Source organism: Equus przewalskii, chromosome 10 (assembly GCF_037783145.1).
Source record: "Equus przewalskii isolate Varuska chromosome 10, EquPr2, whole genome shotgun sequence".
Classification (NCBI taxonomy): Eukaryota; Metazoa; Chordata; class Mammalia; order Perissodactyla; family Equidae; genus Equus; species Equus przewalskii.
The window spans coordinates 52,683,382-52,744,235 of NC_091840.1; the positions used below are offsets into that span (position 1 = coordinate 52,683,382).

General features: G+C 46.9%; 1 protein-coding gene across 1 annotated transcript; it reads right to left on the reverse strand.

Annotated features, from left to right (window-relative positions):
* Positions 1–3,522: 3,522 nt before the first annotated feature.
* Positions 3,523–51,326, reverse strand: MYH13 (myosin heavy chain 13). Its single transcript, XM_070563765.1, has 39 exons — positions 51,123–51,326; positions 49,239–49,382; positions 48,996–49,152; positions 47,503–47,530; positions 47,303–47,414; positions 46,191–46,283; positions 44,271–44,334; positions 44,083–44,181; positions 43,874–43,977; positions 41,344–41,482; positions 38,051–38,169; positions 37,196–37,345; positions 36,907–37,077; positions 35,526–35,835; positions 34,632–34,705; positions 34,449–34,536; positions 29,605–29,722; positions 28,168–28,291; positions 26,971–27,107; positions 25,079–25,334; positions 23,341–23,583; positions 21,392–21,568; positions 20,205–20,350; positions 19,991–20,081; positions 18,445–18,834; positions 16,206–16,332; positions 15,999–16,117; positions 14,043–14,239; positions 13,479–13,662; positions 12,913–13,078; positions 12,141–12,265; positions 11,045–11,353; positions 10,760–10,963; positions 8,617–8,742; positions 8,157–8,327; positions 5,881–5,985; positions 5,690–5,785; positions 4,064–4,198; positions 3,523–3,620 (listed from the first exon to the last, which is right to left on the reverse strand). The coding sequence occupies exons 1-39, from the start codon at positions 51,324–51,326 to the stop codon at positions 3,606–3,608; spliced, it is 5,817 nt and encodes a 1,938-aa protein (XP_070419866.1). The 3' UTR covers positions 3,523–3,605.
* Positions 51,327–60,854: the final 9,528 nt, after the last annotated feature.

Consider the following 60,854-nt stretch of genomic DNA (forward strand, 5'->3'; position numbering starts at 1 on the left):
GGGGCCCGGGTGCCCAACCAAAGAGCCAGAGGGCTTAAATTTGGCTTCCAGCTGCCAGCTGGAATTCGACATGCAGATGCTGGGGAAGAAAACTCAGCACAGGAACCTCATCTTTACTTCTTTCTCTTTCTTCCAGGCCTCAGAAAAGAAAATAAAAAATATTTATCTTTATTGAGTCAGCTCTCATGGCCTAGTGGTTAAAGTTCAACACGCTCTCCTTTGGTGGCCCAGGTTCGTTTCCTGGTTGTGGAACCACACCACCCGTCTGTCAGTAGCCATGCTATGGTGGTGGCTCACAGAGAAGAACTAGAAGGACTTACAACTAGAATATACAACCACGTACTGGAACTTTGCAGAGGAAAAAAAAACATTAGGACGATTGACAACAGAACAATCAGAGCAATTGCAAGGCATATCTTTTCCTGAAAAAAAAATTTTGTCTTTATTTTACTCTCATCAGGGCATGCCTGCTGTCTAGGTATGAAAGACTCTCATTCATTCCCTCATCCCTCATCCAATAATCAGGATCCCAATGTAGTATAAGACACTGTTATTAACTGTGAAGGATAGAGGAATGTTCTTTCTATTCTAATTCAGAGATCTGGGGGTCCAGAGCTGGGATGTGGGGGGCCAGGTAAGTGCAGAGACACTTGGGGGTGTCTCCGTTCTAGGGAGCCCCAGAGAAGTGGGGAGTGCTTGAGCAGATGGACCTCAGATCTGCTTTGGTTGGGGAAGCCAGGAGGAGTGATTCCATAGGAATTGTTTTGGACCCCTAACTGCATGGTGTGTTAACTCCTCACATCAGAGGAAGCCCCTTAGTGACACAGGCAAAGCCCCAGAGTGTTGTCTGTCTGAATCCCCGTCTTACACCCCACATATTCCTGAGCCGTGTCTCACCCCTCTCCATCATGATAACAGGTACCCAGAGTGCCAGCCTGTGCCAGGCTCTAGACAGAGGTGCTTCCTGCATATTCTGCATACTTCTCACAACAATCCTGTAACCTACATTGTTACACCCCACTTCACACATGAGGAAGCCGAGGCTTAAAGTCATGAAGTAACTTGTCCCAAATCACAAAGCTAGTGAGTGGTGGGCAGCACTGGATTGGGTAGGTTGGTACCCAGGTCTCTGACCTCTGCATCACATGCCCACACAGCAGGAAAGCCCACCACGGTGAGACCCCCTGTGCTGTAGGGCGAGCTGAAGAGCAGCCGTCTCATCTGCTTCTCGACACTTGGTGAGCCCTGGCCTGTCTGCAGCACCTCTAGAAACGAGAGTGCTGATGCCTGCCCAATCTCCCAGCAGGCTTGTTGGAGGCTGAGATGGAAACGGCCACGTGAACGCTCAGGAACACAAAATTGTTCTGTGTATGCAAAATGGTGTCATCGCTCTTATTGGGGAGGTGACATGGGGAGGCTGGAAGGCTGGACTAGGGGCTGGTCTCTGGGGACTTTGAGAATGGCCTCAGTTTCCTTGTCTGTAAAATTGAGGAGATTGAAGATATCATTGTTAATAGACTCTTCCGGTCCTAAAGTTTAACAATGACGATGATGGTGGTGGTGGTGACAATGTGATGATGAGCAGGTGAGGGTGGTGATGATGATGAGGTCAGACATCTGAGGTCACCTGACCTCAGAATCATTTCCTGCCGCCACCAGTGCCTCCAGCTCTCCTCAACTTCCAACCCCGCTGTGTCAAAGGCACGTGGGGTGGGCTAGTGATGAGATGGAAAGGAGGACCTAGAAGGCCAGAGAGAAGGGGTGATGCAAGATGCTAGAGGACAGTGCGCTTGTCTCAAGGCCTGGTACACAGTAAGCCAGTACTGACTGCCAGTTAATGGTTTTATTGAGCTACAGGTCACATACCATACAATCCAATGGCTTTTAGTATATTCACAGAGGTACACATCCATGTCGGGGTCTAGTGGTGAAGATTCAGCACTCTCACTGCCACAGCCTGGGCTCATTTCCCAGTCGGGGAACCACACCACCTTCCATCAGTTGTCACATCGTGGTGGCTGTGTGTTGCTGTGATGCCGAAAGCTGTGCCATCAGTATTTCAAATACCAGCAGGGTCCCGCATGGAGAACAGGTTTCAGTGGAGCTTCCAGACTAAGATAGACTGGGAAGAAGGACCTGGCCACGCACTCTTGAAAATATTGGCCATGAACACCCTGTGAGTAGCAGCGGAGCATTGTCTGATACAGTGCTGGGGGGTGAGAGGATGGCGCAGAAAGACCGGGCAGGGTTCCGCTCTGCTGTAAACGAGGTCACCAGGAGTCAGAATTGACTTGATGGCACTAACAACAAATAATCCATCACTACAATCAATTTTAGAACATCTTTATTACCCTAAAAGAAAGCCTGCACCCCTTGCCATCAACCAAATCTTCATCTGTCCCAATAAAACCATGACTTTTATTGTCATCTCTACCTTACAGAACAAGGAAAATGAGGCTCAGAGAGTCTTAACTTGCCCAAGACCACACGGCTGGTGTGTGACAGCATCGGGATTCCATCCAAGTTTACCGGAACCCAAAGCCTACGCTCCCGATCACATAGGTCAATTTGACCATTAAGGCAACTCAGGGTCAGAGAGTATGTGTGACCAGCTGAGGCCACACAGCTACTGCTATGAAGTGGTCAGGCTGAGGTTCAAATTTATTCTTGGCTCCTCATCCTATCCTTATTCCGTCCTGCTGCATCCCTACCCCTTCAGGATAAACAAATCAACATAATCAGAAGCAGCAGCATCCTAGGATCCTAGGATCCAGGAGCGAGCCCTAGAACCAGCAGGAGCTTCTCTTTTGGTGCCTGGGTCCAGCCTCAGCCTGCTCTTTGGATGTGAATGGCTCTCCGGGCCCCGCTGCTCCCTTCACCCTTGGCCCTGAGCACGGCGGGGAGGATCTAAGCAGGTGGAAGGAGTGACCCCAGCCAGAAGGAGGAGCAAGGCTTGTAAGACTGGTGAGCCCCTATCCACTCTCTTCCAAAGCATTGTCTTCCCAGGAGGAAATGCGGTGGAGAGCCCCCACTACCTGCTCAGATGTCATCGGGAGCTGTGGGCGAGTCTGAGAGGAGCGTATGTGTGGTCCCAAAGAGGGATGGGGTGGGAGAGCTGAGTTGCTTGGCGCAAAGAGCACTGCCTGGGGTGCTGGGAGCTTGGGGGTCTAGTCTCCGCTCTGCCCTGGACAACTAAGTCAGAGTGCTTAGTCCCTCTGGGCTCAGTTTCCCTGTCTGTAAATTTAGGGAGAAAATGGGGAACTGAATTTGGAAGAATTTAGGAGTTTCTTCCCAGGAAGAAAAAGTGCGACCGTCACCTCAAACGGTCTTTATTTTTAAAGGCTAAGGAAGCTGGTGGTTTAGCTGGCAATGGGTTGGATTTCCAGCTTTTCTACTCGGGGCAAGGAGGCTCCACTTTCATATCCTCACTCCCTTTATATGTGCAATGGAGCCGGTAAGAATCTAAAAACCACCCCACGGAAGAGGAATGGGCCGCGATAATAAACACAGCAGAGCCGGAGGTCCAGGTAGTGAGGAGAATTTATTTCTCACATCTTCCCTCCACTCTCCCAAGGTGTCCCATGGCAACGGGCATTGGGAAGGACTCATTCTTCCATCTTCTGTGGGAGGAAAAAAGTCAGACTCAGGAAATGAGTCAAACGGAAGGCGAGGCAGAGCATCGTCTTCAAGTGGGGCAGCTGGGGAGGCTGGAACTTCAGGAAAATATCAAGGAATGGCGTTATTTCCCTTTGCGCGTTGTCAGAGCCAAGCAGCTGAGCCCCTGGAGATGAGATGAGTCCCCTGGAGACAGGGCGAGTCCCCTGGAAAGCAGGGGCTTCTTGGGCAGCATCTCTCACAATAAGGAGGGTTGGAGATGATAAGGTGTCCAGCCCCTGGTCCCTCACTGCTCCCTCCCCCGAGCTGGAGCACGGGGTCCTGGCTACAGCAGTGGCATCTGTGAGTGCACAAGCAGGGAAGAGGCACCGAGGGCACCCTCCACACTCTCCCTCCCAGTGCTCCCTTGGTCCCGGGTCTCAGGACTTCTGGAGAAGGCTCCTCTCACCTGGCCCCCCACGTCTCGGCTCTTGGCCCGCAGCTTGTTGACCTGGGACTCGGCGATGTCGGCCCTCTCCTCGGCCTCCTCCAGCTTGTGCTGGACCCTCCGGCACCTGGACAGCTGCATGTTGGCCTGCTCCTCCTGAATGGGAGACGGAGCGGGTAGGAGGCTGAGGAGTCCCTCACTCTGGCTGAGGCCCTCAGTTCCTGAAGGCCTTTGGGGACCCGGGGAACCAGGAGAGCTGGGCCCCAGATTCCCTGCTGGCAGAGGAAGGAAAGCTGAGCTCTCTGGGGTGAGGACAATGCCCCCAGCTCCTGACCCTGTATACTGCCCGGATCACCTTGTGGGTGCTGCTGCCCACCTAGGTGCCCGCTCATGTTTCCCTGCACCCCTCCTCTATGCCGTCTCTCCCACTGGAGCTCTCTGGAGGAGACCCACCTCCGGAGTCCTCCCAAGGCACCCAGAGCTGTCAGAGACCAACGGCCCAAGTCCTCCTCGCCCTGTGCCTACTCTCAGCATCCTGTCTGTGGCCAGGCCATCTGGCAGGTCTATTTGAGTGTGAACCAAGGGTTCCTGACAAAGGTGGCCTGCTGGGCACCCTCCAGGCTGGCCAGTCCTGCTGTGACTGCCCCAATGCAATGGGCATGAATCCCTCCCTGCATTTACCCAGTTGCAATCTGTGTCCCTGAGGTCAGGAGGGAACCAACAGCCTCCTGGGCAGGGAGGAAAGAGAACAAGGGGAGAAGCCATGCGCTCAGTCATTTCTCCAGGGCAGGGTCCCCCTAGTTTTGTTCCTCAGAATCCTAGTCATGTGTGATACTCTGCATATGATAAAAAGGTTCCCAGGTCCATTAAGGGTGGGACATGCTACATTCTAGAACGCCTCTTCCCCTTCAAAGAGTCAATTACATTTTACCTACAAAATCTGAGGAGTCCTTGAAGTAAAGCAACGAGTTCAACTTTGATTAACCCAGAGTTTCCAAAATGATTTCTTTTCTATGAAGAAAAAGTGCGCCCCTCAACCCACCTCAACCCCGCTTCCTGCTATTAATATTCCTCACACCCAGCATCCCCAGAAGATACTCTGGAAAACACCAGTTTCAGCCCACTCCATTTCCTTCCTGTTGGTTTCACCTATTTGACCAAGGGCAGATGGAAAAGGATGGACTCCAGTGGGAGTCAGGGAGGGCCCGGGAAGGACGAGGTGGTGGGGACCAGGGAGAGGGGCGAGGTGGGATGATGTGAATTAGGATGAGGGGCCTCGGGCCAGGTCACAGGGGCTGGCAGGGCTGGTGGGGTGGGCTGAAGTGGTGAGGGAGTCAGGGCGAAGCGAGGCCGGCAGGGTGGGCTAAGACGCCCTGGGGTGGGGGGGTAGGATAAAGTGAGCGGGCTGCGGCAGAGGGTGGGGACGGAGGGGGCTGGGCCGCGTGGGGTGATGCACGAGGCCCAGAGGAGATGGAGGGGACAGGTTTGTTTAAGGCAGACCAGGGCCGGGAGGAGGAGAGGCGGCCCTGTGTTTACAGCCTGCAAATGCAAACTCAGGCCCTGGGAACTCTAGGAAACAGGAACGCACTCCCGCTCAGAGCTGGGGGCAGCCAGGCCAGCGTGGGCTCCGGGGACCCCCGTACTCACGGCCTCCTCAGCCTGCCTCTTGTAAGCCTTCACTTTGGCCTGCAGCTTGTCCACCAGGTCCTGAAGCCGGAGGATGTTCTTGCGGTCCTCCTCGGCCTGCAAACACAGCACCCGTGCAGGGCCCAAACCCACTGCGGCTTCCGATGGGGTCTGAGCAGCAAAGCGCTTGGGGAGGTTTCTGAGACCTCTACCTGGTAAGTCATTTCCTTGACTTTTCGTTCGTATTTGTGGGCCCCCTTTAGAGCTTCAGCTCCCCTCTTCTGCTCAGCGTCTAGCTCATTCTCCAACTCGCGCACCTGGGTGAGGCGAAGAGAACACAGAGTTCAGGTTGGGTCCCCGGGCTTCTCTGATGGACTTGTGTGTTAGTCATTGCAGGGTGAACTCAAGATCCTCTAACCATATTTTGCAAATGCGTCTCCTCCTAGGGCTCAAGAACCAAACTTTGTTCATAAGGCCAGCACTAGTCCCTGCAGTAGCTTTGTGCAAATGAGAATAAGATGCCCTCTTTGGGCAGAGGCACGCCCAGGTGCACACAGCTTGGCTACTGGGCTGGACTTTGCAAAAGATACCCCTTCCTGGGGTCACACAGTTTGGCGAAGACCGTGCTTCAGACCTGACTTGTTCCTGTAGGCGAAACCTGCATGGCCCTTCATGGTGGCCCTGATTCCTGGTCAAGTAAGGCAGCAGGGGTCATGGAGAGAACCTGGGCCAGGAATAGTCAAAGGCATGTTCAAGCCCCAGGTCCAGCTGATCAATTGACCAGCAAGTCAGCTGCCGTCTCTGTGAGTCTCTGTGTATTTAGGATGGAGGTTATAATTCCTGCCCAACCTACCTCAAATGTGGGGCTCTAATTAGACAGAGTACATGAAGGTATTTTTTAAATGATAAAGAGCTACACAGGCGTTGTTAATTCCATAGCTTCTTATGCCTTTCCTGAAGTCTTGAGGTGAGAGGACAGCCATCGAGAATGCAGGTCACCAACTGTGACCCAACTCTACAGTCCAGAGAGAGCCAAGCAGCAGGGGTGGTGGCCGGCCACTGGGAATCCCAGTGGCTGCGGAGAGTAGGTGACTTTGGCCTTGTAGGCTCACTAGAAACCCTGAAATTTACCAGTGGAATAGGCTGACTCTGGGCGCTGCTCCCACAAAGATCCCACCTCCCATCCCTACCCTCTGGGGGCTGGGAAGCTGTCTCCCACCAGCTTCTACAAAACATTTGTTCCCCTGGGAATGCGCTCAAGGCCTCTGTAAGGTCTACGGAACTAAGACAAGTGGGCAGCTGGGAACCGGTGCAGTCAAGGTGCCTTACCATGCGAGGGGGAGAGGAATCAGAGAATCATAGAGGGTGGCAAGGATCTAATCTCTCCCATGATGGAGGGATCCAGGAGGAGGACAGGCTCAAGCTCATTTTAGTGGAACAGGACTGGGAATAATTAAACATAAGCATTTAAAGAAATTTTTGGGAAGCTCTATCTTCCCTGACATTTACTTTTGTTACTCATGTGTCCATGGCCTAGTAGATTTTAGGCAAAAAATCCTTTCACATTTAAAGTGTACAAATGTGGGTGACCACATCCTTAGAGGCTGGCATAAAGAATGACTGCATTTTGGGGCTTTTCTGCTGGGGAAAGTTGCTTCCTTCTCTTTGCCTGCTCCTCATCCTCTTTGCCTCCCACTCTTTCACTTCCTCTCATCCAGGGACAACAGAGACGTTCTAACAACCTCCTCCGCGCAGCCCTTCTCCAAAATGTCAACTGGTAGCGGAGCCCATTTTGAAAAGAAATGAAATAAACTATCCCAGGTCTAAGGGAAAAGCAAGGGTACAGGTAACGAAGGGAGCAATCAGCAAAGGAACTAACCAAGTGCAAAATATGCTCCAGATAAAGAAAAAGCAGGACTGTCCTATTTGGGGCATTGAACTCCCTGGCGCATTAGCCTGGAGGAAGCGCCAATCACCCCGTTCAGGATGGGGTGAGAAACACACCAACACTGCAGATCGTGGTTAGGAAATCTGGGAAGGGAGTGAGACCTGGGAGTGGGGAGATAATGGAGAATACAGATTTTATGTAGGATGGGCCATTGTTTATCAAAGTGGAGTTTGGTCCAAAATGTAAATTACACCAAAATGTGGAATTTTATGACTGTAAAGTACATTTACCCCATTTATGTAGATCTGAATCTGTGTAAAAAACAGAACGTGAACATTTAAAAATGTCATTACACTACAGTTATTGAGGCAAAAGCATTCTGAAGTGGATTTGTGCTCATTGGGGGAGAGGAACCCGTGAAGGAGAAATAGGCGGGAAATTTGGCTCACAGAGAGTTTTGCAAGTAGTCCTCAAACTAAATTTGCAGTCAACTCAATCAGTGGTCACTTTCCCGCAAGCTAAATTTCCGGATTGTGGTTCTGCCTGTAGTGGCTGAACCGGTGTCATTTTGAGGATGAGAGTTGTCTCAAGCCACTCTACCCGGTTCTCCAGTTTCTGGATCTGCTTCTTCCCACCCTTCAGGGCCAGCTGCTCAGCCTCATCCAGACGGTGCTGCAGGTCCTTCACCGTCTGCTCCAGGTTCTTCTTCATCCGCTCCAGGTGGGCGCTGGTGTCCTGCTCCTTCTTCAGCTCCTCAGCCATCATGGCCACCTGGTTAAGTTCACAGGAAATATCAGTGGGCCATCCACCCATCCCTACCTGGAGCATAGGGAAGATGCTGTAAGACTGGTTCTGTACATGCTGACATGTGCCTCCCACTCAGCCATCACTGACTATCCATAGCACGTTGCCTCTCCTGAGACTCCATCTCATTCCGTTTTTCCAAGTTTACTAACTGACTGTAGGCGGTAAGGAGATGAAATCTACTTGTCATGCTCTGGCTTAGAAGCCCCTTTCTTATCTCCAAACACCATCTCTGAAAAGGAAGAACAGAGCTCACATCTGTGATGGCCTTCTTGGCCTTCTCCTCCGCATTCCTGGATTCCTGGATAGAGTTCTCCATCTCCGCCTGGCACTGGGCTATGTCAGCTTCCAGTTTTTTATTCGTATTTATCAGGCTCGTGTTCTACAAGAAAAATGAGACACCGAGGTATAGGTTATATTTGGACACTTAAAACAACTGGAAGGGAGAGAGTTGGGCGGGGAAGGAAATAAATCATGATCTATTTCTTATTTTTCACATGGGGATTTGCTAGACACTGTTTCATTCTTGATCAAACAGAAAGTCCTGAAACAGACCCAGGAATTATACATAAAAGAGCTGAATGAGTGATAAAGGTAGACTTTCAAATATTTGAGGAAGGATAGATTATTCAATAAAAGGCGCTAGAACAAGGAAATGATTGATAGACATAACCATATAAAGTAAAAAATAATTTTCATGATCAAAATATGCCATAAATAGAATTGAAAGGGTGATGACAAACTGGGAGACACTTGCAGTGTATATTGCTGAAAAAATATTTCCTTCCTTAACATTTAAAAAAGACAAATCATGCAAATAAGAAAAAAGGGCAAAAAGCACAAATAGGTAAAACACATCAGAAGACATACAAATGGCCAAGAAATATGATGAAACGTTTCACCTCATTAGTAACCAAAGAAATAAGAATTTAAAAAATGATGTATTTTTCAACAATAAAATTGGTGACAATTAAAAAAATAATAGCTAGGGTCTTGAGAATTTATAGGAAAGAGCTCTTACATATTTTCCCAATGGGAATGAAAATTGGGACAACCTTGTTAATGATCAATTAACAATATACTGCAAATGTCTTCATTGTTTTGACTGTGAAATATTGCTTCTAGGAATGTATTTACTTCTAGGAATATTAATAATAGTGGATATATGTGAAAATTTAGTTATGAAGAAGTTCATCATAGCAATCTTCCTAATAGTAAAAAATTTTATTGAAATCACTTTAAAGTATCCAACACAGAGGATTGATTAAATGAAAGTACTGTAATACACAACTATAATAGACTACTGTTCTGCCATTAAAAATATTCAGGAGCTGGCCTGGTGGCACAGTGGTTAAGTTTGCATGTTCCACTTCAGCGGCCCAGGGATTGCTGGTTTGGATCCTGGGTGCAGACCTATGCACTGCTTGTCAAACCATGCTGTGGCAGGCGTCCCACATATAAAGTATTGGAAGATGGGCATGGATGTTAGCTCAGTGCCAGTCTTTCTCAGCAAAAAAGAGGAGGATTGGCAGCAGATGTTAACTCAGGGCTAATCTTCCTCAAAAAGAAAAAAAATTCAAGAAGACTATTTAAAGATGTAGAAATATGTTCATGATACATTTTTAAAATGAAAATAAGTTGCAAAAAGATTGATCACATTTTTTCCAAAAATATACTTATGTACACAGACAAGGGCTTAGAATGAAAGATCTCAAAATGTTAACAATATGGTTATTTTTCCTCTTTTGGTTCATTTGTATTCTCTATTTTTTTTTTGCTGAGGAAGACCAGCCCTGAGCTAACACCTGTTGCCAGTCTTCCCCTTCTTTTCCTTTTTTGTTGCTTGAGGAAGACCAACCACAAGCCAACATCTGTGCCAATCCTCCTCCACTCCGTATGTGGGTTGCTGCCACAGCATGGCCAATGAATGGTGTAGGTCTGCACCTGGGATCTGAACCCCCAAACCCGGGCAGCTGAAGCTGGAGTGTGCCAAATCCAACCACTACACGACTGGGTTGGCCCCCTATTCTCGATTTTTTTATAACAAGGAATTTTAAAAATCTTTCATAAAAATAATCAAAATAATTATTTCAAAAACAATCCTAATTCTAAGATTGCAGCTTAAATGTTACTTCCTCTGTGAAGACTTCTTCAGCCCCTTTATGTAATAAATTTATCCTTCCTCGCTCTGATTTCCCCACAACATGCATGACCTTCTTTCTTCAGATAAAAGAAAGCTCAGAAATCTGTCCATCTGGAGTCAAAGTTATTCCAAGAACTAAGCTTAACGAAACTTGGTCTTGACCGCTAGTCTGGGAGGAACGGCGGGTGCTCCTTTCCACTTCGCGGAGTCCATCCTGCCCCGAGGGTGGACCCTGAGTGGAGGAGGATGGGCGCACCTGGGAGTGCAGGAGCTGCACGTGGTCGCTGGCATCCAGCAGCTCCTGTTCCGACAGCCTGCGGGTCCTCTCCGTCTGCTCCAGGGCCACCTTCATCTCCTCCAGCTCCTCCAGCAAGAGGCCATTCCTGCGCTCCACGATGGCCAGCTGCTCCTTGAGGTCCTCGTTGCTCCTCAGGGCGTCGTCCAGGTGCAGCTGGGAGTCCTTCAGGAGAAACCAGGAGTGAGGCCAGAGCCCAGGGCAGGCTGAGGGCCAGGCCAGGTCCAGCACAGGCCGCCTGCTCACCTTGAGCTGGCCCTGGACTGTGCGCAGGTGTTTCTGGGTTTCTCCCGCCTGGCGGGTGGAATGGCCCAGCTGAATCTCCATCTCGTTGAGATCTCCCTCCATCTTCTTCTTCAGCCTCAGGGCGTCATTCCGGCTCCGGATCTCAGCATCCAGCATGCTCTGCGTGGCCTCTGCGGCCCGCTGGCTGTTTCTTTTAAGTTGCTCGATTTCTTCATCCTTCTCGGTGACCTTGCGGTCAAGCTCGGCTTTCACCTGGCTCAACTCTAGTTGGACACGCAAAATCTTGCTCTCCTCGTGTTCCAAGGAACCCTGATAAAAGCAAAGCAGTGATTGGGAGTGCCGTGGGCAGCCATATTCTTGAATGAGTATTTTTATCCCCATTAAGATAAAATGGGTATTATCATACCCATGTTACGGATGAGTAGAACAACACTCAAAAAGGTCAAACGATTTGCTCCCAAATGTCCCTACTAGTAATGAAGCTGGAACTGAAACTTTGTATTTGTCATTAACAAACAATCTTATGTCTTGGGGAGACAGAGCATCTTTTTGAATTAGTAAAAATTTTATTGGGTGTCTATTTTAATAGTGACCATAAGTCAGAGCCAATCCATTCTCTGAAATGACAGAGCAACTGATCTCTCATTATCCTGCGTTATGGAGATATCCACAGAAACATCTCGACCATCCGCCCTGCACTGGCCACCACTGATTATTACATCAGGACCCTGCACTACTTTGATCCTACAGATTTCCCAATAGCCAGAGACGATCGTGGGCAACTCTCTGTCAAAACGGAGGGATTCTGAGCCGGCTCTCACGATGTTTGGTGATTGATTTCTCGCTTCTTGAGAGGAAGATATTGAGGGCATAATGAATAAATTTTTTTATTTTCCAAAGGAGAAATACGATGGACTAGCGGACACCCAGGAGGTGAAGCAGCGGGGCCCGGCTGTTTCCCCAGGGATGGCTGGATGTTCTTCCCCAGTGGAGCCTCAGCTCCTCCTGGCAGGAAGCGCCCAAAGGGGCGGTCGAGTTGCCCTCCTTCAGTGTCCCATCCTTCTGAGCTCCCCCGTGTCGGATCCCAGACACTTGCCTCCGCCTCCTCCAGGGCGGCCTGGAGGTCTGACTTCTCTTGTTCCACTTGTTTCTTGCTCTTTTCCATCTCCTGAAGATTCTTGCTGGTCTCTGCAATCTGCTCAGTTAGGTCAGAAATCTCTTCTGCAAAGGACACGCTCAATTTAGGCTGTTGCAACAGGCTCCGGTTGGCAGCACAGGCATTGGGGACTGGCGGTTCATGCACAATATTTATATCAAAGAGAATGCAGTAGAGCCCTTTGGGGGAGGTGTTGGCAGGGCACAGGCATGTCACCTCACCTGAACTATGCAGAGAGAACAGCAGCAAGAACTCTGGACAGCCCTAAAACCTCACAGAGGATACGGATGGTCACAGAGTGGACCAGAGGGGAGACTGGTGGGCAAAAATCCATAGAATCGTAGTCTTTTGGAACTAGAAGGGGCTTTAAGGCACATTGGACGGGTCTCATTTTGTTGGTCAGGAGTTTGAGGTCCTAAGGGATTTAGTGATATGCCCGAGGACACGAAGCCATGTGGAGACAGAATCCGTGGAAGATCTTGTTCTCTCACAGAGTGGACAGCTTAGCAGCCCACTGTGCCCTCCGCCCTCAAGGACATGATGTGGCTGCCACTGTGTCCCACATCAGGACGTCAACTGAGTCAATGCGTAAATGCGAGCATTTTGTGGGCAGTAGGAAGGAGGCCACGTTTGGAGGCGGCTGTGGCCAAGTCGGGGAGAGGTGGCAGGAAGAGCAGGGGACCATTACACGCCTGTGGTGGGGAGAGCTCACCTTGCAGATTTTTATTCTCCCGCCTCAGCGTCTCTAGCTGATCCACCACCTCCTCGTAGGCATTCCGCATCTTGAAGAGTTCAGTACTAAGTGACCTGGACTCTTTCTGAGCAGCTTCCAACTCAGCTTTGCTCTCGTCCAGCTTTTGCTTCCAGTCTGCAAGGACCTAGAAGATGAAAAGGGACATGTGAGAGGCAGAAACGGCCCAGGGACTTGAAGAGTCCGTGTAACCAGGGCTGTCAGCAACGCCAAGGTTACCCATCCATCCTTAGGGACCAAAGACACAGGGTGGGCCGCACTCTAGATCACAATAGCACTTCGGGTGATCTGCCGCATTCTTAAAAACACATTTTGATCTCAGAGTCATCTGAATTAGCTTTAAGTAAAAATAAAGTTCCCTTTGGAGGGACCAGCACAAAATTAAAGAGACACTGCAAATCCCACCCCTCTCCCAAACTGGGCCTTGATGCTCCCGCTGCGGGCCTCCCGGAACGTATGTGCATCTCACACATCCAGGCCTGAAAGGCTGTGGCTTTCATCACTGCTATCAAGAGCTTGGGACGGACCTTATCAAAGTTCCTCTGCTTCTTGTCCAGGGTGGTACAGGCGGTGTGGGCCCGCTCCAGATCCAGCATGAGGTCATCCACTTCTCCCTGGAGCCTCTGCTTGGTTTTCTCCAAGGAAGCACACTTGGAGCTCACCGCCTCTGTGTTTTCCTCGGCCTCCTGGAGCCTCTGGGCCAGTTTCTTCCTAAGAGAACCAGACCTTTTCTATTGTTGGCAAAGGTAGACTATTTTAGAAGTAACTGTCAAATCTAAAGAGAAATGAGCAGTCTATATGGGACTGGCACTTGAGAAGACCCAGACCTAGAGTTTCATGAATGGACGGGATCTAAGAATCACCTGGAGAGTCCCAAAATTCTTGGTGGCAAAGCAGGTCACCAAGAAAGCACCAAGGGAAGCAGGTGGAATGGACAGTTCCAAGGCAGGGACAGAGAGACCCTATCTGAAAACTTAAGAAAGCTCGAAGGCCTGGGTAGGAAGAGAGATTCTCCCAAGGTGGGAAGAACTCTTTGTCCCTTCACTTGTGTCTTAGGGTCACCTCTCCTACAGTAACCTGCGAGCCCATACTTGGCCTCCTCCAGCTCCTCCATGCGCTGGATGGCGTCCGTCTCGTACTTGGTCCTCCACTGGGCAACCTCGCTGTTGGCCTTGGACAGCGCCCTCTGCAGCTCGGCCTTGGATTCCTGCTCCTCCTCGTACTGTTCCCGCAGCAGGTCACAGTCGTGGCGGGAGGACTGCAGGGCGTGGGCCAGGGCGTTCTTGGCCTGCCGAATTACAGTGGTGACCAAATCGCAAAAACCTTTGGCCATTTTCCAAGTTATTTTCATTTAAACTGGCGTTTCCCAGCTTGAATCGTTTCCATGCTGCCTTCACAAATTTTTCTCTACTAGCGTATTGCCTGTTTTATTTGCTGAATTTTTAAAAAGTTGGCTCTTTTATTATATTCAGATATATTTATTTAAAAAGTAAATGACTATACTACAGTAACTGGAAAACCATTAACGTTTGCCATAAATAGAAGGTAAACATAAGAACAAACGCAATGGAAATAAAGCAACGTTATCACCTTCCAGGTAGGCACTCGGCTGCTGTGCTCTGTGCCTGAGGCCTACTCTCTATTGCTTAATAAGGAACATGAGCATGTGCTGGAGAGACGCATCCAAGGTGAGACCTCTTCCTTGATGGAATCAGAAGAATTGAGGCAGAATTAGAAAGGGAAGAATTTTCTCCCTGCTAGGTGCAATGTTATGAAATGCTGTGACCATGAAAAACCTAAAAGCGTCTTTTGGGGTCACCAGGGGGCTGTGTGCCCACACCGGGGAGCTCTGATTCGAGCTGCACCGTCTCCGTGGCTCTGCCTCCTCTTCCTGAGCAGGGAAGGACACGCCGGAGGCCTCCATGACTCCCTCCCGTCTGGTTAGGAGGACAGTTCAGCTCTCATCATGACGGTCACATCGAAGAAAGAGTTTTGTTGACGCAACGCAGTCATCTGTACATCAGTACAGATGATGTACATTGGTACATTTTCATTCTTTTCAAACACACATAAACAGCAAAACTTTGCCCAGGAAGGAAAACTTCGCTGCTACTGAATCCTGGCCTCGCTCCTGGGATGGACCTTCTCACTGCTCATCCAGACTCTGATTCTCGCCACTCCCCGCACCCCCTCGGTCCACCAAAGAGCCTTACCATGCACTAGAAAGATGGAGGCAAACATAGTGCTCGTTCTTTTTTGGAAGAGGCAGATGGATTTTGTGAGAATTCCAAAAGATTTCCTTGTAAGTCTTAGCTGATGCGTGGCAACCTCAGAATTACATTTACACAGTTTTGCCAATGCCTGGATTCCTATTCTAATACTTGGACACACATCGGCAGCATTTACTAAGCATCTGCTGTGTGCACCGTTCTACTGTGCGCTGTTCCTGCTGTTTACTATGACAGTGGGGAAAAATTCCTCTTGCCCTCCAGGAGGTTACAGATCAGTGGGGAGGCAGGCATTACAAACATGCGCATCTGGACATTGACGTCAAGAACACGATGATGATGGTGTTTGTGTTTACACAAATGTCCCAAGGGTGCCTCTAAAACCATGCAGTCTTTTTGGAGAAGAGGAGCTTAAAATCAGGTGTTGTAGTAGGTAATACACAAAGTGTGATGTAGAAGAAAGAGGAGGGCATTTCAAGCAACCTGGATGCACTGCGGGGCAGAGTAAAGGAACACAGAGGCAGAGATGGTCCAGCTAGTGCAGTGACATGGAGGGGATGGCCCTGGTTGGAGAGCGGATTTTATCAGACCATTCTGTGGGGCCAGAAGAGCCCAGAGGATGGACCACCCTTGCAGTTTTCTAGTTCTAAGGAGGGAAACCCAATGCCAAGGTCCTCTAACCTCAAAGAACGGGTTCCTACCATACTACAAGGCAGAGAGAAGAAGCATCAGACTTGGCGATGTAGCTCTGCCTCCAACCAGCTTCGTGGCTTCTTGGGTTCTTTCCGACTCTGCCATTCCAAAAAGAGGCATCCTCACCTTGGTTTCTTCTTCCAGTTGCCTCTTAAGATCCTCCAGCTGCTGGGTCAGGGCCTGCTTGCTCTTGGTCAGCTGTGAGATCAGAGACTCCTTCTCCTCCATTTGGTGGCTCAGCTCCCCTACCAAACAGATGCGGCCCCCGTGTCAGTGCCGCTGAGCATCCTCTCCCACGGCCCAGCTGGACCACAGCGCCCTGCCCATCCTCACCATTTTGGGTCTGCAGTCTTGCCTTCTGCATGTTCAGATCATGGATTAACTGTGTCTGTTGGTCATCCTTGGCTTTGATTTCATTAAATTGGTCTTCCACAGTTCGGCACATTCTTTCTATGTTACTCTTTAAAAAAAAAAAAGAATCAACATGAATGGGAAAAATGGATTCCTGGTGCTCAATATTGAACTGGGCAATCTGACGGTTTAGCTTCTTGTCAGGTAAAACAAAAATACAAATACAGAACACATAAAGTCAGTTTAAAAGGTCATAATCATTTCACATTTGTTTCACTTTTATTTGTATTGCTGCTTAATCACCAATAGCTTGAAAATCAGCTTTTGGTAGATAAGTACTTAATGATTTGTAAACAAACATTTGAGAAGATGCCACTCAAAGAAACCCGGGATTTTCTTGTAACATAAGCAATTTTATTGCCATGTGCATAATATTGTCTTGGATGTGTCTGTTTGCAAGCAATACATTCAGGTGACACTGTTGAGTGGTTCATTTAATTATATAAATGGTTCCCTACAGTGGAGGCAGTGTGGAGGGGTTCTCATCCTCGGCTTCTAGTCAGCCTGTATTTTTGTGAAATTTGTTTAAAACCTTGCATGTGTTGTAGAATTCTTCCCTCCTCCTCCTCCACCTCATATAATATAAAATAAATCTATCAAGCATATATTTTTCCTTCGACTGTGAAGTAGGAGATGGCAGCAGAAGAGGCAGGAATGTGAAATCCAAAGGAAGTTCTCAAGGGGCTTAGGGTATCTTTGAGAAGATGACATACGAACACAAAAGAATCTAATCTGGGGAAGCTGAAAAAGCGAGGGGGACTCAGAAGGAGAAAAAGCAAAGGATACAACAACTTAAAAAGTGTAAAGAAATATAAAATGCTTCTTCTACTGGGTTTTAAAATTGGAAACAGAGAGCAGACAGCAATGATGGAGACAGGGAGGTTGTAGGGAGGGACTGGCCATAGGCACGGCACGTGGGTGCTGCTGGAGCCACTCCTAACGCAGCCGACTCTGTAATCTAGCCTGGCTTGCTACAGGGGAGAGAGATGGTAGCAGAGGGAGGGAGAGAGAGAGAATGGGGAGGGAGGGTGCAGAATATACATACAGACACAACTTCTCAGAGAAAGGAAAAAAACCAAGACAGGCAGAAAAATGGGGAAGCAGGAAGGAGAGAGAAAGGAGTTGCAGTCAGGGAGTGAGGAAGAAATCAAGAGAAAGCACGGCTGTGTGGACCCAGACTGGACCCACACAAGGACAGCAAGGGGCAGCGTGGAGACCACCTTCATTCTCTGACCGGTATCTCCCACTCCTTTTCTCCACAGACAGCCTGACCTTCTGGGCACCCTCTGCCCAAGGCCCACGGCTCGCTCTCTGGGGTCACTGCTTCCAGCCCAGCTCAGCAGCCACAAGTACAGCTCTGAGCCCCCTGGAGGGAGGGCCACTCTTGAATCCAGGAGCACGCGGTCGTGCTCTGAGGACACCTTTGCTTTGAAGTCACACGCAGAGGTGGTTTACCACAAAGCTGGTGAAGTCTAAGCTTCCGGGCCCTCATTTGCATGGGCCCCAGAGTGTGCAGGTTGCTGTAGAAGGGTCCAGGTTGGGAGGGGAAGCGGGTTGCAAGCAGAATATATTTCTAGGTAAGCATTTCTGAAAAATGGCTAAAGAGGTCTTAGAAGACAGGGACCTGAGTGTCCAAGGCGCCAGTAATTTGTGACTTATTTTTCTCATTCTAAATAAATACTTATTTACCCGCTTAATTTTGCATTCACAATTTTGCGTATACTTTCTTTAAGAGTCCTTCTGGGGTTTTATATGCTTCGAGTGCCACCACACCTGGATCCACCCCAGCTCTCATGCATATCCTCACGGTGGTTGTGCCTCCCAGGGACTAATAGTATGGGCTAAGACAGAGACCTGTAGAAAACCACACCCAGCAAGGCCCCGTGGTGTGATCCATCCACAGGTTTAGTTCTAGAAAATGCCAGATGGATCAGAAGCTTTCTGAAAGGTTCTGGAAGGCTGATGAGACCTTGAGTCGTAGCATATCATTGGATCAAGCTTGACTGACTTGAATGAATTTGGGGGATTGGGAGCAGGCAGAAGTGGGGGAGAGGGTTTCAGTTTAGAACACGCAGGGAGTTTGGGGTACTGAATTACACAAGCGCCCTGGGCAGCCAGATATGTTGGCCTTGCATTTGCCAAGAGCAGAAGGGGCAGGTACCTTCGACTTGGAGACAGTCTCCATGTTGCTGGCCATGTCGTCGATCTCCATCTTCAGCTCGCTCTTCTCCTTCTCTAGTTTCTGCTTGACCCTCTGCAGGTTGTCTATCTGCTCCCCGAGCTCGGCCACACTGTCCGTGTGCTTCTTCCGCAGAGCGGCAGTGGTGGCTTCATGCTGCAGGGTGGCCTCCTCCAGGTCCCTGCGGAGTTTCTGGAACTCAGCCTCCCGCTTCTTGTTCATCTCAATCTGGGCTGAAGTCGCCCCACTGGCTTCTTCCAGCCGCTCGCTGATCTCCTCCAGTTCTCTGGCCAGATCCGAGCGCTGCTTCTCAATCTTGCCTCTGAGAGTGTGTTCTGCTTCAATCTCTTCCTCCAGCTCTTCTGTGCGGGCCTGAAAGTGTCACCGTATCAGGAATGTTGTGGGGGCAGCAGCCCACTCTGGGAGGGGTGGGTAGTGAGGGTTGGGAGTAGGCACGATAAAGTAAAGAATATACTGTCTCATTAAATTAGTGAAAAAAACTTGGCAACAATCTCAATGTGCATCAACAAGGGAATGGTCAAGTCAGCTGCGTTGGCGCCATGCTCCAGGGTCCATGAAGCAGCCAGATGTCCACCCACGTGTACCATGGACAGCTCTGCAGAATGCACTGCTGTGTGAAGAGAGCAAGCTGCAGAATGATCGTCTCAGTATGATAATATTTAGGCCGAAAAATATAAAGGATTAAATAGTTCTTGTTCCTTTATATTTTATGTATATATTTTTATGTGTTTATATCTTATATATTTCTGTATAGATATACATATACATATATTTTATGTGTACATTATATATATTTTATGTTCTTATTCCTTTATATTTTTATGTATATACATATACATATATATGTGTGTGTATATATATATGTCTTATATATATATATTTTTAAAGATTGACACCTGAGCTAACAACCATTGCCAATCTTTTTTTTTTTGTTTTCCTGCTTTTTCTCCTCAAATCCCCTCAGTACATAGTTTTATATCCTAGTTGTGAGTGCCTCTGGTTGTGCTATGTGGGACGCCACATCAGCATGGCCTGATGAGCAGTGCCATGTCCGTGCTCAGGATCCGAACCAGCGAAACCCCGGGCAACCGAAGCAGAGCGCGAGAACTTAACCACTGGGCCATGGGGCTGGCCCCTATCCTGTATATTTTTGAGGGGTCTTAAATGTGTACATAAATCCATAGCCAAAGAACCAGAAGGAGGCACATCCACCTGAAACTGGTGGTCACTTCTGAGAAGACGGCGAGGTCACTGGGCTTACGGGTGGCGGCCAAAGCATCCTTATCAGCAATGTTTAGCCTTATTGGCAACATTTTAATTATTTTCAAGGACGTCTATTTATGTGCTACTTAGAAAATTAAAATATAATTTCAAAAAATAAAGAGCAGGACAGGATGTTCTCTCCAGCTCCGAGGGGAGGAAGAGAAGCAGCTGAAGAAACACGGGGGAGGAGCACGGAAGGACACTTGTGAAGCGGTTTTCGGGATGGGAGGGTTGATGCCCTTACCTGCAGTTCTTTAATCTTCTTCTGTAACTGCAAACTGAGGACTTGCTCGTCGTCAATCTTGGTTTGTAACTGACAGATTTCAAACTCCTTCCTGCAAATATACATATATATATATATATATTTAAAATAAGATGAAATGCAAGCGTTTTAAAGGGGAAAGTTGGCTTTCAGGCTCAAACATGAGTGAAAATGCGAACGAAAATGCAATATCTACTTCTTCAATTTCTCCTCTGCTTGCTGCTTGTCATTTTCTAGATCCATAATGGATTCCTGGCACATTTTCAGGTCTCCTTCCAGCTTCCTCCTCACTCTCTCCAGGTCGGCCCGCAGTTTCTTCTCCTGCTCTAAGCAGCCCTCCAGCTGGGAAGACACGGTGGGTGGGAAGGTTAAGAACCTTCTGGGAAAATGAGCTTGTCCCTTCAGCCAGTGCAGCCACACACAGCCTGGGGCCTCCTTGGGTCCCGTTGGGTGTGGCTGCCTTCCTCTGGCCCCAAGAGGGAGCAAGCTTTTCCCCTGTCTCCCCACTCCCCCCTCCTCCAGCAAAGGCTACCCGAGAGGGCTGGTTACCCCAGGGGCCTCCTGGTGCCTCTTTCAGTTGATTCCCACTTGGCCTGTCTCAGGCCACGTTCCCAGTAGAAACATGGTGCCTGCAGGTGCATGCTCTTGCCCAGACAGGAACAAATGGGGCCTGTATGGACGGGCACTGCTGCACCTGTGCCTGTGAAGGTCCGGACTGCTCACCAGCACTCCTCCCCCACTTACACCATGCAACCGTGGGGAGATTCAGGCAAAGAATTTGTGTGTGTGTGTGTAGTGTGTGTATGTGTGTGTGTGTGTGGGCATTTGCGTGGATGCAGTGGAAAGGGGCTGGGGGAGGAGGACACCTGCTCTGGCCTCAGAAAAATTAGAGATCTGGAAAAGTTCTAGCCATAAACTGGAAAACCTGAAAACTTCAAAGCTGGCTCTTAGGTCAAGAAAGTGCTGGGGGACCAATGGAAATTTTCACGGCCACAAATGGAACTCGTTTTGAACAATGTCAGAACAGGTTTAGAGCTGCTGGAACCCAAAGGACCGACAAGTGGATGCTGATAATGATAATAACAAGGACGATGACGCTAGCAGCTAACGTTTTCTGGAACGCTCTGTACGTGCTGAGCTTCCCATGGAAACCCTCCGAGATGGAGCTAGTTGTACCCCCATTTCACAAGGTGGAAACTGAGCCTACGCGAGGTTCAGTGGCTCGCCCAGCATTCCAGATGTGTTTGGAGTGGACTGAGATCTGAACTCAGGGATTCTCATTCCAGAGGCTGAACGCTTGACCTCTGCATCCCATGTCGGCCCTGTCTTGCCTGTGCTTCCACAAGCGATAACCATGAGAGCCCCGCGGTAAAGCATCCTCACGTCATCGGTCTGCTGCTCCAGCTTGGCGTTTATTTTGATCAGACCGTTGACTTTGTCTTCTTCAACCTGAAGATCGTCCAGGGTTTGCTGATGGGCCTCCTGCAGCGATTTCTTCTCTTTGGTCAATTTGGAAATATTTCCTTCAAGCGCAGTCATTTCCTCAGAAAGATTCTTTACCTACGAGAATATCAACACCAACTGAAATGTTCAAACAAGTAAACCACAAGCTTCCAGCAAAGGCTATTGATTCTTTTTTCCGTTTTGGCTACTGCTTCTCTACCTCCGCAGCAGGCGCTCACTGTGTTGGCTGCATCATCCTGGAATTGGCAGCCTCTTCGTTCTTTATCTTCCTCACTGGCCTATCCCCGTGCCCGAAATCCTGCCATTAGGACTATGTCTTTAAAGAGGGCCTTATATGTTACAACTGTTAAACGCTAATATGCTACCTCTGAAGGGTGACACATCAGTCTATATTTGCCATGATACATCCATGGGAGTTTGCTTTTAGGTTGGCTGACGGGGGTTTAGAAGGAGGCAGGAATGGGGAGGAGAGGCACGAGGAGATACGCAAGAATATCCAGAATGGGTGTCCCGTGTTGTCAGGAAGCAGGACAAGGCACCAGACACGGAGCTCGAACTTGTTTCCATGTGCAACACTCTTCCAGATCAGAGACGGCTAACTCTCGATCCACAGGCTGAATCTGGCCACAGACATCTTTTCTTTAGTCCACAGAGTGCTTTACAACTTTTAAATAAGTCATCAACACTGAAGAAAATGAGATTTCACATAAAATCTGGATTTCTGGCTTCCTACAGAAAGTTGGAAGCTCTGGCAATGCTGGATTGCCATTCCCACCTGCTAACAGTGCCAGGAGCTAGTCATAGTTGTCACTTGTGGACAGGGCAAGTGCTCTCTAGTTTGCCACAGTCTGCACCCCTCCCTATCGTGTCTTTCCACTACTCCCAGTTGTCTATTCGACACTGACTCTGAGTCATCTCACACCTGGCCAACCTCATCCCTGACTCCACCTCATTGGTAACCATCATGATATGAATCATGTATTGTGCTTTTCATTTATTTTTCTATAATGTTCACTATTTTGCGTGCATGTAATTTTAGTCTACATAGATGGTATCGTGCTGCATATTTCATTTTCTTATTTTCCCCCCAACTCAGCACTGGGTCTTTTACATTCGTTTTGTCGGCCTGTGGGCACGAGCCTGTTGCTCCTGATGGCTGTGTGGAAGTCTCTGGTGTGCATCCTCCACATCTCACCTCTCCATTCCCCAGTGCAGACCCTGATACTGCCTCCAGCTCTCCCCACCACAAGCAACGCTGCCACAAACATCCTCGTCCATGTCCCCTTATGGACCAGCAGAATTCCCTGGTCTATTCACCCAGGAGCAGAAACACTGGGTTGAAGCATATGTGGATTCTTAATTTGACTAAGTATTTCCGGACGCCTTCCCCAAAGGCTGCATCAGTTTATACTCTACTAATAAGGCACGAGGGTCCCTGTACCCCCCTCCTCCAATCTTTGCCATTGTCACCCTTCTGCCTCCTCCACCACTGGCCTCCCTCCTTATCTGCCTGGCCCTTGGAGGCATTTTGGTTTGCTCTTCGTGTGCCCAGGGCTGTGAGAAACAAAGATGAAGTGGACGCCATCCTTCTCAAGGATCTCTTGCTTTGTGGAGGCTGGCAGGCTGAGAGGTTGGGGCTGGGAGTTTGTGGCACATCCAGGCAGGCAGAAGGAGGGAGGAACGGAGCCTGCAGGGTGCATAATGAGGCCGAGGACAGACCTTGGGACCTGACCACCTGTCGACTCGCTCCCGCCTCTCACTTCCAGGCCAGGCTGGGTTAGCGGGGCTCCTGCTCCGCCTGGCTCCTCCCTACGGAGTGGGAGTCAGGGTCAGTCTGGAGACTGTGGGGATCCCGGGGGTGTGCCCACCTTGTTCTCTGTGGCGTGCTTCTCCTTTTCCACTTTCGTCAGGGTCAGCTCCAGGTCGTCAATGTCTCTCTTGAGAGAGGAACATTTATCTTCCAGGTTCCTCTTCTTGGCGACCAGCTCAGAATTCGCCTCTTCCTCCTCTTCCAGCCTCTCGCTCAGCTCCTTGACCTTGGCTTCCAGCTGAATCTTGCTTTTGATGAGCCCCTCGCACCGCTCCTCGGCGTCCATCAGGTTTTCTGTTTCCTGAAAGAACCAGATCACTGTTTTGCTTGGCCTCTTGACGCAGCCTAGAAGGCAAGGGCTTGGCCGCCAAAAGTCCATTAACTAGACCTAAGCCAAGGAATGCACACACACACTCATGTGCACATATATGCACACACACACACTTACATATCATCCATATATATTTTTTTAACCACTAAGGACATCATCCACTTAGTAAAAATTCATCTAAAGTAACTTCAAGCCAAGGCATTCACGAAGTTCGTGACGCCTCTGCAAATTTGCCAAATTTGAACCCTGGCCGTCTCATGCTTCCTACCACCCCCAGTCGAAAAATGAGTCATCTACTCTATGTTATCACAATATTTCCAAAACATTGCTACCTCTTGACTTTCTCTAGGAAAGTGCTGCCCACCTCTCCTTAGCCCGGCCTCCCTGAGCCACAGAACAGAAAATTCAAAATAGACAAGAATAAGTAAATAAACAAATCCATGTGCCAGAAGACTCTAATGAGTCGCTGGGACAGGCCAAGGAGACTTCTTAAACTTCACTGGGCGACATCTTCTCACACAAGGGCACTGTAAGAACTGGACACACATCTCAAAGTTTTGGATGAAAAGGGAATGAGAGCCTGTGTCTACTCAGCCTGCACTGTGTGCTGGGCATTTCACACCCACGGACTCATCCCCTACTCCCGGCAGCCCTATGGGGTGGGTACCATTACTGTGCCTGTTTTACAGATGAGAAGACTGAGGCACAAGAGGATAAGCAACTTGCTCGAGGTCACACAGCTGTCAAATGGAGGATCGAGGATGTAAACCCAGAGATCTGGTTCCGGAACCTGTTCTCCGGTCCACTGTGCTTGGGCTAAGTGCTCCTAACAACCACATTATACTGTCCGGAAAGCGAACGGGGAAGAGAAAATGCTTTCTATGTAAGGCACAAGATAAATGCCTTAACTCCGTGAAATGAGATGATCACACGGCCAGTACCGTGTATATGAACTGCATATATTATGTACTGTGTATATTATGTACCGTGTATGTGGCTTCACTTCCGCTATTTCCTCGATAAAAGTGTGTAGCTTCAAAGTATTTTTTGAGTAAGATCATATTATTGAAAATCATGTATAGAAAATTACTCTTTATGCTTTGAACTGAATTATTTAACTTTAGTGATTTATTTTTATTTATAAGATTTTTTAAAGACCTGGGGCACTCCTGACAGCTTTTTATTTTGATGCCAGAAACATACCCCTCATACCCACAGCTAAATATGTCCAACCCACTGTTGAAGACAGGGAGAAATCAGGGCGAGTAGAAACTCACTTTGCAGATCTATTTTCCAGCAGGATCTGCCTGGGCAAAGCCAGGGCCAGGCCCCCCTTTCTCGGCAGGGTGGGGCTGCAATACTTTGTCCGCCCACTGGGTGGCACCACTGTCTCTTGAAAAGACCCCTGATGGGGCCTCAAGGTTGCTCATCCTTTTCTGTTCTCAGGAAGAAGGAAGGAACTTACAGACTGGACCTGCAGCTGGAGGTCATTCTTTTCCTGCAGCAGGGTCACCATTTTCTCCTCCAGCTCCTTCCGGCGAGCCTCAGATCTGGCCAGCTCCTCCTTGGCCCTCTCGAAGTCTTCCTTCATGGTAGCCATCTCCCTCTCAGCCTCTGCGCTCTTCAGCAGGGGCTTGATTTTGAAGAAGAGGTTCATCCAGGGCCAGTGCTTGACGTTCATAAAAGAGCGGATGTTGTACTGGATGCAGAAGATGGAGTCCCTGTACATGGCAGGATTGGGATTAATGAACCACAGCAGGGTCTAGTCTCCACCCCCACTCGCCCCCGTGGGCCCCAGGACCTTCCTCCTCCTGGGTGGGTGGGAAGGAGATCCAGTGAGCTCTGCAGATCCGCAGAGAAGTTCTGCAGGTGAGGGCAGAGGAAACAGCACGTGCAAAGGTTGGGAGGCGAGAGAGAGCATGGGGCCATGTGTGGATCTCCATCCACCAGCTTCCACCTCCACCACTCTATTAAGAACACTGTGCCTACACGTATCAGGGCCTCCTAATTACTAATGCCACGAGCATCTTTCATTCCTAGCTTTTGGGGTCTTTCTCTCACACTTGAGTTGTTAACTCTCACCTTTTTGAGTCTCCCTTCTGCCTTTCATTCCAAGATGAAGCAGCTTTCCTGTTTCACAGCATTTGGCCGCACGGATTCCCTCTTTCTGCTTGAGTGCTGGTGTGCACCCAGGACCTGTCTTCACTCTGCTGCTCATCTCCCAGACTCCAGCCCTCGTGGAATTGATCTATTTTCCTAATTTCCACTGTTGCCTACATCCCAGCGACACCCACGCTATCTCCTACTCTTCCTCCTCCACAGCTTCACAACACAAAGCTCATGTGTACCTGAGCCTGTACCTGAACTCTTGCTTCCCTTTCTCTTAAACTGGCACCTTCTTTGGGATTTCTTTCATTTCCTTGCTGGCTTCTATCTGCATCACTGAGCTAGATGCCTGGGAGATATTCTTGACTAATACATAATGGCGGCCCATCATGGCAAGAACAATGCTAGAGCTACGCAGGGTATCAGGGAATCAGGGGGAATGGGCTTCCACCCAAATTCCCCTCTCCCTGAAATTCCCACACATAACCAGCCATCCATGTTGCTATTGCTTCTTTTGACTTGTTGAGGGAATAAGACTCTCCAATAGTCCTTCAATCCATCCCCTCCTCTCTCACCCATCAACTATTTCTTAATTCAGGTTCTTGTCATCTTTTACTCAGACTTCTGTCACTGCCTGGTCTTGGCCTCTCCTGTCCCCTTGGGTCCACTCTTCTCAGAGCTGCCAGAGTGATTTCTCTGAGCTTCAAACTCGATCCTCTCACTTGTCTCCTCACATGCCTCCCACAGCTCCCCGCAACCAGATGATCCCATCTGGGCTCATTAACGTGGTGCATGGGGATCTCCAGGGAGCCTGCCTCCTGCCCCATGCTCCCAGCACAGTGACTTGCTTGTCGGTCTCCCTCCCAGGCCACCTTTCTCAGGTTACGCAAAGCTTCCTCCAGAAAGTTCTTTCTTTTTGCTGACCCCTTCATGCCAACGCCAACACCCAACCAGACTGGGGGCTTGTTCTTGTCAGTCCCCATTGCCCTGAATATGACTCTGACATTGTGCTTGTCACAGGTGTTAAAATTGGCCGCACACATGTCTGCTTCCTGCTCACTGTGGGCTCCTGGCGGGCAGGGTTCATTTCTGCATGCCCAGTCCCAAGAAGAATCCCAAGCACAGAACTTACTGCTCAGTGAAGGTTGGTTCAATGAACGAACGAGTAAATTAATATCCCAAAACTAAAGCAGGGAGCGATCATCAGCCCTGTAGCGAGGGCAGGGGAAGGTGGGGGAGGCTCTGCATCACCTCCTCTCTATCATCTTCTTGAACTCCACCCGCATCAGGTACCCCCGGCACAGGGCCTGCGTGCGTGTCATCAGGGTCACCAGCTTCTCATCTCGCATCTCCTCCAGAAGTCCCAGGAGCCCAGCTTTGAAGAACACCTGCATTAAAGGAGAGAGGAGTCGAGTCCTGCTTTGTCCTCAGCAGGCATTCAAACTGGGCTCTTATGGGGATCTGTTTCCGCCCAACCCCAACCCTGGGCTTCCAGAGCCCTGGGTCAGGACAGGCAGCCATCTGCCTCCCAGGACTTGCTTCTTGGCAGCTCTGGTCTCTGCAGTGGCCCTTCCTGTGTCCTGTTCCAAAGTATGTTCCAGGTCCCAGCACCCACATGGACGATTGTGGCAGAGCTCACATACAGCAAACCTCCTCGTGGTCCTCGCTCTGCCCAGCTGAGGAGGCTGGTCCCACCTCAGGCCCGTTCACCCACTGCCCATGCCGGCAGAGCTTCCTCGGTCCCTGTGATGTTCCGAGGAAACAGGGAGCCTTGGGGGCAGCAGGCTTTTCCCTGGTGACAATGGATGCTCCCCCCAAGCCTGGCCCTTTCTGGGATGGAGAGTCTTGGAGTTGGGCCAGGATCTGAAGCTGGCCTTTGCCAACTCATTATCCATGTCACCTGGAGCAAGTTTCTTGTCCTCTGGGAGCCTCCACTTCCCCTGCCCTCCCAATGACCCCCTGAGGTCAGTACCACCCTTATCACCATGAGGTTATTGGGAGGATTCAATGGAAGGTGTGCAGACGGCATGTCACAGGGCTCGATGCACATGTGCTCAACAAACGGGAGCCATTTTTCGGTTATATTTATTCTTCTCACATCCTCACTGTCCTGGAACTCTTTCTGTGTTCTCTTCTCCCTTGGCTCTCTCATCCCCTTTGAGAGGGCCTTTCCTCTGCTCCCTCCGGGACAAGCGAGCTCCCCAGTGCTTTCTTCCACGGCTGATGGGGCTTGGGCTTCCAATTAAGGCTCTAGACTCTTAAAAACCAACATGGAAATGGAGCCGTCTGTACTTAGACGCAAGGCTCCCTTCACCTGGGCTCCTGAGCAACGGGTCATCAGGTTGACCAGACGGGGAAAGGGGGAGACCCTTTCCTCTGATCAGCTAGCCGGTAGCCCAGGGCTGTGTGTGACAGGGGTGGGGGTGTCCCAGCTTCACCTGTTCTCACCTTGGTGTGGCCAAACCTGTACTGCTCCCGGTCCACGTCGATGGAGTTCAGAAGCTTCTCAGAAGCATTTTTGCTATCAATAAACTGCCCTTCTGGGATGGCACTGGCATTGAGGATCCGGTACCTGAGGAGCGAGCACGGTGGCGCAGTTCAAGGGCCTGCTGGCAGCTGGGTGTGAGCGGCATGCGGGGAGCAGGGCCTCTGACCGCACAGCCCTGGGCAGAGCCGGGATCCCGCTCCCCGTGCTTTTTCCTGAGGGCTGCACGTGCTCCTCTCCCTCGGGCGCAGGGTCCTCAGAGCCCAGTCATTCTGTGATGACCTGGTCCAGGCCATGCCCTCCCCCTTCCCATGGGTGAGGCTTGCACAGGAGCAGGTGGTGTAGATCGTACTTGGGATGGGAACCATGAGACTGAGGGAAGACAGACTCAGAAAGCCACTGTGGCTTAGTGACAAGAGTCTGCCAACAGTTGGGCGGGCACACAGGAAGCAGAAGAGACGCCTCACTCTCACTGAAGCCCTGCACTGAGAGGCGGGGCCAGGCCTCCCATCTACTCAGATCCTCCTCACAGCTTGGCAGGGCTGGGTAGGGTGGTGGTTTCAGTTAAGGGATTAAATTTCCTGCTTGGATTCAATCCCTGAGAAAGGCCCCATACCTGAGACCAGGCCTTCTAGAACCTTCTGCTCCAGGCTTAAGAGGAAAATGGAATATTGTGCAGCTAATCTGGTAGAAGGGGAATCTAGGGATTGATTCTAGACAAGCAAGATGGGGCAGGAGGGAGAGAAACATAACAGAAGGGAGCTCAGCTGACCACATGGATGGAATTTTGCTGTCAGAGAAAATGGTTCTAATCTGATGCAACAGAGCCTTGAAACCAGCTGTGACCTGCAGACCTCCGGTCCTCCCAGCTCTGGAGGGTCCTCTCCCCTCCTCCACTCTGGACACGGCCTGGGCTTGCGGGCCCAGGTGGCAGCTGGGAGGAGAGAGTTGGTCTAGAGCAGTGCGTCTCAACGGGGGTGATTTGTTCCCCCCAGGGGACATTTGGCAAAATCTGGAGACATTTTTGATTGGCACAGCTTTTCAGGGAGGTGTGGTTTGGTACCAGCCAGGGTAGAGGCCAAGGATGCTGGTAAAATGCTACAATGCACAGGGCAGCCCCACAATAAAGGGCTATCCAGCCCCAAATGCCCGTGGTGCGGAGGTTGAGAAACCCTGACCTAGAGTCGCAGTCAGACCAGAGTGGTCTGGGCTCTGAATTTGGAGCCACTTTGGGCTGGCCCAGCACTCACTCTGGACATGGGATCACTCCTCCAGCAGAAGATGAAGCCCATGGAAACCCTGGGAGGCTTGTGAGCTCACCAAAGCCCAGCCCAAGGAGCGCCTTTGGGGGACGGAAGAGGAGGCGTCAAAAGGAGAGACGCAGAGGCGAGGCGACCTACCGCTGTTTGAAGTCAGCGTAGAGGATCCGGCTGGGGAACCCTTTCCTGCAAATCCGGATGCCCTCAAGGACCCCGTTACAGCGCAGCTGGTGCAGGACCAAGTGGTGGTCCATCACGCCTGGGGAGAGAGTGTCCCGGGATGTGTCGGTGGCTTTTTCATGGTTTCCTTTGATGATCTGGGCACCATGAGACGCTCCAACACACCCAGACTTGAGTAGAAAGGGTTAGTGCCAGCTCTAGGGTTGGGAGTGGCCAGAGCCTGCTATAGTCTCACAGAAGAAATAATCCCAACCTCTTGGGGGCGCTCTAACACCCCATGAACCATGGGAATGAAAGCCAAAATATTGATCTTTACTGTTCATGGCCCCTAACTTTGTAGCTAGGCTCCAAAGAGGGCAGAATGAGTATGGAGTGCCCCTCGGGCTTCCCATTAGATAAGCTGAGATGCCCTTCTGCCTCTGCTCAGGGAAAGGGAGGTACAATCTCAGGCTGTGCCTTTAGTGGGAGAAGGGAAAGAGGAGAAAAGATGGAGGGCTGGGGGAGGGAGGGAGGAAGTCGAATGCAGGGCAGTCACCTGCCGACTGTCGAACATCTGCTCTGGGAAGCAAGGGGGAGATCACTGAAGCTGGAGTGGAAAAAGACGAGCTAGAGGAACAAGCCCCCATGGGGGCGGTGACATGGCCACTCTTGGTAACCAGCCTGGGTCAGGCATAAGTCAAACAGAGATCAAGAAAATTCTGTCTTGGGGCTGTGTGAGGGGTCTGAGGAAAGGTACTATGGCTACAGAATGGGTTCTCATTGTGGGTTCCCTAAGTTGTCAGGGAGAGGTGGGGCTAAAGCTGGCTTTGACTTCGTTTTCTGGAAACTTACAGAATGCTCCCATTTCCCTAGTTGTTGTGAGGAAAGACCATGATACGTTTATACAATTTTCAAGATTCTGCTAGAGCTGCATTTTCTGATCCAGTAGTTTTTGGCCACATGTGGTTATTTAAATTTCAATTTATCAAAATGAAAATCTTGTGTTTTTAGTTGCACCAGCCACATTTCATGTAATAGTGGCTACCATACTGGACAGCACAGATATAGAACATTTCCATCATTCTTGGAAGTTCCAGTGGACAGTGATTCTCTTGAGGAAAAAGTGGTTAAGACCAAGGAGAAAATATATCAAAAATTCAGAGAATCTCTGATGTGAGAGAACCTTAGAAATCATCTAGTCCAGCTCCCGTTACTTCTTGGAGGAGGATTCCAAGGGGTTCAGATCCCAGCTGTGCTGTTTACTAGCTGCGTGAACTTGGACTTTCTATGCCTCAGTTTCTTCATTTATAACATAAGGATAATGAGAGTATCTGCTTCATAAGGCCGTTGTGAGGATTGAGTTAACATGAGGAAAAAGCTTCAAATAGCCCCTGACACACAGTCGGGGCACAAGAGACTCCTGCTATTGCTGTTCTTTGTTTGGTACCAACAGGCATGGTTAAGACGTGGTGGAGGCCTCCATCTCCACAAGAGCCAGAGCAGGGAGAAAAGGCATAAGCAGAGGACAATCGATCCTTCGAGAGACAGAAGAAAACTCAAAGACTATCATTTTACGCTGGGGAGACGAGAGCTGCCGCTCTGCTTGCCAAGCTGGGCATCGTGTTGGGGCTGCGTCCACTCAGAGGGGAGACTTTTTCTAATTCCCACAAAGGCATCCTACAAGAAGGAAGGACTCTGAGGGGCACTGAGCCTCGAGAGGTCGAGTGTCTTGCAGGTTGGTAGCATTGCAGATATTGGACTCCCTCCCCTCTCAGGGCCCCTCCTGCTTGTCAGGCTCAGAACTCTGGTTGAGTTCTCTTGGGGCTCAGCTCTGTCCTTCCCAACCTAGGCTGAGACAGGGTCTGGAAGGTCCATGAAAAGAATCCTCCTTTTGCCATTGCACCAACCAGCAAAACTTCTAGAAATTTCCCTGAGCCTCATCTTCTCACGTCACAGTCCCTGAAGGACTCTTCTCTTTATTCTTTCCCTCAGCTGTCATTTCCCTCCCCCTCCTTTCTCTGGCCATCTCAGCAGTTGTATTAATCACGTTTTTGGTATTTTATGATGCTTTGACATGCTGGGCCTTGCTAATCCAGGAGAGACTGCCCTTCCCAGAGCTAGCCAATCCCTAGAGATACCACACTACTCCCCTGCAAGCATGCCTTTCATATGTAGACCACCCAATCCAAAGCCCATGTCCCCCAGCCATCCTGTGTATTGGGCCCTCACACTCAGGGCCCGTCTCCCCATGCCCTAATCACCCCAGGCCAAGCACCAGACCACTGGGGACAGGCTGTGCACCCTGGAGCCTGCTGAAATTATTCACACCAGTCAATCGTAAACCTGCTCACCCTGCTCGCCCATTCCTTCCATAGAAACCACAATACAGGCCTTGCCCATGCTTTCTCCTTGCTCCCTGTGCCTCCTGACTAGCCCTGGTGCCTCCCCACGTGGCCCTGCCTGTGTGGCATGCCCCTTCTTCTTGGACACTGTGAGTAACTATCTTTCCAGTGGCAGTCGTCTCCTGATCTGTTGGCCTCCTCATACCTGAATAATAATAAAACCTACAGTTGAGAACAGCAGTCAGTCAACCGCTGGCCAGTCAACAGCAGGCGTTTAGCAGGACTCAGGTTCGCCACAGCGGAGGGTAAGAGGAATGGAGGCTGGAGCCTGTTCCGAGGGGCTCCTGCTCCGTTTGGCAAGAAGAGAACCTGTGCAGCGAAGCCCTGGAGGACAGCGGGAGGACAGCCACAGTGCGCAAACGAGCCTGCGGGTGGGGAAAGCAGCTTGCACTTTGATCCAGGACCGTGATTCCAGCCGGTTCTGGGAGCCCTGGGAGGCATGGAAGTCTCAAAGTCTCCATTCCTGTTCTGGAAGATGAAGGGGCCACTCAGCTGCTTTCTAAGGTGTCACCCAGGCTCCCGCATCAGTGCGTTAGTCTGTTCCCAGAGATGGGAAGGAAAATAGACAGGTGCCAGAGTAAAGGAGAGGCAAAACTCAGGAGAAGGGACAGAGGTTTCACGGAAATTGATCTTCCAAAAGAAACTGACTTCAAAAGAAAAAGTAATCCAGTGGATTAACAAAACCACGGGTTTCCCAGAGGCACAGTTTGACCCCACAGAGGTTCAGTCCATCCTCCTGTCACCTGACACCTTCCTGCTGGTGCTTCACAGAAGAGTCCTGCCACACGCACATCTGATTTGTGCAAATATGGGCCCAACAGCAACAGCAATAACGGAAACCAATTTTCTTTATGACAAAACATCTACATACAAGGCAACAATTGTGTTTGATGCTTAACTGAAGAAACAGCTCTGTTCCAAGACTAGAGGAGAAGCTGGCTGTGCCGGCCTCCCTGGGAGCGAGGCAGCCTGACCGAGACAAGGCGGGCCAAGTTCGTGCAGCTGATTTTGCCTGGAACTCAGACTTTAGAACCTGTGTTCCACAGGAGAGGAACTCCATGAAACAGAGGACAGGTTGTTTGGGGAATTAAAGTTTCTGGTTTTCAGTAACAATAATAGTAATTCCCACAATATTCTTATTGTCACACTCATTATTATCATTATACATAATATTATTCTCATAATTATTATTCTAAGAGTAATAATCATAATTATTATTCTAATTGACAGCCAACATTTACTGAGCGTTCACAATGTGCTCGGCCCTGTTTTAAATGCTTGACATGTACTCGCTCACTTAATCCGCGCAGCAACCCTCCAAGGCAGATTCAAGGAGTTAATATTTACAAAGTGAGTAAACACTTTATAAGTGCTCATTAAATAAATAAATAAACGAATGAGTGAATAACTAACTAACCATGTGAATGCATGAGTAAAATGCCCATTTTAATTCCTGTTTCATGGAGCAGAAAGCTAAAGTACTTGGCGCAGGCTCCCATGAGCAGCAAGGTGGAGCGGGAGCTGTTTCTTCCACCACCTGATTCCTCTGTTCATCTGTAGCATCGCAGGGCAGGACGCTTACTCACGGGCTGCGGAAGCGCACGTTTGGGACAGAATAACTCGGCTTTGAGTGAGCTACCTTGTAACCACAGCTCTGGGTGACAGCTTGTTCTTCTCTTTGTGACAACGACCCTGAAACACAGCACTATTCTAAGAATATTTGTGAATCAGGACTGGGTGGTGGTTAAAGGGCTACAGTAGTGCACAGCGTTCTCTATCTGTACAGGTGGGCTCTGATTCTCAATTTTCTCGTCTGTAAAATGGAGATAATTACACTTACTCTGCAGAGGTAGAGATAATATAATAAAGCGACTGATATACAGTATAGGCTCAGAAAACAGTCATTACTGATGCTGTTTTAATTATGGAATACCTAAGATGATTGATTATCTGCCAAATGTTGTGGTTCTTCACTTTGCCGGAAGGGAGCCATGAGTCCTTTTAAGAACCTGATGAAAGTTATGGATCCAAGGTACCTCTACACGTACATACAATATTTTGGGTATGATTTCATAGTAGGGGCGCCAAATAAAATACAAGATGCCCAGTTGCATTTGAATTTCAGATCATCAGTGAACAATTTTTTAGTACAAGTAAATCTCTAATATTGCATAAGTCATACTTATACTAAGAAATTTTTCATTGTTTATCTGAAATTCGAATTTAACAGGGCATCTGGTGTTTTTATTTGCTAATTCTGGCAACTCTATTTTTAGGCTACTTTGAGAAGTGAGGAAGATTATAACCCCTTCCTTAGGGAAACATATGCACGTGCACACACACACACGAGCGAGCACCCATGCACGCACACCCACAGAATTTCGCGTGTTTCTGGGAGCGCTGTTTTGGTGGATTCTTACTCACCAGGAGTCTTCGTCTCGTTGGGAATCAGACATCGCACAAAGTGAGGGTGAGTGCTCCTTAAATTTGTCATCAACTTGTTTAAATTTTCCTAGGACACAAACCAGAACAAGCACATTTATTTTAGCAAATGCCATCTCACTGGGCAGAAAAACCACCCAAAGTGGAAGCAGCGGGAACACCAACCCTGAACACAGCCGACACGGTCTGGAAGGAGGACCCCTTCTTCTTCCCGCCCTTCTTGCTTCCCCCAGAGTCACCTGGAGACAGAGAGACAGAGGGTATGTCAGATGTGGCCCCAGACACAGTTTTTCTAAACCACCCTTCCCGGCCCTGAAACGGGAGTTTTGGTTTTCTTTTGACATAACAGGGCTGAGCATTGCTTGTTTGTTTGTTTTTACCATGTCTCCAAACTACTCAGCTTTGGGACCGTTCATCGTTATCGCTGAGGGAATGGGGTGAGGTGGGACGTGGGTGGCATTTAACTAGGAGTATAACTTAGACTCTCAGTATCAAAGCGGAATCTTGTCCTTTGGAAATCAGACATGAAAGACTTCTGAACAGTTGGCAAGGATCAGACATTCCCCTTGATGACAGCAGTTTCTTTCATGAGTTTCCTTCCTTTTATTCTGAGTCCCTGTTTGTCTTTTAATGCGGAAGTAACTGGAAATGACACAACTGAAGTTTCTCAAGAATATTCTGCAAGTAAATGTTTTTTTTCTCGTCTAAAAGAAACAACCCAAGTGGCCGTGCTGTGCTGGTGGCCCATATACTAAAAAACAGAGGAAGATTGGCATAGATGTTAGCTCAGGGCGAATCTTCCTCTGCAAAAACCAAAACAAAACGAAACATTAAAGAATGTGGTATTGGCTATCGTGTCCACCCAGAAGCCCTGTTTACCTCCATAGAACTCAGTCTCTTAAGGCAGACCAAGAAGAGGAGAAAGAAAAATGGAGATCAGAGCCAGACAAATACATTAAGCTCCACCTGAAGCTCATGTTCGACTACTGGTTCTTCATGAGCAGCTTTGGGTTGTGAGTAATTACACAGAACTTTCCACAGGAAAAAAAAAAAATTCACCTGCTTCTGCACCAGCATAGTTGGAAAAAAGGAAGGAGAGCAGCTTCAGCGAAGACTTCTGGTACAGCCCGACCACGGTCTCGTTCAGGGGGTCCTTGTTCTTGTCAAGCCAGCCTGCAATGTTGTAGTCCACGGTGCCAGCATAGTGGATCAGCGAGAAGTGGGCCTCAGCTTTGCCTTTGGTGGGTTTAGGCTTCTGGAAATTGCTGGACTTGCCCAGGTGCTGGTCATACAGCTTGTTCTTGAAGGAGGTGTCTGTGGCCTTGGGGAACATGCACTCCTCTTCCAGGATGGAGAAGATGCCCATCGGCTGGAAGGAGGAAAACAGACTATGCCTCAGCATTTAATATCACATCCCAGTGACTCCACTGTCTACAGGAGCCAAAGGGAACTTCTTTGGTGCAGTCCCTCTGTTACTAGGAGCATTGGCATATAAGCACTCTAAGAACAAGCCTGTCGGTCTGCTTGGTGTGATGACAGGACGGTGTTAGACATATAGTATGTGCTTAATTAATATTTGTTGAACAGAAGAATGTGGGGGGCTGGCCCCATGGCCAAGTGGTTAAGTTGGTGCGCTCAGCTTCGGCAGCCCAGGGTTGCACCGCTTTGGATCCTGGGCGCGGACCCAGCACTGCTCATCAGGCCATGCTGAGGTGGCATCCACACAAAGCCAGAAGGACCCACAACTAGAATATACAGCTATGTACTGGGGGGCTTTGGGGAGAAGAAAAAAAAAAAGAGGAAGGTTGGCAACAGATAGCTCAGGTGCCAATCTTCAAGAAAAAAAAAGAAGAACATAGAATGAAATTATGTGCCTATACAAGTAGCTCACTTTTAGCAATAGGTTTACAAAAAAAAATGTAAAGGTACATACTCAGCCATAAAGTAATCTGAGTAAAACTTTAAACAATAATGTCTGGCTTTCTCAGTAGCCGCCTTAAGTAGATATACCCATTCCAACAGGATCAGTGGTCAAAATGCTATGAGAATTCTTTTTTCAAAAGTTCATGTCATCTGCTGTTTTCATAGTAACGTTCCTCTAAGAACCCCACTGCTCCATGGTCCTTCCTCCACGGATCTTTGGACAAATCAGATAGGCATGAAATGCCACAGTCCCCACTGGTCTCCTATCCACATTCTTGGGGATAACTGAGCCCTTGGATCTTAGCCACATAAGCACCTCTTTAGGTGTCTGAACGGACGCTGGGTGCTTTCCAAACACTTAGGCTTTCTGCACAAGGGGATTCAGCTACCTGGAGGCTCACAGGCTGGGAGAGTGGGGTTAGGGACACCGTCTGTTAGCAGGGAAGACTTTGAGCAAAGAGGTGATGGTCCCAACCAAGGAGGAGCTGTCCCGGGGGACCAGCATTTATTTCTCTACCTTCTCGATGAGCTCAATGCAGGCAGCCAGGTCCATGCCGAAGTCGATGAACTCCCACTCGATGCCCTCCTTCTTGTACTCCTCCTGCTCCAGCACGAACATGTGGTGGTTGAAGAACTGTTGCAGTTTCTCGTTGGTGAAGTTGATGCACAGCTGCTCCAGGCTGTTGAACTGGGTGTTTCAAATGCCAAAGAGTTGGAGTGAGTTTGGAAAACCCAGTGGGGATTCAGCAAAGCAGACACAAACTGGAAGGGCTGTTTTAGACTAGTCCTTTACCCAAACAACTCACATCAAAGATCTCAAAGCCAGCGATGTCCAAGACCCCTATGAAGTACTGCCTGGGCTGCTTGGTGTCCAGCTGCTGGTTGATGCGGGCGACCATCCACAGGAACATCTTCTCATAGACGGCTTTGGCCAGGGCGCCCACAGAGTTGGTCACCTTGAAGAAGGATCAGTCACTCAACCCTCCAATTAGTGTTTTTATGGTTATATTAAGTTGAAACATATGAAATTGATGTCTTGAAGGTCAAAAGCAGTTGGAGATGGGCAACTTCATACAGTCCACCCTAATATTAAATATTTCTTGAGGTGTTTGCCCAACTCGTGATGTTCCTCTTTCTCTGGGAATTATCCTATTTACCGAGATAGTTGTCTAACAACCATGGTTATAACACGTGACTCTAGCCCATGGCCATACTTCACTGAACCAGACATGGACATTTGATCCAAGTTGGATTAAACAGAGGGTCTCGCCTGAGAGTCTGCAGTTGGGATCAAAAGACCTTGGTCTCAGGCTCAGGGTGAGGCTGGAACCATGGGAGCTACGGGGTGGCCACAGCTGGAAAGATGGTGAAAGCTTATCTGCCTAATGAGGACACAACAGAGAAGGAGAGAGAGGACAGCCCATGGAGCCCCACAGAAGGAGGTGGAGGGAAGCTGCCTGGCTCCAGAGGGCTCATGGCACCCAGTGGACACTCCTTAATTCAAATACCTTGAGTTATCCCTGAGGTCTAAGAGTAAATTCCCCCTTAATCCTGAAGCCAGTTTCATGTGTATTTCTAATACCTGCAACTGAAAGAACTTTAAGATGATGGTTAAAATAGCAAAATGCCTGAGCCAATTGGATTCAGAGCATCTCCATTACCTGCTGGACATTTTGCCCTTTAGTGACATATTCATTCCCAACCTTCACCCTTGGACAGCACAGGCCTTTCAGCATTTCTGCAGAATTCAGACCCATCAAGTATCCAGCTTTGTCAGCCACTGAAGGAAGAGGAAAAACAGCATCACATAAAAACAGCAGCTGATAAAGTGTCCAATCAGGCCCTGGGTCCTCCTAAGAGTGATTTCAATAACCCTTTCTGATGTTTTTATGTTTTCCTATGTGCACCAGGCCTGGACTTGTCCAGTGAAGCTTCAATCCCATAGTCCAGGGTCCCAGGTTTTCAAGAACTTTCAATTTGTGTTTTAGATGCAATCTTTAAATATAGGTTGATCTTGACCTACTGATATTTAAATTTCACTAAAAAAAGATAGAGATATATGGTAATATTGGAGTCTGATAATATAACAAAATGGTTTATAAGTAAAGGAGGCACCATTTGCACAATTAACAACATAGGTTAAGCACCTTCCTAATTTGTGCAAGATGAGAAAAAAGTACAAAACCTTGTCCCCGGCTTCAGTTTTTGGAGATGGTCAAAGGCAGTTGAATATGGGCAATTTCATATAGTTCATTGGGAGTTCTGTCGACTTTTGGATGGACCTGGCTCCCTACATTGAGCTCATTGAGAAGGTAGAGAAATACTGCTCCCCAGAGACACTTCCTTGGTTGGGACCAGCACCGTATTGCTGGTTGGAGAGACAAGTTAACGAAAAGCCAGGGCAGCACCAGTTAAGCACTTAATAAGAGGCCAAATGCATGCTTTACTCTTTGCTCAAACTCTCCTGTTCCTGCTTTGCCCTTTTAGGCGGATGGCACCACTATCCTCCCAGTCACTTAAACTTGAAATCGTGGGATGATTACATCCTTCCTTCTCACCCCTGACATGCCTTTGTTCAGACAGGCACCAAATCCTGCTCATTTCATCTTCACAATAGCTGGCATCTCCACTGTTTTTAAGAGTTATGGACTCAGATAGTGGCAGAAAGCCTGGGCTCTAGGGTCAGACTGCCTGGGTTCAGATATTTTTTTTTTTAAGATTTTACTTTTTTCCTTTTTCTCCCCAAAGCCCCCCAGTACATAGTTGTATATTTTTAGTTGTGGGTTCTTCTAGTTGTGGCATGTGGGACACCGCCTCAGTGTGACTTGAGCCCCCCGGTACATAGTTGTATATTTTTAGTTATGGGTCCTTCTAGTTGTGGCATGTGGGACGCCACCTCAACGTGGCTTGATGAGCAGTGCCATGTCCGCGCCCAGGATTTGAATCGACAAAACACTGGGCCGCCTGCAGCGGAGTGCGCGAACTTAACTACTTGGCCACGGGGCCGGCCACGCTGGGTTCAGATTTTGGTTTTGCTGCTTCTTTTTTTTTACTCAACTTTCCTTCCTTCCTTCCTTCCTTCCTCCCTCCCTCCCTCCCTCCCTCCCTCTTTCTTTCTTTTGTTTTGCAAGGAAGGGATTTGCTCTTAGCTAACATCTGTTGCCAATCTTTCCTCTTTTTTTTCCCTTCCCAAAGCCCCAGTGCATGGTTGTATAGCCTAGTTGTAAGTCCTTCTGTGTGAGCTGCCACCACAGCATGGCAACTGACAGATAGGTGGTGTGGTTCCATGACCAGGAAGCGAACTCAGGCAGCCAAAGTGGACAGCATGGAACTTTAACCACTAGGCCATCAGGGCTGGCTCTGGTTTTGCTTCTTTATGCCTCAATTTTATGACTTGTAAACTGGGGGATGGTGACAGTACCCCACTGATTGGGTTGTGAAGTGGGCCTGGTGCATTGCAAGCACTCAGCAAATGTTAGCTTGGATTGGTATCATCAGCAGAGGAGCTCAGATCCAATTACAGCCCCCACTTTTCCCTTTTCCAGGCTTTCTCTGCTCCTAAACACTGAACAGATAGCTATCAGGGCTGGAAGAGGGCCTGGGACCCTGCCACGATAAATTTCAATACGGTCCACCCTTGCTGAGGAGCCTGATACATTTTTTCCAAGGTTCTACACTCTTGGTGAGGCTGCTCACAGATTAATTCCATGTTGTCACACGTACTTCTCCTGCTACTTGGAGGGTCCATGGCTTCCAGTGCCTACTACACACATTCTAAACCATTTATCTTAGCACTCAAGGCCTTCCCAAACTGATGCCAAAATAATCACTTTTTAATTCTCATCTTTTACAAATCCACTACATGTATCCTCTTCTGTAGTCAAAGTGGACCACTCTCTGCTCCTCAGTCCCCATCGCATTCCTTCCTCTGCCCTCTTGCTCATGCTGTTCCTTCTGCCTAGACTGCACTCTCTCTCCCACCTTTAGAATCCCACCCATCCTTCAAAATCCATGTCAGTCCCTCCCTTTCCACAGGAAGCCTTCCTTGATTACCCCAGTCAGAAGTGCTTCCTGCTGTGAACACTGAGTTCCTCTCCTGTTTCTTAGCATGCACCACTGTGATAGGCAGGATTTCAAGATGGCACGCAAGATTTGTGCCCCCTGGTGTACATTCCCTGTATAATCTCCTTCACTTACGTGATGAGGTTACTAGTCACTTGATTTTGAGTTAATAAAAAGAGAGATTATCAGGCTGGCCCAGTGGCATAGTAGTAAGGTTCAAGTGCTCTTCTTCAGCGACCAGGTGTTCAGAGGGTCCAATCCTGGGTGTGGACCTACACACTGCTTATCAAGCCATGCTATGGTGGCATCCAACATACAAAATGGAGGAAGATTGGCACAGATGTTAGCACAGTGACAGGATGGTGAGATCATCCAGGTGAGAGTCATGGGGAAGAGTATTTGTACACCAGTCCTTGGTTCAGGGTCAAGTTCAACAGGTGTCAGAGTGGAAGAGACAGCGATGGGAGGAAGACACCTAGCTGCCACCTTACCAAAGGCCTTGTCCTAGGCTGGGGTGATGAGGACAGTATTCTGGATATTGATATTGATATGCACAGAGAGAAAGTGAGGTTCACTTACTCATAACCTCTCATAAATGTCCACCTTACAATAACAGGGAAACTGTGATGGTGAGAGGTGCAGAGTGGAGAGTGATTATTCAGTTTTGAGAACAGTGCTTTCTGTATTCCAAGGATTTGCCACTATAGGAATCCTTAACTGAGTGAATGGACTTCCCCAGTGCATGCACAATGAGCTTTAGACAACCCAAATTCGGTTTGTACAACTTTGGAAGAGCAGCTCTTGACATGAATACAAGTTTCTGTCATAGGGCCCAGTCACTTGTGAACAGAGCTGGAGAGTCAAAGCCAGTCCCCTTCCCAGATGCGGTTACCTTCTGTGCCATCTGGCTCTGCCTGTTCCTCACGCTGCTTCTGCTTGAACTTCATATTCCCATAATGCATCACAGCCCCCGTGAGCTTGTAGATCCCAACTTTCTCCTCTGAGCTGAAGCCCAGGATGTCAATGGCATTCTGGGAATTAAAAAAGGACAGCCATCACACTAGGACCCAGGGAGCCAAGTGCAGCTATTTCCTGGTAAAGACTTCACCTTCTTGTATAGCATTTTCCTAAATAAGTGGATGACAGGTGGGGTATGGTAAGTTAGGAGTTAAAAACCATTCCCTTAACGTGTTTGTGTGGGTGGGTGGAGACTGTGAAGAAAATGTGAATAATCCGCTTTCTTCCATCCAATAAGAAGTGATTATAATCTTTTCCCACTGTACATAGATTTGGGGCTGTTTTCTAGATGAAGCATTGAGAACTATTGTGGGGTACTGGGAGAAGGAGGTCTCATGGATAGTATTCGAGAAATTGTGTCCAATAGCTTGAGAGTTTGGCATTGTGATCCAGGAATTCCAGTGTTGTTCAGAATTGAGACAACATGGCATCACAGAATATTAGAACTGGAAGTGAAGGTTATTGAAGGAAATATCATCATTTTTCAAATGAGAAAGGAGTAAACTTTTGCAGAGTCCCGCTATGTGCTAGGCAAGGGGTTAGGCACCATCCATATGTCATTTCACTAAATACCTATAAGAAGCCTATAGGGGTACAGATTTTTCTAAATTTCCAGGTGAAGAACTGATATCCTAAGAGGGTAAGTCACCTGCCCCATGTCATGCAGGCAGAATGTGATAATATTGGGACTGGAGCTTGCACTGGGTCCCTTCAAAGCCTACAGCAGGTGCTGGTTTGGTTTTATAATCATTTGTTCCATCTTCCACCACAAAGCTTTCAACTAGAAAATCCTCTGGGATATACATATTGATGGGTAGCAGGGTTTGCAGCCTGAGCCTAAGCAATGTCTATTGGTAGGGCTAGAACACCTCTAGACCTGTCTGGTGAGCTGGTGGGACAGACCCAGTAGGTCAGTATCAGCATGGTATTGAAGTGAGGCATTCTTGGCGTGGTGCCTCCTTTTGGGGGAAGAAGAATCCATGCCAGGAGCTGACCAAGGGGAGGAGATTCTGAGGCCTTGATGGCCCCCCTTGAATCCATATCCCACCCTGGCAGATGCAGATCTGTGTCCCAAAGAGGGGTCACTGTAGGTTAAGAGAAAAAGAACTTCCACTAAATGCTGAAAGGAACCAGGGGAAAGCAGTACCATCTAGGGAGCCTCTCGGAGAACACAGTCCTCGGAGAAGGAAGCAACCCCCCTCTACCTGGCCATAAGCCATAGCTCAGGAAAACCCCACGACAGAGATGAGCAAGAGCAGCCCCTGACAGCAGGGCATGTACGGTGAGGACTTGAGACACCTTTGGTGACTTTTAGAATTACGTACGAGGGCCTTTCTTGGGGGCTGGAGGCCCTGCATCGGTCATTAAGTAGCCCTTTCTGTACTCATCAGTTAGGAAAGGCTGGGGAATCCTGGTTAAAAATACGTAACGACTAGACTTAAGTTAACCGAAGTTTATTTGATGGCGAAAATTTTCTACTTGCCTTAAAACAATTAGTGTCACCTGGAAATGTCACAAAATGAAGGCCAAGAAGCCAGGGATTGGGCAATGTCCCTGGGATGTTGGACAAGACCCCTTTCTACAAGCTCTTGCCCTTCTGTGAGGGCGGAGCTAGCAGGGGTGGAGGTTAATTGCGCAGAGATGGTGTATTTTAGTTAAAAATGCAAGTTCTGGGGTTGGGCAGAGCTGGGTTCAAACACTCCGTCATTTACAAGCTATGTGTCTTCCATCAGATTATGTATTATTTATAAGACTCAGCGTCCACCTGTGTGAAAGGGGGGCAATGGTGAACCTATCCCAGAGGGCTTTTTGAGGCTTAACTGAGAAAATGCAGTTCTCAGTTCCTCGTATATGCAAGTGCTCAGCACATTTGGTTATTACTATTATTATTAGAATTACTGACCCTGCAGACACTCCCCAAAGCCAAAGGCCAGAGGCCTGACCTGCCTGCAGAGGAGGTGAGTGTAGAGGTGAGCTCGAGGTGGTGGGTAGCAGGAGGAACAGAGCAGCTGTACAGAGTGGGGTTGTTTTTTTTTCTGCTTTATATTTTACTGTATTTTCTAAATTTTCTTCAAGAACTGTGTAGATGGTTTTATAACCTGAAAACTTCCAACAAAACCTTTAAAAACCTTATACACGAAAAATTGACTCTAATTAAAATGCTAGAGAACAGCATGAAGGCCTGCCTTGGAGAACTTTCTGTATTCCTATTTTGGAGTCTCCTGCAGCGGAGTTGAGTGGGGAGGGGTGCAATCTGTACTAATTCTCTGAGATATCGGGTCTAATTGCTTAGCATCTCTGCATCCTAGTTTTCTCATTAGATCACTAAGGTGCCTCACAGTTCATAAACTCAGTATGCCTGTGCTTAAATAAAAAATAAATAAATGAATAAACAAAATGCTTACATCAGTCGCCAACAGCTCCTCACTGTCATCAATGCTGGCCACGGTGACCTCTCCTTGGCTCACGAAGGGGAAGTCAAAGGGATTGGTTGAGATCAGAAGCAAGTCTGAGAGACACGAAGATCCCTTTAGCATCTTATGCACAACTTACTCTGGGGCTTTTATCCAACGTGACTGGTTTGGAAGATGAGAATGACATCCTAAGAACTTACCAATTAGTTCTGGCTTCTTGTTTGACATGATTTGGTAAAATATATGATAACTTCTCTCACTGGATAGCTGAAATGTCACTCTGGATTTTTCTAAGAGATCTAAAGTAACAAAAAATCATGTGATTTCAGGTGCCGGAGATACCTCTGATGCTGAATACCAGCATGCCCAATAGAATGTTTGGACTCACAGGTTTCAATGTCTGCTGATGCCAGCTTTCCCGTCGATCCAAAATGAATCCGTATGAACTTCCCCTATCCAATGGCAGATTGACAAACACCTCAGTTATTTTATTTATATGGTGCTGTGGCTGGCCTCTGTTAGGTACTACCACAGATGGGCGGGAAGTGTAGGGTCAGGGAAGGAGTGATACCGGAAGCATGAGGACCTCCGTCCTCTTGGTTTGCCTGGTACCCAGAGTCCCCAAGCTAGGCCAGCCAAGACTCACGTAGCTGTAGTCAGAGTGCCTGGCTCTGTTCCTACAGCTCAAGAGATGCCCAGATCTCTGCTTGGGACCGCCTCATTCCAGACTGTCTCCTTGGTTTTTATCCTGCTCTCTTGTGCTTGGATTCTCAAAACCTTTATAACACCTTTGAATTGATAGCCTGGATGGACCATCTCTCTGACTTCTTTTTTGCATCTGGGTGTTACTTCTGAGATTTCTTGCCTCAGTTTCCCTTACCACTTACTACACGCAAACCTAGTTCTCATTCTCCCAAATGACTCACTCAGGGTCTAGGTTCCCCTGTTTTTGGGGATCAAGAGATGAAATTTTATATGTGTGTGTGTGTGTGTACACTCCCTTCTTACATTATTCACTTACTTGGTCTCTATCACACTGTGAGCATACCTAAGGGCAAAAAAAAAAAAAAATGCTGCCTTACTTGTTCACCCACAGAATCTGGAATGTTGTGCGTACTCAATAATATTCTCAATATTTCCAAATGAAGCCTAAAAAGAGTTAGGAAAGGCTCAGTGGAGGTATGTGTAAATTTTAAGTGTTTGGTCTTCAGGATTTTTAGCTGCTTAATGGAAGATGATAAAAGTCATTCTTAACTTGCACATGTTTGGAGAGTGGAACGTGGACAGAAAAATCAGAATGACCGTGATTTCTAGGTCAGGGCCAAGAGGAGAGACCTATGAACTAAATCAATGAGAGTGAAAACATGGAGTGCCCGAAGGCATTGTCTTCCACTTTAAGCTGGTGCCTAGTTAGTGCAGTAACTAGCTTGTCTAAGCAGGTGTAACATATCCCTGCTGTGTAACATGCATCCAGATCCTCCACACGGAAGAGTTTAGTTGTGCACCTGGAAAGACAGATGTGCAAATGGATAATGTGTAGGGGACCAAAGGAAAGAAAGAAAGGTCAAAGCTTAGAGCCACAGTCTTCGATGGATGTATCTACTTTCTCATCAGTAACCAATTTATCTTTGAGAGGTGACAATAAAATCCAAGCTTGCAATTACCAGCTCCTGAGACATGTGAAGTTCTGATGCACTTTTGCAACTACAGGCATAAATGATGGCTTGACCTCAGGGTACTTACTCTACTGGCCAGTGGAATTAGGTAGAGGGCTGAATGTTTGTTTGCCAGTGTGGAAGTAAATGCCTCTTTGGTGGAACTAATCCAAAGTGAAATGTTGGAGGATGGAACACATCTTCAATATCTTCACTATCAACTTACTCCTGATTTTTGAGCTCTTCTGCTTTCACCAGGTTTTCCCTACTCCCAATGCCTCCTGACTCGGAGGAGTTCAAATCCACTAACTTAATTCACGCTAAAGTTTCTGTGGCTAACAAGCCCACGGATATTGCTCAACAGACTTCGGCATCTTAAAACGTTCCCACCTAGAGAGATCAATTTTAGCATTAGGGAATCACTGTGATTTCAGGATGCTCTGAGGTGATGCTCACCAGCTGGGAGGGACAGCTAGGTCTTCCCTCTGCCGGGCACAAGCCAACACGTTCTTCAAAGTATATCAGACTATCAGTTGGGTAGAGTGACCTGAATTGCTTGGTGGTGGAATAAGGCCAGGTATATTCTAGTTTATGCGACATTTGAGGAAAAGATTTAATTATTGGGGATGGCTGAAAATTGGACTGGGTCTTACAAATCTTGATGAGTTGTCATTCCTCACGGTCTTGGCATTTCCAAAGGCCTCCAGCAAAGGGTTGGCCTGGATGATCTGATCCTCCAGGGTCCCCTAATAATACACAAGAATAGGAAAAGAGAGGACTTAGGACTTCTGAAGTAGCCCATTGATGACTCAGAAGTGTGGGTGCTCTGGGCAGGGTCCAAGGAGAGACGTGGACCAGCCCAGCCTGGTAGCCAGTGCAGAGGTGCCCAACTCCCCTCAACCCCTCCCAGCTGAGCAGTCTTCAAGGTCCCATCCTAGGGAGGGTCTTGTTAGTATAGCATCAAAGTAACTTCTGGCCACACCAGATTCTGGGCTCCAGCTTGATTTCTCAGACTGTCTTTCTTCTCTGATAATATTTCTTTATAAATCATGGATTGGTACAATATATACCTCTGTTACTGCATGCATCATGACCCATCTAATACAGATATTTGGGTTCAGAAGTATAAATAGAATGTGGGCAATGAAAGTCACCCAAGAGATCACATGATAGAAACAGTGGTTCTCAACAAAAATTTTACGTAGCAAAAAATATTTCATCAGAATTATTGCTCAGAAGCACCTATAGAAAGCAGAGTTTTCACCCTCATCCCCCATGATTGCTTCTCTTTCTGGCTCCAGAGCAGTTTGGCAAGTACTGTCCAGCCACTGGTTCTCAAAGCATGATCCCTGGACCAGCAGCATGAAAGTGGGAACATGTTAGAAATGCAAAATATCAGGATTGCGAATGTGAGATAGGAATTTCAACCAGAAATTCTGGGCCTGGGGCCCAGCAATCAGTGGTTAACAAGCTTGCCTGGTGATTCTGATGTGCTCTCCAGTTTGAGACCCGCTGGCCTAAACCATTCCTTCTCCAGAGGAGGTTGTGGAGTTGCTCAAGGTCACTTGGTATTACTGATGGAGCTGGTGCTACAGGCTGAGTCCACTGGGTGGGACCACTTCCTGCCTTGCCCCATAAGCACTCGTGGGGCAAGTCCTTGTGCTGTGCATCTCCGCTGAGCACAAAGCCCTGCATACGCTTGGTGCTCACTTGGATTTCAGTTATACTTATCCTAGCCAGCCTCTGGGTGCAGGGAGCTGCTCACCTGCATTTTGCCTGGCTGCTGCTCCTTCTTCTTGTCTCCAGTAACTGCAATTGTTGCAAAGTACTGGATGACACGCTTGGTGTTCACAGTCTTCCCAGCCCCGGATTCTCCGCTGCCAATTTAAAAGTAAGTGCGATCAAGCAGAGTAGAAGGGATGGCCCTGGCTTCCAAGTCATCATAGTGCAAACACGGTTACTCACGTGATGAGGATGGACTGGTTGTCTCGATCTAGAAGTGCAGAGGGAAGCAAAATGAAATAAATAAACAACAAACAGGCAGAATATAAAAACTGGGCAACATTAGGGGTGGTTAGCATACATGGGTTCTAGTTCTGGCTTTGCCATTAATGGGTGGTGTGATGATTTCAGCATCTCTAATCTTCTTTGAAACATTTTGTGCGGATTTCCCAAACGAGGGATGTGTGACATGGGCAGCATGGGAGGTGAACAGGAATCCCCCAGTGTGAAAGCTACTCTTGTTCACAGACCTTTAACTCTTCCCCTGCACTTTCTCATCTCCCTTTTTAATAAAGAAGGCAAGTCTCAGACTCGGAGCTTGTAAAGCCTAACTCCCAGTACCTCAGAATGTGACCTTATTTGGAAATAGGGTCATTGTAGATGTAATTAGTTAAGGGGAAGTCATCCCGGAGTAGGTGGGCCACTAATCCAATATGACTGGTGTCTTTGTAAAAAGGGAAATTCAGAGACAGATGCACACAGGGAGAACACCTTGTGAAGATGAAGGTAGAGATCAAGGTGATGCTTCTAGAAGCCAAGGAACACCAAAGATTGCCGTACCACTAGAAGCTAGGAAGAGGAAGGAAGGATTCTCCTGAAGTTTTCAAAAGCAACGTGGTCCTGCCAACACCTTGATTTAGGATTTCTGGCCTCCAGAACTGTGAGACAATAAATTTCTGTTGTTTTTAAGCCATCTGCTCTGTGGTACTTTGTTACAGCAGGCCTAGGAAACTCTTACAAACAGTGATATTAACCTTCCTTTTTGAAGCTAATGTTACTTCAGCCAATTTCAAGAAAAATATTGAGTATTCAGAAATAACTAGGATGATGAAGGTGAGACCAGAATGACTGAAGTTTGGGCAACGTTGTACTAGATGATGTGTAAGCATCATCAGATCTCAGATGCTTGCTTCCACTTCTCGTATCTGTGCCAAGTCAGGTGAAAGTTGAACAGACAGAAGGATACTAGCCACGACGGTGTGACAGTAGTACCACATCTCTATTCCCGGGGCCATTCTGGCAACTTAGGGAGGAGAAAGAGGAGCCTGAGACTGGAGAAGAAGACAGGTGAAGCGACATTGCTTTGTCCGTTTCTCCAACTTTGCATTCCTAACTGGCTACTAATATAATCTGTCTTCTAAGCATGTCCATGTTGGGAAGTTCTTTGGAGGTGGGGCCAGGGTATCTCTCTATGTTCCACAGTCCCCCCAAATAAGCATGTCCTTGGTGTGGTTTCAGTCATGAGCACCGGCCATGCATCGTGACTGGTAATGGAAGATCCTGCACCCCTGGCTTTCCATCATGAAATCATTGGAATCTCTTAAGGTCATTTTGATCATTGCACAAGATGACCGAGGCCTGTGAAGGGCGTGAATAACTAAGAACCAGTCCAGTTAAAGGATTTGAATAATTAACTAAAAACTATTTTAAAAAATTGACTGGAAGAAATTACTCACCAGTCAGCATGAACTGATAGGCGTTGTCAGAGATGGAGAAGATGTGGGGTGGGGCCTCCTGGCGCTTTTTGCCTCGGTAGGCTGTCACCACCTCGGGGTTATACACCGGCAGCCACTTGTAGGGGTTGACGGTGACACAGAAGAGGCCTGAGTAGGTCTGAGAAAAATCAGAAAATTCAACACGTGGATTTTATTTTTACTCAGAGAGATCAGTGGAATAAAGAGATGTTGAGGAGCGCTCACATAGATCATCCAAGCTGCGTAGCGCTCTTTGAGGTTGAACAGCACAGCAGGCTCATGCAGGTGAGTCATCATGGCCATGTCCTCGATCTTGTCAAATTTTGGAGGGTTCATGGGGAACACCTGGTCACTGTTCAGAGTCAGTGTCTGGGTATTGAGAGAAAAAGTACATGATGAAGGGGAGAGTTGAGATTCATACCTCACTCTACTAGTATGCTGGAAGTAGAGAGATGTTGTGGTGCGATTACCCCATTACTATGAATAACTTCATGGATAATTTCCACGCCCAGAGATGATCTGTAAATAACAGTCCTTGATTAATCTAATTCTGGTCAAACTGCACAACCAATTCTAGTCTCATGCCCCCCAGGAGGCATACCATCCTGTGTGCCAGGAGCAGGTTGCAGGTGTACAGAGTGATAGCGCCCTTTAGCTCTGAGGGTGGCCAGTTGGGACTCAGGGTGGCCAAGGCCAGGCCGGGTTGCCTCTGTTTACCCCATTTGCTGTAAATGCTGCGATGAGAAAGGGTTGGGAAGAACTACTCCAATGCATTCTGTGTATTTCCACCTCAATACCTCGGCTCACGTGGGTTCCTTTGTCTGGAATATCTTCATTGAAACGGTGTCTAGAAACCTCCAAAGCTCTTCTTAAGTGCCCCTTCTCTTATGACCCATTTCCTCTCTCCCCTGTCTTTTCAAGGCTTTCATAATTCCTTGTACCTCTGCTCTGATAGTTAAAACATTTGGATTTGGACTTGCAGCATGGTGCATGGCTGAACAATACTTTGAGACTATCACTTAATTTTCTCCTTTCCATTTTTTCCCTTCTTTCTCCCCCATTCAAGCATATAGCTGGCTCTGCACTCTGTTACTCAGGAGAGGTAGAAAATAGGGCAGAAAAGAGAAAGAGCCGATAAGGTTTTCTGGCTTCTGTTTTCTAAAAGCCTAAGTCATTAGAAGAGCTTGGAGGGTTTTACTGAAAAGACAAAAGAAAGAGGATGTGTTGGTGTGGACCACATCTCTTGAGGAAAGGAGACTCTTCTGCCCACTGCCCTACACTAGAGAGAGACACCCAAGGTAGCAAGGGGAGATGGAAAAGTCCGTGCATCCTGAATCTTCAGAGACTGGGACTTGTTTCTTAGAAGATCCTCCAGGGAAGCAGTGAGACCCCAGTGTGGTATGTGTAAGGTTCCGAAAATGTGGCACAATTCTGGTGAGGCCCTAAAAATGACTGAAGAAAATGTATTTCCAGCCCAATGAAGAGAAGCTGAAATCAGAGGTTTAAGTTCAATAATAAAAACATAAATAAAAGAAAAATCTATTTGGTATGCCTGAGTTTTTGAACTGAGATTCACATCTGCCATGTACATCTTGCTTCTGACACTAGATGGTAAGCTTTGGGAAAGCAGGTGCTGAGATTTGCTTATATGTGCAAAGTAATGGACACTGTGACCTAGACATAGTGAGTGTTCAGTACATGTTGAATTGAACGGTGCACTGTAATTCTCTGCATTAAACTAGACATTGCCTCCGGAAGTTCCTCTGTAAGTCACCCTGCAGCCTAGAGAGTTATTATTTGCTGGGTCCACCCAGCAGCAATTAGCATCAATCTCTCCTTTAAATAGTCCAACCTCTTCCACCTTCACCTTCCCCTTTCTCCAAAGCAAATATCACAAAAACACTCGAAGCCCAAGTCCTCAGAGAAGGAAAGAGGCAGGAGCAAAGGAGTGTGCAATGATGGTTTTTATCTGCTACTTTACTACAGAATAGATAGATGTAAATTTCCTTCTGTCTTCAGATTCCTATGGACCATGCAATCTTTAGTATTCCACTCCAAAGAAAAATGAGGACGCCCATATTAGCAAAGACATCTGAGATCAACACTTACCCGGTCATCGACGGTCTTGACTGTGACTTTGTCGTTTTCCCTGCTCTGGATCATACCTTTCACATACAATTCCTTATCATCCACTGCAAAGCAGGCTTTCTTAGAATCGAATGGGCGATTTTGAGCCTCGATTCTCTCCTTCTCTGGTTTCCGCAGATAGGGAGCTGCTTCTCCGAAAATGGCCATCTCTGCATCAGAGCTCATGATTGCTGGGGGCTGGGAAGACCAGGGGGGACTTCTGAGTCTGGAGCCTGGGTGACTCTTGAATCTGAAGGGTTCCACCCTGTTATTTCCATTCAGATAGGGGGCCAGATTCAAAAGCTCCCGGGATTAACCTAGGTCTTCAGGAACCTAGGATGAGGTCTAGGGGCTAAGAGAGGGCAAGTGGGAATGAGGTAAAGGGGATATTTTACTCTAAGACAAAAGTTTGGGGGGTTGTTTTCATCTCTGAGTGTTGGTTTTGGGAATATCTCTTAGTTCAGCACCATGTGGGGGAGTCTGAACCAGGAGAGGAAGCCAAGGGGAGCCCAATAAAGAGGCCTCGGGAAGCACTTCCTTAATCACTTCCAAAAGCATCATGTTTGAGCCCTGTGGTCCCGGTGTTGTCCCCAAATGTCTGAAAAGAATTATTGGAATGTTGATAATTCCTAGTAGAAATTTCAGACAGCCCAGTGAAAAGTAATAACTTGAACACAAAGATTGGCTGCACGTTTAACTAATTATAGGTAACAAGGTGGTGAGAAGCATTAGGTCCTGGTGTAATGATTCCAAACTTTAACGTGACCAGAATTACCTGGAGGGCTTATTAAAACACAGATTGCTGGGCCCCAACCCCGGAGTTTTTGATTCAGCAGGTCCGGGGTGGGGCCTGGGGATTTGCATTTCCAGTAAGTTCCTAGGTTATGCTGCTGCTGCTGGTCCAAGCACCACATCTGACAACTGTTAGCACAGAGCCTTCCTACTGCAAGTGTGGTCCTTTAACCTGTTGCATCAGCATCACCCAGGAGTGTATTAGAAATGCAGACCCACCATCTCAGACACAGCCCAGATTACGGAATCAGGATCTGCATTTTCCAGGCATGTAGACAAAAGGGAACCCTTTTGCATTGTTGGTGGGAATGTAAATTGGTGCAGCCACTATAGAAAACAGTATGGAGGTTCCCCCCAAAATTAAAAAAAGAACTACATATGATCCAACAATTCTATTTCTGGGTCTTTACCCAAAGAAAATGAAGACACTAACTCAAAAAAAATCTGCACCCCCATGTTCATTGCAGCATTATTATAATAGCCAAGACATGGAAACAGCCTAAGTGTCCACTGATGGATGAGTGGATAATGAAAAACGGACAAAGAAAAAAATATATATAATGGAATATTGCTAAGCCACAAAAAATAAGGAAATCTTGCCATTTGTGACAACATGGATGGAGCTTGAGGGCATTCTGCTAAGTGGAATATGTCAGACAGAGAAAGACCATTATATCTCACTTATATGTGGACTCTTAAAAAAGCAAAAAGAGCTCATAGATACAGAGAACAGATTTGGTGGTTGCCAGAGGGGAGAGGTGGGTGAAACGGGTACAGGGGATCAAAATGTACAAACTTCTAGTCATGAAATAAATAAGTCCTGGGGATGTAATGTACAGCTTGGTGACTGTAGTCAATAATACTGTATTGCATATTTGAAAGTTACTGAGAGGGTAGATCTTAAAAGTTCTCATCACAGGAAAAATAAATGTCCTAAGAATATGTGGTGGGAATAGACAGGGGCCCAGAAGGAATAGACAGGGGATGTCAACTAGGCTTATTGTGGTGATCATTTTGCAACACATACAAATATAGAATCATTATGTTGTACACTTGAAACTAATAGAATGTTATGTCAATTATACCTCAATTAGAAAAAAGAATTATAGGTTAAAAAAAGAATCTGCATTTTAATGAGACCTCAGGTGATTTCTACACATAGTAGAGATGAGAAATACGGGGCCTAGTGCAGGGGTCTCCAAACTTCAGTTGTGTGTAGCAGTGTCAGGGGGTGACAAACAGTGTTTAATTAGATTAATATCTGCCTTAGAACTCACAGCCTGATGCGTGTATGTGTGTGGTGTGTAGGAGTTCTCTCTGCCTCTCTCTCTCTCCCTCTCCCTTCCCTACACTCCCACTCATCCTTCCTGTCACCCCGTCCCCAAACCATCCCTCTTTCCAGTTGGCCCTTCTCTTTATGTGTTTTCCCTGCTGACAAGCTGGAAAATCTGGCTTAAAGTCCTGGGACTTAACTTGGTCAAACCACTTAACTTCTCTGGGTCCCTGTCTATTCCCTCCGAAAATGAAGCAGCCAGTCTCGCTCACTTCGAAGTCCCTGCAGGCTGTGCGGCTTTATGATTCCTTTTCCTCATTTCCCCCTGGATCTCTTTTCTCCCGAGTCCTCTACTTCTTTTCCCCACATCTCTTCCCTTTCCCTTTCTTTCTCTCTTTTTTTCCTTCCCATTCATTCTCCTTTGACTGTAAAATGGAGTTCAATTACACACATGTATCACCGTATCTCGCAAGAAACAGCCCCTATTTTTTTAATAAGGTCTTTACGCTCCCTATTAAAAGAGGGAAAGTTGAATATTTTATAGTTTTCTCTTGGAAGTCACCTCCTCGTTCTCAGCCTTCACGAAAGCACTCTTCATTGGTAAGATCCCTTCTTGTGATTCTGCAGAGTTCGATTCCCGCAGAAAGAGAAGCATCTGCTTCCCTCTGGGCCTTATTCAGTTGCATTTTAGTTTTACTTTGGCCGGTGACTCTGCTGAACTATCTGTGGGATTGTGGTTAAGTTTTCATGGTAAGAGACTGGAATTCGATAGCACCCTCAGACAGAGCTCCCGGCCTCTGCCCGTTAGGCAGGTTTAAATTTTCTCGGTTTCTACCTGTAGGAGGAGGAAGAATTCATCCGCGTTGCTTTCCCCTTCTCTGAAGGCGGACCCTCATGTGTGGTGTGGGTGGGGTTTCCTACAGCAGCAGTTCTCAAACTTTCTGTGCTCAGAAGCCCTTCACACTCTTAAAAATGACTGTGAACTCAATGAGTTTTGGCTTATGTATTGGTCATAACTATTGATATTTACTATATTAGAAATTAAAATAGAGAAAATTTAAAAATATTTCTTAACTCGTTTAAAATTACTACCAAATCCATTACATGTTAACACAAGTAACGTATTTTATGAAAATGACTATATTTTCTAAAGCAAAAATGTTAGTGAGAAGAGAAGTATTGTTTTCATTTTTGCTACTTTCTTTCGTGTCTCCTGAATAGAAGACCACTGGATTTTCACATCTACTTCTGTATTCAATCTGTTGCTGTATGGTTTTTTTTTTTTTGGTTAAAGTAACTATAGAAAATCTGGCCTTACATAGTTATGAAATTTCGAAAAACAAAGAGTATTTTAATTGCCTTTTCAAAAATTGTGGATATTTTTCTTCGAGACTATACCAAAACTTGAAAAGTGCTAGTTTCTTAAAGGCTAGTTGCAATGTGGAATCTGAAATCTCATCAACAAACATTTTGTGCTCAGTTACATTATAATCCGTTGGTCTGGCTTAAACTTTGAATGGATCTTTCACCCATGCGTGAATATCATACATTGGTTATTTGGAAAATATTGGTTCACTGAATTATACAGAACTTCCAAATGTTGACACGTTTCATTGTTTAATAGAAAAAAATCACAATCATTAATATCAGCACTGTTCTCATTAAAAAATTCTTTCAGTATTAGGAAATTGTCAAGCTAATGGTGGCAGGTACAGATTTTCCAAAATTCTAATTTTTGCTTGAAAGCTCAAAGCTGTCATTAGTAGCAAATATTATCAGTTGTTTTCCTTGAAATAATGAGCACACTATTCTTTTTCAAGAAAATGGCTGCCAAATATCCAACTCTGAATAATCATAGTTTGCCCACTAGTTGTTCTCTCAAGTAAAAATGGTCTTTGAGAATAAAGTGGCTAGTTCATCTTGCAACTTATACAACTGCACATGTGCTCTTCCTTGAGACAACCCCAAACTCTGGTGTGCAGCGGGAGTGCTTTATGCAGACTTCCCATTTTATCACATAGAATATTATAAAGATGTGTACACAAGTGAGATATGATAAAATTAATAATTTTTACTGCTGTAAATTTTAAGTCATTTTAAAGCGAAGCTGGCTTTTTAAATTAAAAAAATTTTTTTTTCAGTGCCAGTGTATGGCAGTAAAGAATACAATGATTTCTAGTAGTTTGGTGCTGTCCCTCAATTTGTAATAAAGTACTAGAAGTTTTATCCATCCTTGCTTTTGCATCATTGGGAAAACACAGTGAAAAAGACAAATAGCATCCAGATATTATTATGGAAATTGTTTTGACCTCATGTACCTCCTGAAAAGTTCGCAGGGATCTCCAAGGTTCCACGGCCACACGTGGAGAATGGTTGCACTGTGGCAAGAGGGAATCTTGTCAGGTTACAGGTTTATGACCTTGTATTACTTAACTTGACTTAGTGTTAAACACGATACCCAAAGTGTTGGAAGATGATCCACGTTAAAATCTTCTGCAACAGTATCTCTGTGGTGGGGACTGGGGAATCTGAATTTTTCCCAAGGGCCTCAGGCACAGTGATGTGTGGGAACCATTGGTTTAAAGCATTATTTTGCTTTTCTAAAGCCACTCTTTCTAAAACAATGGCATGGTCCCATTGGTCATCCACAAAAAGATTTTAGGCAAATATTTCTTAATTTTAATAATTATATACTCATTTTAAAGCCTATTACCTTATTCTATCAAAATATGCCATCAATTGTAAAATAAACTATTTTGTGTTTCCCAAATCAATTAAAAAATACAGCTAATTATGATACTCCTTCCATTGATTATAAGGTGCATCCCAAGTTCTGAGATAACATTTTGTGAAACATGTGAAGAAAATTAGAATTGATAAAATACGATAATATGCGCTTCCCATTTATAGATTGTGTGATATCCGTTTATACTAGTGATATAAAATGGTGTTTCTCAAACTTTGGTGCGCTTATGAGTCCAACTGGGAGTCTTGTTGAAATGTACATTTTGATTCAGCAAGTCTGGAGTGGAGTTTGAGAGTTTGAATATCTAACGAATGACTCAGCTGATGCTGATGTAGATGGTCCATGCATTCATTGCAAGTATATAGGGTTACTTTAAAAAACAAACCTAAGAAAAAGAAAGGAATGAAAGTAAATACAAATATTAAGTGAATTAACAGTAATGGTGTTAAATGGATACGGCAAAATTTGTGGTGGTGGTATGAGAATAAAGCCTGAAGTTGGGGAAAGACTGCACTAGCTCATAGTCAAGCTATATTTTTTAGGCCTCTTAGAAAAAGAAGACTTTCCATCTGGGATTCAAGTCACTACCAGTTTTGAGGTGGAGATTTTTCTCTTTTCACCCTAGACCACTCTCACGGTGACTCAGAACCCAGTGGCTCCTAATTTTACTACCTAGATGGTATGTGAGTTGTATCAGCAATGTTCTTGCAAAAGTGATGTCTGGCCTACTTGAAATTGTTCAGGGACAACTCATTTCCATCTTGGGCAGGTTTCACAGGCCAAAGATTCTTCTTGCTTTAAACTAAAGTCTGGCTTTCTGTAACTTCAGGTCGATCTATCCTCATTCCAGCTCTTGGTAACAACAGAAAGAGTTCAGACCTTCTTCCCGCAACACACCTCTTCACCTATTTGCTGGCTGCTCTGTATTCTCCTTAGCTTTGGCTTCTCCATGCTAAATAGCCCCAGCTCTACCTTCATCTGCTTCTTCCATGACGTACTTCTGAATCTCCTTTACTGTCACGGTGAACCTACCTCTGTTAATCTCTTAAAGTGAGACATCCAAACCACGCGTCATCCTCCATCAGCATGTGCCCTCACCTCTCTTGACCTAGGTGTAATGCCTGAGGTGGTGACTGCCTTTTGGCAGCCTCGTCACACTGCTGACTCACCGCTCACTGTTGAGCAAAGCCCCTCAATCCTCCGCGTGCGTGTGGTTGCTAAGTCAAATCTTCTCCCCATATTATGCACCTGTGTTCTGGGACCCAAGGGTGAAACCATTCTTTCTTGGCTGATAAACTTTGCCTTGTTAGGTGTGATCCAACTCTCTGACATGACTCCTGGTGCCCCTGGACTCTAACCCCAGAAAGTCCACTAATTGGCCTCTTCTCTATTCCAAGAGCTTGAACTGCTTCCAATCCTACATAACCATGTCCCTTCAACCACCAACTCTATTTCTGTCTTTAGAGGTCTTCTAATTGAGATGGCTACCCCAGTCCACCTAATCCTCACCACCGCCTTCTGAGTGCTCCTTCTTCTCTCTGTTTGCTGTCAGTGCACCATGCCACGGCTCTTGACTTTCATCCCTCTCCTGGGGATTTCTCAACTATATCTCGTCAGCAATAGTGTGGTCGTGACTCAATTATACTTGTGTTTCCTTGGTCCTAATTCATCTAGAATTACCTCTAATAAACACAAATTTTGCAGGAGAGGAGAGGAAAGTGTTTTTATTACCATACTGTGCAGAGGTTTGAATTTCTCTCTATCCTCTCAGTGTCACTTGTGAGTAAAGGCACAGCCTGGCGGATTTAGGGGTGCAGGCTCTGCTCAAGAAATGGCAAAATTAGCCTGTGTGTGAAGACTTAATCTTGACCCTATAAACACCACGTTCTGGGCCAGCTAAGTATATTGACCTGGAGCTTCCTTGTCAAAGTTCTGCACTGCATTTTATACCTATTAGTGTAACGAGCAAATTTGGGGAGACATTCTTCCCTGAGTAAAAACTGCACATTTCATAATCTGTTTTTAAGAATCCTTAAGTAATTGGTTTCACTTTCATCAATGTCAGTTTCTTATGAGTGCCCCAAGAATGAGAATGTGTGAAGCAGTGTTTGCTAGTTTCAATTACTGCATTCGCAGTCAAGCGGAATGTAACTCTTACCTTCTTGGTTCCCAAAGTGATGGTCAGTGTCCTTCAGGAATGAAGTGTCTTCTTGGGGGTTATTTCAGATATCAAACAAAAACAAAGAATAAATCAACTACAAAGAGTTAAAATAAATGTAGAAACTGTGTTTGTTCCAAGTTTAACTATATTCAAATAGGTACATAGTATACGACGTGGGATGGAAATAAATTTGCCAGTTTTCCCTTCACTTAAATCATCATTCTTTACATAAGTGGTTAACTACAACATTTGATTAACACTTTCTCTGAGTATCTTCTGTGTGTGCAAAGTACCATGTCAGCTCCTTAAGGTGGTACAAAAAAGAATAAAGACAGTCTTTGCCCTTTAGAGGAATGCAAAAATTCAGTAACTGTTAAGGGAAATGCTCAAATAAATCTTTGAACAAGGAAGAACAGGACAAATTCTGTAGGAGTCTAAATGAAGTGTTGTGGGGACTTAGAGAGACGATGCTTCTGGCTGAGGGTAGAGGGCTGTGAGAGGTCAGGGAAGAAAGAAAGGAGGGAAGGGAATGATCCAGATTGTAACCTCGATGCTTAGAGCCAGTACTTGAATTCTTTTGGCAACAGGAGAAGAGTTGTAAACTGGAGGCAAGACTTTAAGAGGTCTAAGGAGAGCACCTCTGTTAGATATCATAAATTCTCTCGGAGAAGATGAAGGTAGGTAGGGCAGCTGAAAAATCACCTAAGACTAAGAAATCTCAGGTCAGAAATAGGAGTTTATAACCTATGTGATGATCTCAAGGAGGCACGAGAGTCTGAAAAATTTTCGGTATCTAATTTAATTTAAACAAACTTCCCACGTACTCTGCAGGACTTCTGTGGAACCGGTGGGGCGTGTCATGAAACACCATTGAGGCAGGAAGAGACATTTCAACACTCGGTTTCCTCCTTCCCTGTCTTTCATGAGTCTCTAATGGTCTCCAGCTATACCCTAAAATTCTCACAAATTTCTCAGGAAAAAAAAATTAAATGGTTACATAATATATTTTGAATCCTTAGTTCAAAGAAATACAATTTGGAGGCAGAACCTCGGTTTTGTAATTCCAAGTTTTGTTAAGTAGCTGTTGTAATTTCTTTGGGCTTTGGTTTCCTTCTGTAAAATGAGACAGATGGATCAGAAAAATCTCTAAGATTCCTCTTAGCCCTGGGAATCTATGACAGAAAGTACTCTGGTGGAGATGGTGGCCTGAAGTCAAAGTGTCGCAAGTCTCCCAAAGCTGGAGTCCCTCTGAGGGGTGCAACTACAGTATCAGACATGACCCAGCCCAAAGTCCACAAGGCATCCCATGCAAGACCAATCTGGAAAGCAGTCAATGTTAACCAGGCTATGATGCATTCTAGGATGGATAAAACGCTTGGGAGAATTTCTTCCTGCAATCACCTCCCAGAAATCCTGACATGGGAAAAAAATCTAAACAACCATGAAAATTTCAAATAATAGTTCATGGCAATTGCAGAAGAGAGATCACAAATTAACATGTTTATTTGCTAACTGCATAGTATAACACCAACCTAAACAATTACAGGGGGAATTATGCATCATATTCAGTTTTATTCTGCAGGTTACCTTATTTTTGTTCATAATTGCATATCTTCTTATCTTTTTACTCCTTGTAAAAGCTTCTTGAAAGACAATGACCTGTTTTGCTGTCTTGTCTCCCACACTGCCCTTATCGCAGGACCTTACATTTGGTAGGCCCTCAGTAAAGGTTACTGTGTTGTCTTCCCTCCTTGACTGGTAACCTGATTAGGTGTAATCACAGCTACATGGAGCAAAAAAGTGGGCACTTGTGAGCACTTACCTTGAGATGCTGCGATCGGAGCAGTTTCAAAGTGTGGCCCCCACCTCTCTTTATACTCCCAAATCTGCCAGCCCAGCACTCTATCTTGGCTATATTTGGGGGATCACCATTTACTCATTAGATGTAAATGCGTTGCAGCCCTGATCTCTCACTCTTGTTAAATTACTTGGATAAATGACCAGCGGAGGCTGCATAATGCCAAGTCAGCTGGGTAGGGATTTTGACGCTGGACACAGATCTTTGAGACTTAGAGTCCTAGGGGCTGGAACTGGGGCAGAGTGTGCTAAGGTCAGTGAAGGGCAGAACCACAGGGTGAATTGTCAAGCAATGGGTGATCAATAGCACGGACGTTAACCACATCTCATCTACCTAGCATCGATGTGGGATGGTGTTCACTTCTTCTCAGAATTTTCCGGAAAATTTAAGATCTACCGTTTAACACATTGTTATTTATGTATTTAAAAAAATCCATCGATGAAGAGAAGGTTTCTAAAATGTATTACTTATTATCTTATTTCATTTAATCTAGTAACTTGAATAGAATTTAACTTTTTCCTGATCACACAGGGGTCTGGGAGGTTGACGTAATGAAGTTGTCCGAGATATTAGTTTCTTGGTGGATTTTACCCTGCACTAACTGTTCTCAGATGGCTATGAATTTTTGTGTCTACTCGTTAGTTTTTATATCTTCATCTTCATGGCCAGTGTCTCAGCTGTAATTCTTTCTGTGGTTGTATGTTTGCCTCTTGTAGGCATGATTTTGCTTTTTCTAATCTGCTGTAGACTGGGAAACAGATTACAAAGATCAGGCTAAAGTCATAGTCAACAATTTCTGCAGGAAGTTCTAGAGGGTTCTAATGGAAATACGTGGTCTTTGTGACAACTCTTATGGTTGCCCTGGGGGATTTTTTTGCCAAAAC

What these genes read in the sequence shown, in the direction of transcription:
- MYH13 (XM_070563765.1), bottom strand. Translation starts at nt 51,326, where the DNA reads ATGAGCTCTGATGCAGAGATGGCCATTTTCGGAGAAGCAGCTCCCTAT. An exon ending in ATGACAACTCATCAAGATTT is followed by an intron (nt 44,335 to 46,190) that starts GTAAGACCCAGT and finishes GCCATTGGATAG; the next exon opens with GGGAAGTTCATACGGATTCA. An exon ending in AGAGCCAGATGGCACAGAAG is followed by an intron (nt 38,170 to 41,343) that starts GTAACCGCATCT and finishes CTCTTCCTTCAG; the next exon opens with TGGCTGACAAAGCTGGATAC.